Source organism: Protomyctophum bolini, assembly GCF_963924005.1.
Source record: "Protomyctophum bolini genome assembly, chromosome: 11".
In the NCBI taxonomy this organism is placed as follows: Eukaryota; Metazoa; Chordata; class Actinopteri; order Myctophiformes; family Myctophidae; genus Protomyctophum; species Protomyctophum bolini.
Window position 1 is genome coordinate 31417010 of NC_137872.1, and position 72089 is coordinate 31489098.

The window sequence follows — 72089 nt, forward strand, 5'->3', positions numbered from 1 at the left end:
CGGCTATGCAATACCCGCTGTACCCGTGTCAGAGTACGCATTCCACCCATCTGTCTGTGTCCCTTTTATGCCCATATGTGGAGATTTCTGTACCTGTCTCTCTGTGTTCCTTTTATTCTATGGAGTTCTGTGTCAGGCATGTCCAAGTGTTGTGACACCGGGCACTGCACTCCCTGTGGGGGTGTGGAACGCGTGCATGTCGAACTTGAAGTCGGTGGGGTGAACGGGGCTCGAGTTACGTGGATTACAGTCGTACACACATAATTACGTATGTACAGTACAGAGCCTTGGTGCATACATTTTTAAAACAAACAAATCTAATAAGTTACATTTAAAAAAAAAAGAATCATAATAATGAAGTAGTGAAAATAGCCGATCTACGCGAAGCAACGTGCAGTGACTTTTGTGAGCTTGTAGATGGTCTAGTTTGGGGTCCCGGGGAGAGATACATTTCTCTTTTGGGTCATGGGTTAAAACGTCTGGGAACCACTGTTCTACACGGCTCGCCCCCGAGGAGCCGCGCTGTGAAAACGGATCGATTGGAAGAACGTCACTGCTGTGTGGAAAGGAGAGTGTTGTTGTTTTAATTTGCACAACGATGGGCCTCGCTTTCCCTGCTTGTCAATAGTTATACAGGAAAGCGCATACAGTATTAATGCAACTGACATTCAATGTGTATTCAGCAGGGCGGGTCATTTTCGCGTGAATTTGGCCCAGACCGGCCCACCACAACCAGCGCGCAGATAGCAGAAACTCTACCGCCCGCTCCGTCGCGGCACACACAAACAAACAAGCCCTAATACCACCACTTTTACAGAACAACATAAATGATACAAACCAACAGACAACTACACAACCCTTTGTAGAGGGTTTATTTGTCACTCACTGATACAGGTACAGTGAAATTATCATGATGGCACTGGCAGAATGGCAGCACGCCCGGACCTTTCCTGGTGGCCTGCCTCCTATTGGCCTGCCTGTTTTTTTTGTGTGTGTGTGTGTGGAGGTTAATATCTTGTCTATGATACCTGCCCTCTAACGAAAATGAATCCATCTCCCCATGTCCCATAGGCTCTGTAGTTCTGTCTACTCATATAAATTATACACCGTACAGTGTGTGCGTGCGTGTCAGCGAGCACGCACGCACGCACAGAGAAAGAAACAGATGCATTGCACACCCGGCAATTACATTCATTATGGGCTGAAGTTAGTGCCACCCACAGTGTCACATGGTGTCATACGACAGTGTCACATGGTGTCACATAGCCGATCTAACAGTATACAAACTCACATCGCGCTATGCACGGATGCGACTCAATTTGAGCTTGTAAACAGATCTTCTCATTTATATTTTTGTGCGACTGAGTCTGAAATTAAATGAGGCGTCATGTGCTGTACAGTCTTTACCTCTCAGTGATTGTGATCCTCCTCTTACCCGTTTTCATTTCCAACGCCTGAAATTAATTTACATACATTTGCGCAATTTCCGTTCCACAATGTATTTATAAAACTACAACCTTGAAATCTCGTTACCACTGAACGGTGTAGCCTACCATACGATTATTTTTTATTTGAATCCAAGGTACACAATAGATATAATGAAATGTATAGTGTCTGTGTTATTCACAGTATATTTGGTTTCCTTAAGCCTGATTGTTGGTGCTTTGTATTACGAAGATGATTGCCAGGCTGAATATTGCGATGCGGCGCATTTTGAGCTGCAATAGCACTTCCGAGTTCCGACCTTGCACTTTGTAAGGCGTTCTGGATAAGCCCAATGCCTACATTGATATAGTACCTGAAATTGCTCATCCTTCTGTTTTCAGAAGAAGAAGATAATTAATTAATCCATTTTGGGTGGGAACCCCTTTTGGTGTTTTAAGCATTATGTTATACTTTAGCTATTTTTGAGAAATCATGTAAATGCGGCACAAACCTTTGAATATATATTCTTTCAGAGCAAACATTTTAACTCAAATCTTTGCTTTTGAGGGGTTCCTGCAACAACATATTTTCAGACGTGGGTCGGCGGCCAATTACATATCATTCTGGGGGTCCTTGACGTGACATAGTTTGAGAACCACTGACATAGAAACATAGAAAAATTGTCATTTGTAGAATCTTTCCCAGGTCAAAGTGGGTTAAATGAAGCAATGAAAGGCAGTGTGCCACAGACAGATTGTTATCGGTGATGAGAACGACTGACGCCGGTGAGTGAATAAGCATTTGAAAGATAATGCAGTGTGTTCATGTCATGACAAACATGACGTAACATTGTTCCTCGAGCCGGGTAAGTGCGCCATCGTACGACGTACGCCCCCCGTGACTGTTAAAGGTATCTTTGGAGTCAAGGCTGTTGCTTGCTGTTATGTCTAGTAGTACACAGCACTCAACATTTGTCACATTTGACTGCCCGATGATGGCTTCTGATGTTTGTCCACAAAGACTTATTTGTGTAATTGAATGGCATACTTGAATATAGCACTTACCCGGCAAGCAATATTCCATAGCTTAAGAAAACGCGTTTGAACTTTGTTTAGCCTGTCAACTTTTTAGCCCTCGAATAGTTTGTTCTTCTTCTTCTTCTTCGGGGGTTTGTGCAAAAGCACCAAGGAGGGAGCGCTTTGAAAGGTCACTAATGTCCTCTTTTTAATCTCTTCTTTTTCCTGTAGCTCTCTGGAGACATCGCGCTACATCTTGTGAGTTTTCACTCTGCGAAAGAGAAACGGAGCGAGAGAGAGAGCGAGAGAGAGAGGGAAAAATACAGATGTACGAAATTCAGCCTTGCTCTCCATACTGACCTTCCCTGACCCGCTCTGTCTAGGTGTGTCCGCCCGCAGCACATAAGGGCCATTAAAAGCTGTGATCGTACATTTAAAAAAAAAAAAGTTAGAGCAGGAGTCTGCAGAGGCCGGAAGGACGTACGCCATCCGTTACTGTTAAAGGTCTCTTTGGAGTCAACGTGGCTGTTGCGTGCTGTTATGTCTAGTAGCACACAGCGCTGCAACAGCCAGGAGATGGGTGGAGTAATGGAGTCACACTGTTGCTCAAAGGCAGCTAGCATGGCTGCTTAAGGCCTGGGCTCATGCGCTCTGGGATACAGCGGAGTGACTGCACAGTACAGTACACCTGCCTGGCACATTCTGGGGGTGGTGGAGGTACAGTATATAGCGGTAGAGCGGCCGCTTGGGAACCGGAAGGTTCCCAGTTCGATCCCGGGCTCGAAGTGTACTTGAGCAACCACTAATTGCTCCCGATGAGCAGGTTGGTGCCTTGCATGGTTTCCTCCGCTGTCGGTGTGTGAATGGGTGAATGTGATGCACTATGTAAAGCGCTTTGGATAATGGCGCTATATACATGCAACCCCATTTACCATTTAATGTGTGGCTGAAGTTTGTCCGTGCGTGTGTGCGTGCCTGCTTGCGCATGTTTGTATAAGAATGCTGAAAGTGTTTTCCTATACGCGTTGTGTTTATCAGACAGGTTAAAGGCCAGGCGAGAGGATGAGACAAACAAGATGCCAATGGAAGGGAAAGGGATGGCAGTGAAGTTGCAGTACAATCTTTTGACCAACCACTTGTTAGTGAATGGCGTCCCCCTGAGAATACCTGCATGTGGCAAAGGCCACACTTACATACAGCCCTTCTTCCACTGCACTTTGATACAGTGGAAGTGCTCTCGAGCAAGGCTTTGAAACCTCCAAAACCCCCGGCTACGAATCCACGGCCAGTTGGCGCGTAAACAGGAGCGTGTTTTCATTTAATCAGCTTTTGCTTAATTAAATCAGGATTAGGCGTGTATTAATTAGACACACCAGGCAGCAGCACTACGTTACGCCGTCTGCATGCCCGGAGGGAAGCGACGACAGCACTTTAACACAGACAGTGGCGGCCGTGTCTCCCTGAAGAACACCACGTTACGCGTTGCGGCTACAGCGGGCGTCACATCCCATTCCATGCCAGGTCGTGAGGACGGAGCGTCCAGCCACTGTGACACTTGTCCAATCCCCAAGCCGTCTCCAGCTCCGTGCCGGCTAATCTCCCCTGACACCCCGTGCCGCACAGCGCAGCCCCGGCCGCGACTCACTCTAGCTTGAAACAAGCCAGCCTCTCCTCGGCCCCGCTATCCACCACCACGGCAGCCCCCAAATCACTATTAGCCCCCCTGTCCGTCTCGTGTCTCCTCCTCCGTATGGGTCTTATATTGTACTCTCTCTCTCTCTCTCTCTCTCTCTCTCCTCCTATATCTTCTCCCCTCTTTAAACATATATCTGCCGCTCTCTCTCTCTCTCTCTCTCTCTCTCTCCCTTTCTTTCTCTTCTCCATCCGTCTCTGTCAAACTATATTCTGCGTGTGCTTTATCTCTTTCAGCCCCCATTTCTAACCCCCACCCCACTGCACCCAATCCCCCCCCCCCCCCCCTCGGGTAAATCGTTCCTTTGTTGATGAATATCTACGGATGCGGCAGCGTCTGTGATGGGGCGATGGAGGGATAGTGCCGTGTTTCCTTTAGGAGTCTGCCGATGGCATGCAGAATGGCCTTTCATGACGGTCGGCCCTGCCCCGCTCGTTCACTTTGCTGAATTCGGGGGGGTCTTTATCACCGAACGCAGCTTTTCTCGACTGTGAGAACCCCCCCCCCCCGATCACCTATCACACTAAATAAACTTTTTAGGTGTGGCGGTGCGGAGGCTGATATGATTTTTGTTACTGGAATCTTTCAAATGCGAAATAATGAACACATGTTTCAAGTCCTGTTGTTTACAGCTGTTGCAACCATGGGGTCTCTCACGAACCAAAATTAGAACCTTCACAGATCGTTTTGCTAATTAACGTGTTTGCGGGGGGGGGGGGGGGGAGAAAATAAACGGCAAGTCACTCAAAAAATCCCATTTATTATTTAAATGTATTCAACAATTCCAAAAGATAAAATAAGATAGACAAACATAGCATAGATTTAATTTACAAGCTGTTTGTTCTTCTCATCGTTATCCATATAGAGGCTATCCACTCCCATATACAGAGCACACAATCTCATTGGCTGAGCAAAATATCTGTCATTTCATTGGCCCTATAGCACAGAGTAACTCAATGAACAGAACCATGTACTGTATAGCTATGGCACGGCACATGCTAAAATGCACTCACAGGTACACGCACAAGTATGCACGCACACACACGCACGCACGCACGCACACACACACACACACACACACACACACACACACACACACACACACACACAATGTGCACGTATATAGCATAGCAGTGGGTGTGGTTTCTGGACCCACTGAAAAATCGCCCATAAATTTTTCCCATAGAGATTTACAAAAATATTTATATAAATAAAGCCATCCAGGATCCTGGTGAGTCATGACCATAAAACGTTTGATTCTGTGAAAAGATGAAAATGAAAGACGCTAAATAATTCCGTTTACAATATTTATTAAATGTAGTATATCATTATAATTAAATATGTATTTATTTTTGTCACAGAATCAAAGGTTTTATATGGTCTTGATTCACCAGGATCCTGGATGGCTTTATTCTAGACTTAGAATAATTAATATACTGTACATATTTTTGTAAATCTCTTTTCTATGGGAAAAAATCAATTGGAGGGTTTTTCAGTGGTCCAAAAAAACACAACGCCCACTACTATGCTCTATTGTGTGCGCACACACACACACACACACACACACGCACACACGCACATCACACACACACACACACACACGCACATCACACACACACAGAGACAAACGTGCAGTCACTCATAATTAGCCAAGTCACTCACCCCAATCGGTTTCATCCCCAAGCAAAGCAGTCAGGCCGCCATGTCGAGTAAATATTACCATAATGCCTGCGTGTGTGTCAGTGAATGTGCAGCTAATGAATGGATGACATCCAGTGAAGCTCAAAGACCCTGAAAGAGGAAAAATTGCCCGCGCGCTTATACTATTACCACCCCCGGCCCCAAGCAAGCCCCAATCCAATCCCTACGCACGCACGCACGCACGGACGCACAGTCGCACACACACTCCTTCATAGTTGCTCAATTTAAACTCTCTCCCTCTCTCTCTCTCTCTCTCTCTCTCTCTCTCTCTCTGGCTCCCGTGCCAGATTTCAGCACACAGCACTGCCCTATACTGTACAGTAGGTCGGCACACCGCAGGGGGGGATAAATGTGCGCTGTTAAAACGGGTTGGCTTTGAATGTGGCCTCTGAAGTTTGCTTTTTCACAAGGCTGTGCCAGGTAGAACATCACTATGAAACTAGAACATCAAATAGACACTTAAACTCTTCTTTTTGTTCTTCCTCTTCTTCATCGTTGTGTGAATCCATACAGAAAGGACACCGTGTGAACAGAGTGAAGTAGACGGGGTAAAGAATGTTATATGCAGTGGTGGAAAGTACCATTTACTATTTTTAATACTGTACTCTTTGGTCATTTGATAATAGGCGATCGACAGGCTCGCAATGTGTCGCCCATGTGGCGCATTGTGAGCTTGTAGATCTGCCATTTTCAAAAGAAATGTCATACATTTGAAAACTTGAAATGGGACATTCTGCATAATGAGCACTTTTATTTTTTGATGCCAATACTTTTACTCGCGTAAATTTAGAATCCCGGGCTTTTACTTGTAGCAGAGTATTTCTACATTGCAGTATTGATGCTTTTACTTAAGTAAAACATCTGAGTACTTCTTTGTCCACCACTGGCTCTATGAGGAGTTTAGTTTAGATACATTGTAAGGTATGGTGCAAAATGTCTTTGCTCAAGGTTTTACAATATTCCTCACAATGTGGAGTTGTAGCAACCATTTCGGTTTTTTTTTGCCGTGAAAGTCTTGAATCGAGGATTGATCTCCAATAAGCAGCATCACAATTAACATCTCATAAACCTGCATGTGCCCCCGGCCGGTCGGTCGGTCTGTCGGACAGACAGGATATTTTCACAGCGGGGGGACAAATTATATAATTTTCGAAAACCTCTTTTTGTGCAGATATTATGCATCGCTACAAAATAAAAATTCACAATCTAAGGGAAGAGAAGCACACGACGACAATACAAATTTCCAGTCAAACCGATTATTCCACTTGACGGGTATACAGCTGAGCACAGCCACCGGCTGGAGAGAAGAAGAGTATGTTCTCCACTGTACGTAGGGGGAGGGGAGGGGGGGTTTCACTGTCACTGTTGTATCGTTTATATTTATTAACATTTTCTTTTTTTTTCTTTCTTTCTCCGTGTGATGGAACAGTCTGTGTGTAGGCAGCACAGGAGGAGGAACACCGAAAAAGCAGCGGAGCATCTGACGAGTTGCAAATTCCGCCGAGGAACAACGGTGAACAATCGGGCTAATCCGCCATGCGGCCATGACTCCACGACCTCAACGCAACCCACTCCCGTCCCCTCGCGTCACGACGCCGGTCCTCTGGAAGCCACACCCACACCTCGGCCGGAGAGAGGGAGCAGAGGAGGCCGGAGGATATCTGGCTATACGCTGGTACGTTGATGAAAAGCAAAGAGGTGTCTGTGTTTGTGATGATGGCGAGAATCAGGATACTAGAACGCATTCCATATAGTTGCTTTTTTTCTTCTTTTTTTTTTACCCCCGTCTCCCCTTTTAACCCCAAACCAGTGTTCATTTTGACAGCATAAAATTCAGATTTTTAGTCTTAGTCTTTTGAATAACACACCGTTTAGTTTGAGTCATCTGAAGTTGTTCAGTCTTATAGCCTTATAGTCGACTAAATATCAAAATCGTAGTCTTTTAGTCTTCGTGTTAATTTTGACAGCAAATTCGGATTCAGTCTTATATAGTCTTTTGAACACACCTTTCTAGTTTTTAGTCCTATTTACTGTAGTCATCTGAAATGATTTAGTCTTATAGTCTAGTCTTAGTCGACAACATATGAAGATCTTAGTCTTTTTAGTCTTATAGTCAACAAAATTAACAATGCCCCAAACCCTCCCCCCCCCCCACCACTCCCTCTCCTGCCCTGCAGTGCAACTCTCCCTCTCTCTCCCTCTCTCTCTCTCTCTCTCTGTCCCTGTCCGTGTGTCTCTGGCCGGGCCGTGCTTGGCTCTCAGTCGGCGTAGAGGATGAATCCGTTGAAGGTGCTGTACTTGTTGTTGTTCCCGCCGTGGGCCTTGCCTCCGTCCAGCTTGATGTAGATCTCGTCTCCGGCGTCCAGGTGCAGGATGACGCTGTTGGAGGCGTAGTCGTAGTTCTGGTCGGCGTCCTGGGCGATGGCGCTGGCGCGCACCTGCACGGAGAGAGAGAGAGAGAGAGAGAGAGGGCACAGTGAGTGGATGAATCACTAAGACCTGGAACGCATCTGTGTCGCCTTACCGTATAGCTTTTAACCACTTTAACCATGCATTATTTTATACTTTATCTATAGAAAAGTGAGGGGCGCTCTTTTCATCGTACGTCATCGTGACGTAAAATAGACACTATATGCCGGCTATTTGCTCAGACACTACAGTGTATGACGTAAAATTTGTTTAAGACGAAGTTTGTGGTCGGTAACCAAAAGCTGAATGTGGGAGGGGCTAGAACCCCTCAAAAATCACAGCTGTGTGAAGTGAGGGGCGCTCATATTATACAGTACGTCATCATACATCATCGCATTGTGGCCAATTGCAATTTGCGTCCTCACTTTCGTCTTCAATGTTTGTGTTTACATACACAGACCCTCAAAGATGGACATAGGAGGGGCTAGCGCCCCTCGAAAATAGCAGATATACCAAGCTCATATAGCGCGGCACTCACAAGCTTGTAGATCTGCTTTTTTTATCGTGAAGATATGTGCACATCTTTGGATATTATATTATTTCACACCGAACGTTTTGAACTCAAATATTTGCTTCTGGGGGGGTCCCTGGAACAACATATTGTCAGATGGGGGTCTGTGACCAACTACACATAATTCTGGGGGTCCTTGCCATGAAAACGTTTGAGCACCACTGAGATGTTTTTTATGAAAACTGAAAACTGAAAAATAATTTAGATTAAGACATTTTGTAGTATCTGGTCTCAGGTCTTAATGGGTTTAATCATTAGAGAATATTCTATAATGTTACCCACTGTATATATTATATTATATTATATTATAGTATAGTATAGTATAGTATAGTATAGTATAGTATAGTATAGTATAGTATATTAATACACATTATGTGTGCCTGTGCACTACTAGCCCATCTGCATGAGCCAGCCCATTGAATTTAACTGATTTGTATGTGGTTGGCATTGATGCCTCCACTCTCAAATGTTCCCCATAAGCACTATGAAACCCCCCCCCCCCCCCCCCCCATGGGTACTGTGTATATTTTAAGAGCAGGCCCACAGCAAGCTATAGCTAATCCGTTTCACTTGAGTCATGCAAACTTGAAGTGCAGTTTAACTCTAAAGCCATGGTGTGACATTGAACGTTTCAGTTTACTTTAGAGCCACGTTTATAGTTTATAGTGTTTATAGCAGCAAAAATGCAGAGATCCAGTACAGGAGGGAGCCATAATTATTTAAATGGCCCTCCTTGTTGTGGGAATGAGCTGTGATCGGCAGGCTGAATGAATGAGGATAATGAAGCCACAGCTAATACTTCTGTTGATTTCAAATGAACAGGAATAACTCGAGGGTCAGCCAATTCCGTGGCCCATTGTAAGCGGTCTTTCACATAAGATCCACCATTCCGCTTTAAAACGAGAGGCCTGCAGAAAGAAAAACACTTTAGAAACTCCACAACTGAGTTGACTGTAGAGGTGACCGTCCCTCTGTCTAGTGACATTTACTGAGAAATCCAATATATATCACAACGATAATAATCAAGGACACCCATTGAGGGTAAGCAGAAGAATTCGATAACACAGATTAGCGTGTGAAGGAAAGCAGAAAAGAGACAGATGTGTGTCTTATTGTGTTAGTATCTTTGTGTGCATTTGCTTGGGTATGAATGGTGTATGTGGTACTTGTATTACCATAGGCCTGCTTGTGAAAGCCAAAGTCTTAAGATCTCAACAAGTATAGTAGAATTTGAGAGATAGACCGCTTAATGACCATTAAACTGGTCCTCTTGTTACACACTTTGACTGAAATGATGGTTTTCCAGTGTACATGAATAGAATGGCTGTTTATTTATCTCTGTAAACTCGCAGACAAAAGGCACATTAAGCAACACTGCACTCGTTGTTGCAAAACTCTGGTGCTATCGGAAAAGTAGTGCCTTGCACAGAGAGTGTTTAGCTGCCCAAACGATTGCCAGTCCCAAATGAGCATCACTCATTCATTGTAGTGCGAACCAAGAATGATAAACTGTTTTAGTAAATGCATAATCATGCAAAACGCCTCAACCACAGTTCACAGAATAATGTAACCAACGAATGAAATGAAATGAAACACAATAATGTATTGGAATCATATGATGGGAGTGTTTACTATAATCATGTACTTCATGTACTGTGTCTCACACTCACAGGGAGAGAAAGAAAGGCTTAGGTTGCAGCGTGTTTGAGCTTGTACAATAAAGGTAGCTAATTCAAGTTAAGGTTTCTTTATGAACACTTAGATCCAAGGGGAGTCACTGCAGGCCCTAACTATTGATGAGAGAATATAGTAGCCTACTACTGTACTTCAGTTCTTGATGGAAATAGAGAATATATAGTAGCCTACTTTGAACTTTCCAGTTCTACTAGACTACTAGAGCTACAATCTGTATGTACAATTAACTTTTTTGCAATTACCTCTTCCGACAGAGAGGTAAATGCAACGACATCTGAACTACAATAAATATGGCGGCGCATAATCTGGTGTGCCGTCGTCTGCTCCAAATAGCATGACTCAGTGATCAAGCAGTAGTCGGTCTCCAACCCAACACCGAGACTGAACATTTTCTGGCGGCCGTAGATAAGTCTATATGAAAGTCGCCGGTTCGACTCTCAGCTCGCCCGGTGCCGACGTCAACCGAGCAAGACACTTACAGTATGGCCTATTCACTTACAGTATGGCCTATTCACTTACAGTATGGCCTACAGTATGGCCTATTCACTTACAGTATGGCCTATTCACTTACAGTATGGCCTATTCATGCTCCAGTTTTTCGGCGACAAAGTGGCCACCGAAAACTACAACATGACGCCACGCCGCCGTGGTGGTAAGCGACTCACCGCTCATCCAAACACATCTCTCTGTTTTTACTAACCACCGTTTTGGTGATCACTGGAAAACTGGAGTATGAATAGGCCTTTATACAACTGCACTCTGGACAATGCTCGCTTGCTCGTAATATTTATAGTGGGTAAATGCAGAGGAACACTTTCAGCTATAAAAATGCACTTGACAAATAAATGCCCCAACAACACATTTCTCAACAGGTATACTACCTCCTCCCTCCACTGCAGATGTTCTATCATTGTGTTAACATAGTTTACCATGCAGTAGTCTGTTTATTAAAAGAAGTCCTGGAAGGTAAATTAAAGATTAAAACAGAGAACTCCTTCAATGACATGAACCCTAGCATCATTAAATAATAGCTTACTAACGCGGTCCGATCATATACATTTATATATCCAAGAATATGGCACAAATGCAACATTATTATGCAGCTTTCCACAAGACAATTAGAGTGGCATCACACCAGAAATGTCTGAATGCACATACAGTGAAACCATGGACCGTTGTTACACAGCATTGCAGCAATATCTCTGATTTGAAGATCGAATCAAAACCTTGTAAACGCTTAAGCCCCTATTATACACTTTATCGTAGGACAAATATCCAAAATAGCCGATCTATAAGCTCACAACGCATCACAACACAGCCCTAATGACTGATTGGGTATTCCTGAATATCTGATGATCTGTGAACGTGACCTATAAAACAGTACAGATGGGCTGTGGTGTAAAGTAATGTACTTCATTTCGAGGTACTTTTACTTTACTGGAGTAATACTTTTGCTTCTACTCCACTTCATCTCAGAGGCAAATATTGTACTTTGACTCCACTACAATTATTTGAAAAACTTTGGTTACTATAATTACTTTGAAGATTTTATTTATTATGATTACAAAATATAAATTAACCACTTCAGCCCTGTATACATTTCGGCCATTTTAAAATAGCCGATCTACAAGCTCACAAGGCTTCGCGATGTGATGCATCGTGAGCTTGTAGATCTGGTGATGAAATGGTGATGAAAGTCTAAAAAAAAAAGCAAAGCAATGAGTGTCAGACAGACATTATGATCGGAGTGGTTCGTAAAATCAAATTACAGAATGTCTTTCCTTTGCCGGTGCTGCAGGGGAAAAAAATTGCATTTTACGTTTGGAAGGCATTATCGATGTGACACATTATTTCAAAGCTAAGAGCTATGTGTGTGTGTGTGTGTGTGTGTGTGTGTGTGTGTGTGTGTGTGTGTGTGTGTGTGTGTGTGTGTGTGTGTGTGTGTGTGTGTGTGTGTGAGTGTGTGTGTGTGTGTGTGTGTGTGCGCGTGTGCATGTGCGTGCACGTGAGTGACATCGCATTCCAACGGAACATCTAATCTCCTGTGAACACTCCATCATCGTGAGCGTAATCGCATCTGTCATCCGACGGACAGCGCTTCTCCCTAACAGCTCCCAGAAACCATCCTGCAGTGGTGGGAAAAGTACCCAACATTTTTGAGCGGTCTCGTTTGTGTGTGTGTGTGTGTGTCTGTGTCTGTGTGTGTGCGTGCGTCGCAGCCCGTGTGTCGGTCGGTCGGTAGCAAGGAAAGTCTGTTTTTACTTAAGTACAAGTATCAATATTACAATATAGAAATACTCTGTCACAACAAGTAAAATACCTGAATTCAAAAGGTCATTTGAGTAAAAGTACAAGATTCAATGGCCCAAACCACACCAAAGGGTCGAGACGGTTTTAGCGTTAACTCCTTGCAACCGTTTGGACCCTTTGGTGTGGTTGGGAACAGACCCCCATTCAGAAACACCGCCATTCAGAAACCCGGTTAGGGTTAGGGTTCGGAATGGCGGTGGTTCGGAATGGCGGTGCGTAACCGGTGTGGTTAGGGCTTTAGACTGAACATTTTCTGCCTGACGGCAATGATACGCAGTAACTCAGTTCAAGGCATAACTCATGCATCACCACCATGATTTGTGGACAATTTAACAATACATTAAATGAGAGAAAACATGGATCACAACACAACACACTTCTCAAAGCATTTGTACCATCGGAATCTCTTGTGCAAGCTGGGACCAACATTTACTGGGAGCTGAATGTATTTTTTCCCAACCCTTCTTTCTGTATAAGTCATTATAACTGAAAAGTTTTTTAGCAACCGCCAACTTTTTCATATGATTTGCCTAAAGAGAGCTCTTGCTATATCTGTCAGATGGCATCTGTCATCAATACCCTCAACGCTTTCCGAGGGTTCCATAAGTACGCTCGCTGCGTTTGCCTTCAGCCATCTGAAACGGAATGACGCGGAGCTGGCAGCAGGGCCGATATGTCTTCACCCCTCTCTCATTCTTCTTATTGTCAATGATATAAAATGCAATACATTTCTTTTCCAGGAAAAATTAAATGAATGATTCAACACTAAAGGGAGTATGCACTATGACGGAGATAGCTCTATGTATAGTGACAGAGAGGGAGAGGAATTGAGGTAGAGAAGCTAGGCCATTGTTCTGTCAGAGAGGACAAATCAAACTGAGAAGATGGACTGAAAGCATCAGCCACAGTCACAGGCAATATTACGGCACTCGCGCTGGGGTGAGAATTGCAAGTGCTTCTGCAAAGGGTACCGTGGATAATGAAAAGCTGGTTTTAAGGTGCAAGGATAATATATGGAATATTCTAAACTCTACCCGCCCTTGTTTATCCTCCTGATTAAATCTGGCAAGGCTCATATCGATGTGCAAACAAAGCCTCCTATTCTGATTCCGAGAGGCAGGCGTCCAGCGCATATTAATATGATATGATCCGCCCCGATCGCACAATGTCAACACACCCTTATTAGAGGGTTATAGGACTTTGGGCTGCCAGCGAGCGCTGATAGAGGCTCAGCGGGATTTGTCTTTGGGGATTTTAATGAAACTTCTTAAAATATTTGTTCAATAATATTGTGTACGTCGAGCCCCGGGTGGCCACATCTCTGACAATGTTAGAGATGTGTAATAGCTTAATTTATTCTTATTTGTGTTTTAGAAATATAAAGGAATTCAATGTAATTTTGCTGTGTATAAAAGAAACACATAAATAACTACAGTAGCAATTGTTCCCGGTGCACAACTAGACAGGTGCACTCCTCTTGAGTGCAGATCTCTGTGGCAGACGGGTTGCCTACCCAGGGCTGTGGTGAAGTGGACTCTTATAGCGCCACCATTAGGCCGATTTGAAAAGGTTGGTCCTTGGCCTCTACTGGGAGTGTGCATGCGGAGTTTGACGCTGATGGGTCCAGGGGAGCCGGAGATTAGCTGCAGAAGGACAGAGGCCGTTCCAGCCTGACTGTGATGAATCATTTACTGTACAATACATCGTTGTCCTGGAAGAGTTTATGAGCCTATGAGCACTACAAGTTTTACTACAAAACACACTAACTACTTCAGCATATTTTGGCTGTTTGAAAATAGCAGATCTACTTGCAAATTGGCTATTTTCAAAAGATCTTTTTGACATTTTGTGGAATGGGACATACTTTATAATTTTACTCAAGTAAATTCTGAATTCCGGACTTTAACTTGTAACTTGGCAGTATTGATACTTTAAGGGCACTTAAAACAATTGAGTACTTTTTCCACCACTGCCTGTGAGTAATACAGATTTGTATCAAGGTAACTGGGTTTACTTTATATCATTTCATGTGTTCAAGTGGACTGACATTTGACGGAAGTGTAATTAAATGAGTTTTGTCTTTAGAAAGTTGAGGAAAAAATAACCTAATAACAGCTCGACACACAGGTTGGATGATTACAGAGACAGCTGATGGCGTGTTTGGTTATCACAGATCTGGTGTCAGTTGTTCAGCTTTTTATCTATTCACAAAGCACTTAAACCTTGGCCTATACAGTACTTTGTTGTATAGTACATCAAATTGTGAGCTAGATGTTCATCCATTTTTGCGAATGTTTGCCTATTACGACCGGCCCTAGCGAATGCTATAGGGTTCATGTGATTAAAGGAACGATGAAATACTTACATTTCTTCAGGACAGCTTTTAGCCAACTATTATAACCAATAAACCAATACAGCTGTAGTAGCCATGGCACAGCTTTTAAGCCTACAAATACTGTGGGGGAATCACAGTGGAAACATACTGCTCTCTATAGGCTGAAGGAGCATGTAGGCTACAGCTTAATGTTCTCTAGTGAATGTGATCCTTTCCTCTCCTGTAAGAGTTTAACAGCTTGAAGTTCATCTTCAGCGATGAGAGGATCAGTGTGAATAAACTCCCTCTCTCTCTCTCTCTCTCTCTCTCTCTCTCTCTCTCTCTCTCTCTCTCTCTCTCTCTCAGGGGGTGAAATAAGGATTGAGAACCCCAGACTGCTGTCTGCTTGTTCCCATCTTTCATTCAGACAGAGACAGCCCATATAGGCCAATGCCTAGAGCGGCAGTTAGTAGAGGTGGAACAAACACCGCTGCAGCGCCTGAAGCTGAAGCCGCCTTGAGGGAGGGAGGGAGGGCCGCCCGGCGCCATCATGTTTTGGCGAGAGCGTTTTTGCCCCCCGCTGCCACTCAAAGTGGTTACTGGCCAATCACAGCGCGTCCTTGCACCAAGTGCACTGGCCAATCACATGGCGTACTTTACTCAAACGCGAGGTCTATTCCGCACTCGCCCCACACACACCCGTGATGACTGAAGTAAACGGGAAGCGCTTGCAGGTGGTATTGATTAATACTCGCAAACATGTCTAAAAAAGACCAAAATGATCAGGCTGTGAGTATTTTTGAACATGGACCCTGAGACTGGTAGGAGGAGGAGAAGGAGACGGACTGCTCCGTCTTCTCCTCAAGATGCCCTGCATGGGCCAAGTTGCATGGTTACCGATCCTGTCTGTCACAACCCCTGGCTCCACAAGAAGTGGGCTATTGCTTTTTTAATTTGCTCTGGTTGTTGTTGAGTTGCTGTCCGCTGCTGCACACAATTGTGTGTGTGTGTGTGTGTGTGTGTGTGTGTGTGTGTGTGTGTGTGTGTGTGTGTGTGTGTGTGCACACGCGCACGTGGTTTTTGCACATCATTACGCACGGCTGTGCTGACCTTTCCCTGGCCTGGCCTTTGTGTGTTTAACCCATTCTGACCGGGCACCCATTTTGGTGTTAGCATCATGTCGTGCTTTAGCTACTGAAAAATAGCAGATCTACAAGCTCATATCGCGCCACCGAGTGGCGCGATACGAGCTTGTAGGTCTGCTATTTTTGAAAAATCGAACGACTGACATTTTTTAGAATCTGATCTCAGGTCAGAATGAGTTAATCAAGACCAGTGTGTTGTCCAGTGGAAACCTCGTATGAATCTGATCTCAGGTCAGAATGGGTTAATGACAACACAAGAACGTGGTAGAGATTGAACTTTTCTTTCTTTTCTCTTTTTTTCTTTTTTTGAGGAGCTGGACGTGTTAATATAGCCCAATAATATACAGTATGGATCATCATTGCTGGTTCGTTTTGTGTCCCGTTCTGTGAAAAGAAAACTGCGGGAGTCGGGAAAGGCGCATCCGTGGGATGTGGCCTAGAGCGGCAATTTCCTAAGCGCTGGCGCTGGACAGAGAGATGTACAGTTGGAGAAGTGAAGAGAGAGAGCAGCTCTGGTTGATTCAGACACAGAGATGTACAGTTAGAGAAGTGGAGAGAGAGAGAAGGTCTGGTTGATTCAGACACAGAGATGTACAGTCAGAGAAGTGAAGAGAGCAGCTCTGGTTGATTCAGACACAGAGATGTACAGTTAGAGAGAAGTGAAGAGAGAGAGAAGGTCTGGTTGATTCAGACACAGAGATGTACAGTTAGAGAGAAGTGAAGAGAGAGAGAAGGTCTGGTTGATTCAGACACAGAGATGTACAGTTAGAGAAGTGAAGAGAGAGCGAGCAGCTCTGGTTGATTCAGACACAGAGATGTACAGTTAGAGAAGTGAAGAGAGAGAGAGCAGGTCTGGTTGATTCAGACACAGAGATGTACAGTTAGAGAAGTGAAGAGAGAGAGAGCAGGTCTGGTTGATTCAGACACAGAGATGTACAGTTAGAGAAGTGAAGAGAGAGAGAGCAGGTCTGGTTGATTCAGACACAGAGATGTACAGTTGGAGAGAAGTGAAGAGAGAGAGAAGGTCTGGTTGATTCAGACACGGATGTACAGTTAGAGAGAAGTGAAGAGAGAGAGAGAAGGTCTGGTTGATTCAGACACGGATGTACAGTCAGAGAAGTGAAGAGAGAGAGAGAAGGTCTGGTTGATTCAGACACGGATGTACAGTTAGAGAGAAGTGAAGAGAGAGAGAGAAGGTCTGGTTGATTCAGACACGGATGTACAGTCAGAGAAGTGAAGAGAGAGAGAGAAGGTCTGGTTGATTCAGACACAGAGATGTACAGTTAGAGAAGTGAAGAGAGCAGCTCTGGTTGTGCGTGACCTCGACACAGAGTATATACACGCAGTGGAACTTTGACAAGACAAACAAAGCGTGAGACTGTGAGTGTGAGGAGTCCCTGCTCCAGCGACTGTAAACGGGGTGTCTAGGAGCAGGCAGCATCGTCTTCCTTGACTCCTTTTACGCAAGTCTGCATCTGTCACTGCACCGTCGCGGGTGGGGCGTGGGGTGTGATTGGATGATATTCCGCGTGGGGACAGACACGCTGGAGTTTAATAAGATAACGCCATGCCATGCCAACATCAAGTCATATAAGAACTCGCACAGTGAACAACTGCCAATGTGAATGCCACGAGTCATCAGTACTGACATACTTGTGTCTCTAATCGGCTCCGAACATGAAAGCGTGAACTGTTTGCCGCGTAGCGACTGTCTGTCACCGCTCCTTTGTTGAGCCTGATTGCTTTCACAGAATTGTGTATCACGCTTAATTCAAACGACACGTTACATTATCCTCATCCAACAACAGCCGCACTGTGCGGCAACTGCGGCATTGTATGGCACAGCTCGGCTGTCTATAATAATATGCAACAATTCCAAGTCACTACACTTATTTTGCGATATTTGTCTCCGCCAGGCCGAAGGCATGGGGAGAGAGTATGTTTTGCACTCCGTCCGTGTGTGTGTGTCCGTCCTTCTGTCCATCCGTCCGTCCGTCCGCTATCAGCTAATCTCCGGCACCGTTGGCCCGATCCATGCACACACACTCCCTGGATGCCAACGACGAACCTCTGCCCAAATATTCCTCAACGGCCTGTTATAGCGCCACCATGAGGCCGATTTAGGCAAAACACATTTCTGTAGATAACTCGTACACATTTTATCCATACATCACAGAATTCGGTATACACTATCTCCATAGTCATGTGATCAACACAGCTCTGCGCAATTTCCCATCTTCCATCCTGATTGGCTAAGATTGGCTTCCAAAGCTCACATGATTGGTCCGTTTCGAACAAAATGCCACAAATCACAAACACAGTGTCCAATTTCCATGAAATTAATTCCTGTTTTTACCTATAACTGCATCGACAACTTGTATGTATGTGCACTCCCTAGAGGCCATGGAAAAACATTTTCCCTGCATCCCTCCACATCTGCCGGTTATAGCGCCACCACGAGGCAGATTTCTGCAAAACACATTGTTTATGTTAGTCGCACAGATTTCATCCAAATCTCACGATAATCGGTACACATGATCTCTGTAGTCTTGTGATCAATACGAGCCTGTTGGATTTCTCAGATTCTACCCTGATTAGCTAAGATTGCCTTCCAAAGTTTTCAGGAATAGCCCGTTTTGTACAAAATGCTGCACATGTCCTCCTCATCCAGAATTCTATCCTCAGAGATGCTATGAGTGATCTGGCTCTGCATTTCCTCAACAAAATGAAGAAAATTGTTGCAAGAAACAAACAAACAAAAATATATGTTAAAAATATATTACTCCTAAACATTTGCCAAACATCACACACACTCCTATCCTCCTGGTGGAGACCTGTGCCCAGAAGGGCACTTGTTCTAGTTTTAAATGTATTTATTGGGGTTATTGGCTTTTAACTGTTGTCGACTCGTAGGAGTGGTTTTTTTGTAATGTCTCATGGGAATGGCAGTGGTGGAAAGTGTAGTGGGTAGAAATAAAATGAAGGGGCACAGTGGCACAGTCGGTAGTGCTGCAGTCGCCTCACAGCTAGAAGGTCCTGGGTTTGATTTCCACTGGGAACACTGTGGGCGTGTTCTCTCCTCCGCGTCATCAGTGCCCATTCCCGCGGCGGGGTTAGCAAAAGGGCCTTTCTGTGTGGAGTTTGCATGTTCTCCCCGTGTCCCCTATAGGGTAGGTACCCTCACAAAAAACATGCAGTAATCCTGGTCTCTAAACTGCCTCCCCCTGGCCAGGCCAGGCGACTGATGGAGGGGAAAGGAACTGGTCGGAATAACGTGTTCCTTCCACACGCTACGTCCGACCGGGGAAACTCTCCCCTGTCAGGTGAAAAGAAGCAGCTTGGACTCCTCATGTATAGAAAGAAGCATGAGGTCAGTCCAGTGCCCTACACTCTACAGTCTACAGTGTAGCGCTACACTCCCTTTGCCAACCTGGGGTTGGCAGAGGGAGTGTAGTGCTCCAACCAGATGACCCAAGAATTGTATTTGCCAGGTGTAGAATGGGCCAAACCAGCCGGTCGATTATGCTTAACTCATTCTGACTTGAGATCAGATTCTAAAAATGTCTTCTAAATCCAGACAGTTGAAAAAGCTATGTTTCTATGTTCTTCGATTTTTCAAAAATAGCCGACCTACAAGCTCGTATTGCGCCACTCGGTGACACGCTATGAGCTTGTAGATCTGCTATTTTTCAATAGCTAAAGCATTACATAATGATCACACCAAAAGGGGTTCCCGCCCAAAATGGGTTTTAATAATAGGATTTCGGCAGTACTGTAGGCTTCAGGCAGACACTGCTAGAATATTCTTCCTTTCCTTTTCCTCCTAGTTGCCGTTTCTAGACTCTGTATTGACCTTTTCTGCCACTACATACATGAGTGAGTGAGTGAGTGAGCAAGTTAAAATCAAAGTTCTATTTATCTACGGTATTTGTTTATAATTTTTTAACCATTAGTAAACTAAGTAGAGTATTTCCATTTACAATACCTCTACTACACTACATCTCCAAATATTGTACTTTTACTCCACTACATTTATTTGAAAACTTTAGTTACTAGTTACATTGTAGATTTTGATTTTGATTATTACAAAACATACATTAACCACTTCAGCCCATCTTCAAGCTTGAACTGTAGATCGGCCTTGAACACTTGTGAAGTGGGACATTCTGCATAATGAGTATACTCCTGGACGGAGGACATTGCACTTGCAGTGTGTTTGACAGGGATTGGTTGTCTGGATGGAGGACATTGCAGTGCGTTTGACAGGGATTGGTTGTCTGGATGGAGGACATTGCAGTGCGTTTGACAGGGATTGGTTGTCTGGATGGAGGACATTGCAGTGCGTTTGACAGGGATTGGTTGTGTGGATGGAGGACATTGCAGTGCGTTTGACAGGGATTGGTTGTGTGGACGGAGGACATTGTAGTGTGTTTGACAGGGATTGGTTGTCTGGACAGACGTTCAAGGTTCAATGTTCAAGGTTACATCTTGTGTACAGGACAGGTACATGTGAGTAAAAATGATCTTTTGCAGTCTGTTTGACGGGGATTGATTGCCTGGACAGACGTTGCAGTGTCTTTGACAGGGATTGGTTGTCTGGATGGAGGACATTGCAGTGTGTTTGACAGGGATTGGTTGTCTGGATGGAGGACATTGCAGTGTGTTTGACAGGGATTGGTTGTCTGGATGGAGGACATTGCAGTCTGTTTGACAGGGATTGATTGCCTGGACAGACGTTGCAGTGTCTTTGACAGGGATTGGTTGTCTGGACGCTACAGTGTCTTTCACAGGGATTGGTTGTCTGGACGCTACAGTGTCTTTCACAGGGATTGGTTGCCTGGATGTCAATTTAGTCTCCATTTTAGATCATCCACCTCCGTGCACCCCCCTCCCCCTCCCCGCCACACACACACACACCTCTAAATTGGACTGTACCTCAGCCTCTCTAATTACATTTCACCATTTTAACTGTGAACTACATGCTTAATAGCAACTGACACTGGCAGACTTCACGTGTAGACACATTGCACGCACGCACGCACGCACGCACGCACACAAAATACAATTTCACACACACACACACACACACACACACACACACCAGAAAAATGAGAAACTGATATTGATTTCAGCAAAGATGCCACACTGTCAAGAGCGAACGGTCCTCGCTTGTACTACTGGTCGTTGCGAGGCTGATAGAGACATGACATGATATGGTATGATATGATATGATATAGTACATTATTGTCAGTTCACACTGAAATGTATCTTTTGACACAGCAGCCAAGTATGCAGAACACATACACACACATTTGACATAACAAAGAACAAGACAATTTGCATACATAAAGACATGAAGGCAAGAGAAATATCCACCGCTTAGATTACCCTGTGGCTACTACAACTCCTGATTAAGCCTCAAGGTCGACTGGTGGACAAAGGGCCTCTTTAGTCTGCACCTTATTGTATGCTGGTACACCATATCTCCTTCCTGAAGGTAGCAACCTATATTCTCCATACAACACATGTTTTTAGTATTACAGGTGATATCCCTTGCTAACCTTAGGATGCTGTTATTATACGTGGATGTATAAAGTTTCTGAAGTTGTTGTCCAACAATCTTTGAACAAATGTTCAGTTTTGTTGCAGCAGTTGTGACTTTAGGGCGGCAGACAAACATCCATATACCAGGTGGTACTACAGTACTGAAGGACACTCATAATAACAAGTGAAAAACAAAAGAAGAATCATAATAACAGAAAGTACACGGCGAGTCCGTCCGGTGGGAACTAGAAAAGGGCTCTCTAAATAAATGACACCAGCTGCTCTGTTTCTACCCACATGGAGGCTACTGCACGGCCTCCTCTGTTGGAGCAGAGTCTTCATCACAGACCTTATGAAACGTCTTACACAAGCCTAAAGGTGAATCCACAGGAGGCGCCGTTTCTGTTTATCACCAGCATCATCCTTAATGGTTATCAGAAGATCAAAAGACAAATTGAAAATATAGCAGCAAGCAGCGGCGAGACGGGGTCAGGCCATAAAAACCCCTCTCTTCGCGGCTGGTTGGAGACTGGAGGTGACGTCCCTTTTTTTGTCACTTTGATTGGCTGAAGGGGTTTGTGTGTCAACGCCGTACTCCTACAGCCAAGAGCCACCCATGCTTTAGAAGGGTCCAGACTCCACACAAATGAATGGAAATACGATTTCAAAGGGGTAGTGGTTAACCAGGCTGTGAAAATCTTTGACTTCGCTTTTTTGACGTAAAAAGAGTGGATAGAGCAGATGGAGCAGATCGTATAATTCATTCATTGGGAGATCTAAATGTCAGAGGTCCTTAGACGAATGACTGTAAGCTTCAGTGCTCATGGAATAGGACAGCACAGAACTTCGGGCCTTACACCTTAATTAAAGGTGATTTTATTTATTTTGCCCAATCATTTAATGAAATTAAATGGAAAGAAATTCCATACATTAGAAAACAAATGTTTTAAGAAGTAGTGAAAATAGCCGATCTACAAGCGTCGCATTGTGTGCTCGTACACGTCAAAGAATCAATTGGGGCAAAAAAGAAACAGAAAAAAGAGACGTGTAGAAGAATCAATTTGAAAAAAGAGAAACGCAGTACAAAGGCTTGTCAGTCTGTGGGAAATGGGTGAGGAAGGACGGGCATCAACTCTGACCCGCGTCCACTCTGTCTCTCTCTGTTGTGTGTGTGTGTGTGTGTGTGTGTGTGTGTGTGTGTGTGTGTGTGTGTGTGTGTGTGACTCATCGGCTTCAGTCAATTACCGACAGGCTGCAATGTCTGCCTCCAACACTAAAACCCCATCATTGCTCTGAAACGTCGCCTGAAAAGACAGGCACCTTCTATACAGAAATACATCTCCAGCCATTTTGTTCACACCTGGCCCCCTTTTTCCAATAGGAATCCTTAAGTACCTGATGGGTTCTTCTGCCTCGCACAGCATCTTCCAGTAAGAGTTTCCTTTTTCTTTCTTTTTTTTAGTTGGAAAAAAAAAAAAAAAAGAACGAAAAAAAGCTCACGTGAGGCAAATGTGACTTTCATTATTAGTCGAGGGTGAGAAAGCCGGTTTCTCGCTTCTGCTGTTTTATGCATTTTTCATGAAGCAGCCAATTCATCATCTTTCGCGTGAAGGATTGTTGATATCTTACCCATATTCATTCTAAACAGGGGCAGGGTGAGCTAAAGTTGCTTGGCACCTCACTTTACTCCGTGCAGTAAGAGAGGAGAGCAGTGTGGGCATCCCAGTGGATTGAACTCGGGGACAGCAGGGTGTCAGTGGCTTGGCGAGAGAGAGCTGTTTATATTAAGAGGAGGGCCAGCGTTTGTGCCCAGCGCTGTCTCCAAATATGAGTCCTCATTAGAAGGAAGACAACCTTGTGAGTCAACAGCACATCGTTGCCTGAGTCAGCCCAGCCGCCAACAGCCCAAAACCCACAAGCCTATTTTAGCTTTCGGGTTCACGGTGCATGAGACGTTTTATACGGCACTTCATAAAATAGACCATCCCAAAGATGTCAGCCAGAGGAAACGTGTGCACTGGCGAGCCCTGCAAGGCTGGCCGGCTCTGTCATAGTGTTATTTGAAGGGCCGGATGAATAAAGTCCAAGAAGGGGAATCGGTGAGCAATCATTTGAGCTTTTTGTGAAACTTTGCCAATACACGATAGATTTCCTAACCCCTCACACGTTGCTTTACAGATGACAGCTGTCATCTGGACATTTCCAATCTGTGCGGTATTTCCAAACAACACAGGCAAATCTTCATTTAATAGCTGCCCCCCCTTCCTAATTAGGCCAGCTCTAATGTTCCACTCAGCAGAGTGTCAAATCCAATGTCCAATTACACACAGATCGAGGCCAAAGGTCCACCTCCGCTGCCTCTACTGCTGGTTATGGAAGAAGTGCCATGGTATACATCACGGGAAAAACACACTTCTGACTGTCAGAGGGAAGTGAGGGACTCGCACACAAGTGCACACGTGTATGGACGCACGCACGCACAACGCACCCATGGACAGTTTGACACACACACACACACACACACACACACACACACACACACACACACACACACACAGAAAGGCAGGTCAATAGCAGGGGCTAAGCTTCTGAAGGTCCCTATCTCTCTCTGTCTCTCTCTCTCTTAAATCCAGACACGGCTGTCTGTCTCTCCCAGACAAAGTCTCTCTGTTCCACCAGGCACACAGAGACCTCTCTTAGTCCTGAAATCAGACCAGACAAAAAGAATAGCAGGTGTTTATACTTTATATGTGTATATCCTCCTATTGCCAGAATGTGCATATTATCAGTGTGTATGGTGGAATATTATCCAACTCTGGTTTGAATATACGAGTGTGTATCTAACGAGTGTGTATCTGTGAATGTGTGGATGAGACAGAATGTGTGTATATTAACAAAAAATTAAATTGTGGCAAAAATTACTATTCTACAAGCTCACAGCGTGTTGCGAGCTTGTACTGTAAGAATAGATCAGCTATTTTTGAATAGTCGAAGTATAAATAAAGCGTAATTGATTATTGCATGTTTTGTATCAATAATCAGATAATTCTAGTGGAGTAAAAAGTACAATATTTGCCTATGCGATGGAAAGTAACACACCTCAATGTTTTTACTTGAAGAATGGGGCGGCCATAGCTGAGTGGTTATAGTGAGCCCATAGACATAATTATATAAAGGCTAGATGGTTCAAGGCGGAGTCTCTGACGTAGTTAGACTACAGTACAGTATGTTCAATGGCAGCTCAAACAAAAACAGTCATAACTCGCTCAAATCTTGAGCAAAAAAATTGAGCAAGTACTGTTATAAAATGCTGCCCCGAGATGGCCGACACGTAGCAATGTTGAGTGTAGGTGAGCCATGTGGCTTTCTTATGAGTGAACCTGCAGAGCCCCTGGTTGTCCCAGGTACAGTACAGTACAGTACGGTTCCAGGCCAGACCAGCAACGTGTCGATGTGTGTCCCTGAGCAAGGCTCTTAACCCCTATACGGCTGGGTTGAGCTGATAACTGGATTTCCTTCACGGGACAAACAAGTATAGGTTCACATTATTCATTATTATTATTTCATTGAGAGGTGTTGTGGAATCAGTCCGGTTCTAACTGTACTTCTGACACCTTCAGAGCAGATTGTCATCAATCATACAGTATAACAAACAGTCCTAAAACCGAGCCGGCCTGCTGTACTGTGTTGTTGTATATCCAGATGTCTCTTGTCTATTGGTGTTTATGGCTGAGATGGACTCACTGTGCATGCTAATGCACACTGCAGCCTGCCTGTGTGGGTTACACCTGGATACACATCACACACACACACACACACACACACACACACACACACACACACACACACACACACACACACACACCAGATAAACAATATGTAATGCCCATGATGCCCATGGAACTTCAGTGAACCCCCCCCCCCCCCATCCAAACCATGTTTGTACACTTGTCGTCAGTTGGACTGGATGGATGGCTGGAAGGGAAAATGGCTGAAAGAATGGGCTGAGATAAAGTGAGCAGCCTGACCCTCTCTAGAGTTCACACGCAGGAATTGATTTGCTTTGAGCTGCGGTTGTCACACAGAGTAAAGGGCAGTAGGGTGTAAAATAACTACTAAGTACATTTACTTAAGTATCAAATGTGAGTACTTTTTCCACCACTGCTGGAAGGGAAAATGGTGTTCGGCTGAGCTAAAGTGAGCAGCGCTGACCCTCTAGACTAGAGTTTAAACACAGGGATTGACTTGCTTTGAGCTGTGGTTGTCACATAAAGCAGTGGTTCCCAAAGTGGGGTCTGGGCACCCCCAGGGGTCCTTGAGGGAGTTCCAGGGGGTCCCCAGCTAAATGATAATTAGGAACCAAATGGACCCTTATGGGACTGTAACTCAGAGAGTGTACAAATGGAAGCAAATGGACCTGTTATACACTCTCAGAGTTAAATTAACATGTGGTTCTTTGACAGGCTGGGGCTCCCCGGTATATTGTTTGCGGTGTTAAACCAATGTCATACAACTCCAACGTTGAATACCCAGAGGTAGAAAGCATAACACACACGGCACACACACACACACACACACACACACACACACACACACACAGATATTCAGGACGAAGTTGACTAATCTCAATGTATTGATAACATTTTGACGTAGTGTGACTTTCATCGGAGCATAACATAGGCTACCAGTTTTGTTGACATACAAAAATATATTTTTGGCAGGCCTTGATGACACCACAGTCCTGTATCACAGTCCTGTATCACAGTCCTATATCACAGTCCTGTATCACAGTCCTGTATCACAGTCCCTCACACGGCGGCTGGCGTTTTCAATAAACATTGACGCAGCTACCCCACGTCTCTCTTTATGATGTAAAATGTTGTAACCCTGTCCAGTGTTTGTAGAGCGCGCTACACTGACGACGAACTGAAGCAGAGGAGAAATGGAGGGCAGCACACAGTTGGGGTGGTGACGGGGACGTTGGCGAACACGGCACGCGTGCGCGTACGAGAGCCCACACATCTGCACGACTGCATCCGTTTGTCTGTATATGAGTGCGTGTCTGTGTGCGCATAAGCGTGCTTGCGTGCACATGCCAGGTGTGTGTGTGTGTGTGTGTGGCGGGGTGTTGTTGTAATTGCTGGGGAAGAGCCATGTGCACGAAGGACGCTGAGGCTTATTAAAGAAGGAGACAGAGTGATTATTCACTACGGCTCTCTTGAGAGACCGACGCTGAAGTCATTGCTTTTAATTAACTCCGAAACGGTTTTGCGGATTAATAACAATATTAAGGAGGGAACAGAGAGGAGGAGCAGAAACACATCTTGGATCTAGTTCAGGGCTCAGCCTTCTCTTTTTTTATTACAATGAAGTAGACTGAAGTGTGCCATGCAGGGTCTCTGTCTTTGACGTTTATTGTCTCCCCCGTAGAAATGAACGTGTGATTATTATTTGCGACTGCCTTTTGCCTCCTGGGATGGATCCATGAAGGCAAGATTTTGAGACATGACATGAGAAATGTGCGAAGGGGTCGTCAATGTTTGACACACGAGTAAAAGATGAGGAGGAGACCAAAAGACAGACGGAGTGAATTGAGCCATGACATATTTGTATGTAGGGTAGACAGATATAAAGCATAATATAGTACTATACTCTTCTGGAAATAGCTTCTTATAGTTTGTTTGTTTGCCGAGGAGCTCGCTCTTTGGTCACGCTTGAAATGTGTCAAGGTTTCCGGGGACAGCCAGGGAACTTGGAATTCTTTCCCTTTGCCGTTCTCCGAGCCAAAAGGAGAAAAGACGGGGGGAGAAAAATATACCCAAAGCTTGTTGACATTCGTTGGTCGGACGGACGTGACTCGTAAGATCTCCCGGCGTGGGAGGGGGAGGAGCATACGCTTGTTGCAGAGCAGCACTGCAGGGCCTGGGTGGAAGTGCACGCCTGACTAAGGCGTAAATATGATAAAATGCTAGGGATTGTCTGCAATTCCCAGGCCTCCCCATGCAGACCCAACTCACACTGTATAGCATTTTTTCCCCCCCTGCCTTAAATGAGCTGAGGAATGCACCAGGCCGGCTGTATAGCACCATCGGCTCAGCCCTCCCAGCACTTCATCAATGACATCGCACAAGTTAGACCAAACATTTATAACCATTCACAGTCATTTAGGCCGACAAGAGGGTCCGGGGTCCCCGTGGGCGCACCGCGAGCGCACAGACCCAATAAACATCACAGTGGAAAGCTTGTTGTTTTTTGTGTTCTAGCAGGAGGGGAAACTATATGTTGTCTATACTTCTACTCTAAGCTGCTGATAGGAAGAGAGAAGAGGGGGAGAGGGAGAACAGTTACCACTTTATAAACATTACAGCAGTCTCTGTGGAGATGCGTGCTGCGTGTGTCTAACTTAAGTGCCTCCACACCCTCCTCCTGGGAAACAGGAACAGAAGGTGTTTTATAGGGACATATGTTTGCCTTCGCCTATTACGTATCAATGCTTTTACACCCTCCCATAAACATTATAGCGGACTGAGACATTATGTATAGGAGGCCCTTCGCGCCGCTCCGATTCTTTTTATTATTGAGCTCTTTTTTTTCTCTCTCTCTCTCTCTCTCTCTCTCTCTCTGTGCCTTAAACTAAGTTGACCTTATGAAGGCCTGTAGTCTCTAAAATTTTCCTAAATAGCAAAAAGTGTTTTTTTGTCTAGTAATTATAGGGGAACCTCTTTTGGTGCTACGTGTATATTAAAGCGTGTTATATATATAGGGGCCTCTAAACAATGCTGAATGGGCCCAGGCCGGCCTAGCGGTCTGGGCACCTATAGCCTGGTAATCCTATAGCCTGACAGCGTGTCGCAGGTTCAACTCCCGATCCCGACGACCTTTGCAGCGTGTCACCCACCCCTCCCCCCCCTCCAGCTCTCTCCATTTCCTGTCAACCTACTTTCGATCTATCAATAGAAGCAGAAAAAGCCCCCCAAAGATACCTCTCAATGCTGAGTGAATTTCACATACACCCACAGGGGGCGCCACAAACGCTACAAATCATCTTGTGAGTGATGTGACAATGAGCCTCAAACAGGGTTTTGATATTCCGTACGGTTTGCCTGTAATTATCTCCAAACATATCATGGCTCATGGTATCATGGACCATGTGCCTATATTTGATACACAAAAATAACCCCATATATCATGAACGCAACACAACAAATTAGAATAGAGAGTATGGGTGTGACGTCATCATCATACCCGGAAGTTATGCGGGAATGCTTACTGAGTGGCAATAAAATGGCCTTGACAGCCCATGTACTGTATACACCCAAACATAAAAAAGTCCTATAATCTGATCGCATTAAACGGTGTTAAACTCACTTTGCCACTCACTTTATGCATGTGCATGCCCTCTATGGCAGTGGTTCCCAAACCTTTTAGCCTGTGACCCAAAATTAGATTAGATGTTTACCCGGGACCCAAAATAGTGAGATTTGCAGATCTACAAGCTCACAACGTGACGCTTTGTGTCGCGTTGTGAACTTGTAGATCGGCTATTTTCACTACTTATTTTCTTCTAATTTGTATTTGAATTTCTTTGATTTTTCTTTGATTTCTTCATGAATAAGTTACTGAAAAACATTAATTGAATTATGGTTCAATTCATGAAAAGATTTGCTTTTTTGGAATGTTTTTTGAAAATGTTTTTGAAATAATAGCCTAATTAAAAACCAAATTTAGGAAACAGAAAATAAGGGGACCCATAACAATGTGTCCGCGACCCACAAATGGGTCCCGACCCAGTGTTTGGGAACCAGTGCTCTATTAGCCTATTGCATGCAGACGGGCCTCTATAGAACATCCAAAGATATTTCACCGTATGTGGTAGAAACACTGTTTCCCCCATGCATGCGTGCATGCACAGCCTCCTCGTGAACCGCATATGGGCTGCAACCCGCGACTGACACAGCCCTGGGTAGGCCACCCAACCTGGCGGAGACCTGCGCTCAGAGAAGCAAGTATTGACTATCGGCTCAGCCAATCAATGTTCCGGAGGATTATCTGAAGAACCTATTTATGTACAATACTGTTTGATATTCATGACCACAACCACGAGAGGGAATAATTACTAGAAGAAATGAAGAAAAGAAAAACAGCAGTGAACCTGGTCTAAAGGGCCATACGAGGATTTAACGGGTTCTTATTGGTACAGCAGTGTTATAGCAGGACCTCAACCTTTCCATTCATTTGTATCATTAATAGTAAAATCCTCAGTGTTAATTTAACTTTTGAGTGTAAAGAATGTATTTACTAGTCTAATTGTTTAATTTTTACATTATCTTTTTACAATCAAAAGTTAAATTGACAAATGTTACTTTTGTAACCCTCTCCGGGTTAAAGTAAAACTGTGATCTTTACACTCAGGATGTACAGTACCTCCTAACACAAGACGGCTTACAACACTTATCCTAATCCTTAATATACAGTATAGCGCTTGACCACTTGAGATCATTGCATATACAACACTGTGTTTTATTGTCATTCGATCTCGACACACCTAATCAAACGTAAAGACACCACCCCAAGGTACAGTAATTCCATTTCAATATCTTGTCTCTCTGCTAATAAAGGTCAAGTGTGCAGTCCCACATAATACACATGCGGGCAAAGATGGAAGAAAGAGGCAGCCTCTCAACCCACTGTCTCAGTCTTTGTCATACTTGGATTCTGTTTATCTGTAAATGTCCACAAGAGGAACTCTTTGGTGTACAATATACGATGGAACTATGCTGTCCATGTCAGATGTCCAGGTTCAATATGATATCTGTATATGCAATATAGCTATAGGACCCGAATGGAAACAAGGATTATTTTTATTGCTGTCCTTTTAGAGTAGATCAATGGCTCTATTTTCCTCACTATATACCCCTTATGCCTTATTTGCCTTTTTTACTATTTTGAAAAACATTTTGCATTTTTCAACTAGCCGATCTAAATCAACACGTTGTGAGCTTGTAGATCGGCTATTTGAACTATTCAAAAATGTTTTTCAAAATTGTGAAAAAAAAAAAAAATAGAAAAAAAAATGTATAGGGATAAAGCAGTGACGAGTTGTCTGACTGTACTCTGTTTCTCTTTGCATGTCTGTCTAATAAAGTATTCAATTCAATATTCAACTGTGTATCCTGGCTGTGTTTCTTATACTGGATGTTGAAGCAAACTTCCTCCCCCAGGGAAATATGCCATATATATTTAACTTGTATTCTACGTCATTTAACTGTGGGTGTGCAAATGGACAAATGAACACCAAGTTTGACTGTGTGCCTGTAAATGACATGCTTGTGTCGCTTCTTCTCATCCTAAGAGTTTTTCTTTCAAATCAAACTGGAAAATATTCATGTGCTGCGTCATGAATTGCATATTAATAATCATTATGCACTACCCTGAACTTATAATGATGGATGGGACTAGGCTATACTTTCCCAGACTGAATCTCTTGGACCATGGAGATTTAAATCATGGGCTATTATAATTTTAAATTAATGTTAATAAAACAAGTGTAAATTAATCCCCCTTCACGAAATGTCTATCTTTCCAACTGAATTTAACTTGCTGAAGGCTGCATCAGTCTAAATATTGTACTGGGATTTTGCTTTTAAAAGCTTCAGTGATGTCAAGCAATATTTTGTTTTGCATGGACAAATACTACATAGCCTATCATTTTAAATGGAACATGCGCAAGAGAGTTATAGGCTACTGCATGTATTTTACCGATTGTATACTGTTCTTAATTGGCTCTTATTTTTCCAAGGTTTAGGCTAAATATAGAAATAGAACGTTTAATAAGGTGCTGTTTGAAGTGGACTTGAGATGGTTCTCCGCAGACTGGACCTCATCAGCACGCACAAGCACGCACGCGCCACACACACACACACACGCACACGAACCCTCCGTGCTCCGTTAGATGTTTCATCTAATAAGCCGAAAATAGATTTAGCTTATTAAACGAGTGCACACAGATGACAGAAAGATGTTGCGTGTAGCCTTCTTACTCACGCGGTGACCAGACAGCAATTAGGCTGTGTAGTGTCTGCCTAAAACGTGCGGTCATTAAATTATATCACAACAGGCAAAGTAGCTCAGCCCTGTCCTGCAGCCATTGTTTCATTTGAGGCTCATTTCAACTCGTTAATTATAAACACCTGTGCAGTGCATGAAGTGAGAATTGTAGCCTAGAAGTCAAGTCACGAAAAGCTCATTCTTGATATAATATGGGCGAAATTGTTTCGATCAGACACGGTAAGTCAAGTGCGTGCATTTGCACCGTGCATACAGCCTACCGATCATGAATTAATTAACTTTTGGTTAAAGACTAAGTATTACAGAATAGCCTCGGTACCGTGTATCGACACCGAATTTTCTTTAATAAGTAGACAGAAATAATAACTTTAATACTAGGCTAAACAATGCGCCTGCCTGCCTATCCGCCTTGCGGAATGTTTCTGCTTTAATAATATTTCCTGTAACCGACATATTTTGCCTATTAAATAGCCTGTTTGTTAAGTGGGTGTGCATGCATTATCGACGTTTTGCTAAAATCAACAGTCTCTGCAATATAGGCCAAGCATTTCCCCAACAAAAAGAAGTAGAAGTACTTAGTAGAATGTTTTTTTTTTTAAGAAAAAAACAACAACAAAAAAACCTTCGTGGTAAGTTACTATAAGCAACCTGAACCTGGTTGAGCTTAAAGAGAAATATCCTCTCTCAATCCAAAAGTCATCACTATCACTTTGTGGGAGCACATAATGCACATAATAATGCGATGATGTGTATAGCCTACAGACAGTACAGACGACAACAATGTCTCCAGGCGCGTCGCATCGCTGCTCCAACTGTAGGAGCGTCTGCTCTGCTGCTCTGCTCTGGGTCCTGCAGGCACAGCGCAGATGCTGCTGCCTGCTCCACCATGTCAACGCGAACTTTCCGTGTGTGATGTTGATGTATGTATGTATGTGTTGTGAGCGTTTGCGTTAGGCTTTAACTGTAGGCTGAAAAGTATTTTGTCGGGAAAAAAAAGCTAAAAAAAAAAAGTGTAAGAAATTGAGAGGAGGAAAAAAAGTAAAGTGACAGAGCAGTACGGACGGGGAAAATGTGCATTTATAGACTGAAGCAAAATGCTAGCAAAAGTAAAAGTTACCCATGCAGCAGTGTTACTATACTTCTTAATGAACACTCACCTGTCCGTTTTTGCACAGGTCTGCCCACATGCTGGTGCCGTCGCCTCCTCTCATCAGCACATGGTAAATGAAGAAGTACGTGCCCGGGATGCTGCAGACGAACTTCCCCGAGACGCCGTCGTAGTTGTTGCCCAGGTTGGTGACCACGTCGTCGAACTTGAGGATCTCGTAGCCCTCGTGCGGGTTCTTAAGCCCCGCGTAGAAGGCCACACGGGGCACCGTGCTGTAGGTGGCCGTGCTGATAGCTCCGTTCCCCCCGCCTGCACCGCCACCCCCCAAGCCCAAAATCCCCGTGGTCTTGCCTCCTCCTCCTCCTCCTCCTCGGTCCCCTCTGTCGCCGGGGGGCCCCACGGGTCCCGGCGGCCCCGGCTCTCCCGGCGGCCCCGGGGGCCCCGGCTTGCCCGGTCTGCCGGGCTTGCCCTGGGGGCCCTGCAGCAGCGTGGACGGCGGAGGCATGACGCCCTGGTCGCTGAGCGCCTCGGCCTCGGCCTGGAGGCCAGTGGAGGCGGTGGCGGTGGCGGTGCCGCTGCTATCCTTGCTGAGGTACGGGTCGCACACCATGCGGCAGGTGCCCAGCATCTCGTAGTGGCTGGCGTCGGTGCCCACGGAGCTCACCAGCACGGGGATCAGCACCACCAGCACCAGCACCAGCATCACCCCGACGGCCGCCGCCACCAGGGTCTTCCTCCCGATGCTGAGTCGGGGAAGGGGCTGCGCGGCCAGCGTGGCGGGCGGTCTCCCGGGGGCGGAAATGGTGACTGCCTTGTGTCGGCGGGAGCCTTCCACCGAGGAACGGGTGAGCGAGGACGACCCTACGCCGAGGAGGAGGAGGAGGAGGATCCCGCGGAGGAGAGGAGTCGGACGGAGAGGAGGAGGAGGAGCGGCGGCGGCACGCGTGCGAGGGTAAGAGAGAGCACCACATGCACTCGACACGCCGACCTCACACCACACCGCCTCGCGCCAGCCTGGTCGGTCGGTCGGTCGGTCCGCTCACCACCGGGGCCGTTGGTCAGAACGCGCCGGGCGCCACCATGCATGCACGCGCCGTGGAGCGCAAACTACTACTTTTTCTGGTGGTGTGGCGTGAGAGGAGGAAGAAACAGAGAGAAACAGAGAGGAGAGAGGATGCAAAGCCCAGAAGAGCTTTCAGCTTAGAAGCTGAATGGAGTGTGTGTGGGAGAGAAAGAAAAGAGAGACTCAAAGAGAGTGAGTGAGAGAGAGAGAGAGAGAGAGAGAGAGAGGGGGGGGGGGGGGGGGGAGGAGGTGGGAGGGAGGGAGGGAGGGAGGGAGGATGGTGAAAGTAGAATGACAGTGGTGGGTATGAGGGTGTGAGAGATAGAGAGCATGCAGCCACTGAGTCTGTGTGTGCGCTGCGAGAGTGTGTGTGTGTGTGTGTGGTGGAGGATTCTTCTCAGGCTTGGCTTTTTCTACGCCGGTCGCAGTGGAGGGAGCACCCCCCCCCCCCCCCCGAACACACACACACACACACACACACACACACACACACACACACACACATACTAGACACACATAACAGACAGACAGACAGACAGACAGACCACAGACACACACCCTTCCCTTACACCCCCCCCTCCCCCCAGCACACCCCCCCTCCAGTGAAAGGTTGGTGTGGTAACGCCCCCCCCCCCCCCCCCTCTCGCTCACAGGAAGGGCTGTCATCACATCGCATTACTTTCGGCGACTCTCCGGTCCCTCTCTGAACCACAATAGCTCACCTCCCCACCCCCATTTGTCTTCCTCCATCCACTGTCTTCCCCAACACCCCCCTCAACCCCTTCCTCATTTTCTTGAGTTGATTTAGTTTCTCCCTCCCTCCCTATCTCTCTTTCTCTCTCTCTCTCTCTCTCTCTCTCTCTCTCTCTCTCTCTCTCTCTCTCTCTCTCTCTCAGCACCCAGCCTCTAAAAATACAGCTGGAACTGCCCTTTTTTTTTTCTTCTTTCCTGGAGATGGATCGCACAGCGCACACGCACCTGTGTGTGTGTGTGTGTGTGTGTGTGTGTGTGTGTGTGTGTGTGTGTGTGTGTGTGTGTGTGTGTGCGCGTGCGCGTGTGCTAACGCACACATTTAAACAAACTTAGTCCAACAACAACATTTTGTCAACTATAACTATGATGAAAAATGTTCGCCGACTATCTTTTTTCACTGATGAAAACCCAGCTAAATGATGGAGAGTTGGTAACCAAATGAACCCTTTATCGATCTTTAACTCTTGAGAGTGTAAAGTGTGTTAAATTAAGTGTAAAGAGTTAAATCATTGCTAAACGCCTGCATTACTTAATTCACAAGAAGTCTACACAATTAGAGAATGTAGAAGAATGGATATTTTGATCGTTTGCCTGTCATCTCCTAATAGAGGGTATGCTCAGGCTTATAAAGTGAATGGCACATCGAGTGGCAAAGCAACATGCAAAGTGAGTTTAACATTGTTTAACGTTGTTTAATGCAATCAGATAGGACTTTTCTGTTTGGATGCATGGGTTGTCAAGGCCAGAAAGTAGTTTTTTGCCACTCCGTGGGCATTCCTGCATAACTTCCGGGTTTGATGATGATGTCACGTGCGTACCCTCTATAATGGTTCCAAGATCAATACAGCGTTGCAATGTGGACAGAATGTGGGTCTGAGTCGAGGCTAAATCTCATCAAAGGACGGTCCGTGGCTCAAACGGCGAATAAATAATGGACCTTGATATGAAGAAAGGTTGAAAAGCACTAGCGTAGGACGTTACAGTGTACAGTCTGTGCCAATATCAGAGCCGATGACATTGCCTGTGCTACGCAGTCGCCCTCTCTCTGTGTCAATAAAGCTGTTTCTCCGCCTGAATGCTCTGACACCATTTCTTATTGGTGTCCTTTTTTTAGATATTGATTTCACGGTTTTATCAAATTAAGGTGTCCTGCTGGCGTGGGAGGGGGAAAACAATCTATGTTGCGGCAGCGATGTCATTTGTGTGACATTTTCATTCTTAGAGTGATAAATGGCAAATCGTGGAAAATGACACGTTTGTAGATGTGTGTGTGTGGGGCGCAGGGAGGGATGTCTTTGAAGTCGCTGGACTGGCCCAAAGGCTCAAACTAATACAATGAATAACTCCACAGGTCAGCAGATAGGACGTCAGAGTCCTGACATCAAAGCCACGCCCCGAGGGTCATATTGCTCCTGATGTGCAGGTCAGTGCCTTGCATGGTTTCCTCCGCCATCGGTGTATGAACGCGTGTGTGTGAATGGGTGAATGATAACCAGCTATGTACATAAAAGCGCTATTTAAATGCACCATTTACCATTTTAAAATGCACCATTTATAAAACAATGCTCCCATTCAAATATCCAATTGACTTTTGTTTTGATATTTGTTCCAAAAATGCAAGCACGCCTACACAGACCCTAAAATAAAATTAAACTAAATATCGTAAATGGTACAGAAGCATCAACCGAAACCTGGTCTGGTCTGGAGCAACACGGATGTCATTTTAATGTCAGTCATGTCCGTGTTGGGGCAAAACCTTCATATTTGTGGGCAACATGTTTGGTGGGTATATCCATTTTACCATTGTGTTTTAGAGGATGGTTTCGGACCATGGTTTAGGTATGCGGTCTAGTCTAACTTGGACTCAGGGGGGTGGACGCCTCTGCCTTGCATATAGTCCCCAGTGAATAGGCATGTTGCCCTTCACTGGTAACCCTATTTTGGTATTATTTTGAAATACTGTATATGAAGGTATTGTGGGTTGGGATTTTACCAAAAAGCCCCCCTTTTAAATACATACATACATACATACATACATACATACATACATACAGGGGACATGCAGACAAAATGCCGTTCTAGGCGGCTCACCCTTTTAGTACCATACCGTAAAAAAACTAAACTAAATTGAAGTGCATTCATGTCCCGGGGGCGTGAAATCCAACTTTGCTACGCTATAACGAGAGGCCGATAATAACACTGAGGACAGCGCTGCCGTGGGCTATATCGTTAAAGCCGTCTGTACCATTTTCTGAAAAGAAGCGGGAGGGATCTGGATATGATACGATGTTGTCTAATCCAGACGGAAAGCTTAGATATTGTTTGCACTGGAGCTGGACGGAGCTCTCACTGTAGATGGAGATGGATCAATGGAGCAGGATGGCTGACTATTTGTCACCACTAGACTTGACGTGGCGCCAATTATTCTGCTGCTTTCCTGTCTCTTCATCATCATTAGACTTCCATCACAGAGTTATGGGCTTGCCAGTCGGCTTTCTAATTTGTCTCCGAGTGGAGTTTGTGAAACCCGGATAACTTGCATATACCAGGTGTGTGCCCGCAATGCATATTTTCCTTCCCTTTTTTGTTGTTGTTTTATGCCTCGTGATAATGTCAGAGTTTGCCTATGCAACCGAGCACACAAGCCCTAAATTGCTTTTGGGGTTTATTTAGGGGAGCATTGTTTGTCCTCTGCACCTGCTTGCTGTAGCTGCCAGTCAGATAGCTGTGCCCCAAATCTCTAAATCTCTGAAGCAGAGATCAATGCACACCAGAGAGGACAAATATAGAAATAGAGATGAGGGGGGGAGAAGATGAGACTGAAGGCAAGCATCGGAGATCTGGACAGGTAGGAAGAGTTAGAATATGGCGGGGGAGTTAACAGCATAGTGTCAGTTGTGGTGAGTATCAATGGAACTGGTTTATCTTGTGTGATTGGTTGCGAGAGTGTGGGTTGAATGTCAATGTTTGATTGGCCGGAAAACACAATTACCGGTACCTACTTTGGCCACTAGATTGCTAAACCTACTCGCTAAATGCCACAATTTACGGTACTAAACCACACAAGTTGTGCAACCTTTCACTTTCACAGAACCAGATGTTTGCAATAGTGGCCCTGTAGGAGTCTCAGGGGTCCTCAGCAGGCACGTGCAGAGGACCCCCGAGGGGGGAGGGGGCTATGGGGGCCAATAAGGGCTTATGTGGGGGCCCAATAAGGGCTTGTGTGGGGGGCCAATAAGGGCTTATGTGGGGGCCAATAAGGGCTTATGTGGGGGCCAATAAGGGCCATTGGCCCTTCAAGACGAACATTTGACAAGTAATGATAATTCCACTATCATAATTAATTATACTTTTAATGTGTTGGCTGCCATCAGTCAGTTTTAGTTTCAGACTAATGAGAACATACTGTCCAATGACATGAAATGGCACAAGGGACGGACCCCACAAAAAGACCACCCCCAAAAATGTGCGCTTTTCTGGGATTCGAGCCCCTGCCCCCTCAGTGCTCTCTGCGCGGCCCTGGTCCCCAGCTACATTATTGATAGTTAGGAACCAAATGAATCTTTTAAGCAACAACAATTCAATTATAATTGCCGTCAGTAACACTCAACAGAGGTTTGTTGAGAGCTCCCCAGGGTTTTGGAGCAAACACTTGGAAGGGGCTTGACCTTGTGCCCTCTGTAATTCAATTAACATACTGTAATTCACTTAGCTCAACAAAGAGTACTTTAAATGTATGCAAATTAATCTCTATACAAGGAATGATATTGTTATGATCCTAATCTTTTACTAAATCTTAGCCCGTAACACTTGTACTAGCCTTGATGACCTTACAGGCGTATGCAAAGCTAAACTTATGTAATTTAGATAGCATTTTATGTAGACATAGCTCTCTATAGAGTAGACTCATAGTTTCATTGTAGAGATATTCTACTGTTAGATGGATGCTAGGTTCTTGCTTATGATCCTTGATGACTATTTCTATATATTTGATGTATTACCATGTGTTGTTGTACTGTAAATCGCTCTGGATTAAGAGTGTCTGCTAAATGCTTAAATTGACATATTGTGCTCTTTCAGCGATGTATTTCATAACGTTGACATAACTTAACCTTAACCTTATTGTATATAAAGTATACTATGTAGTGTAACATACTGCTGTCATAATTGATTATTAATTTATCACTGTGTACTTATTAGCTACAGTAAAGGTGGGCTAAGAAACGTAAACAAGAGGAAAAGAAAAGTAGGACAGAAACAAGAAATCAGATGTCTTACAATTACAATGTGTCGTGCTATACAACACGTGAGTTTGTAGATCTGCCATCTTCAGTGTTGCGACGCAATGCCCAACCAAGTATATAAATCAGGCATTATGCCTTGTGGGACACATCGCTTCCAATTCCACTGATTCTTTTCACTTCCTGTTTTATTGTCTTGTGTATTTGTGTTCCTCTCAGTCCTTGTCAAAGTTAATCCATTCAAAGCCAGACTTGGAGTGTGTGTGCGAAAGGGGATGTTTTCATTGTTTTGTTTGTTGGCAACGGTGTATGAAACTCCGGGCTGGCTCCTGTGAGGTGCGTGCACATCACTGGCATGGAGCTTAACCGCGGCCGACTGCGCTGTTCAACGCCGGGGCAAAGATGGGCTTCTTTTCAAGCCAACAGCCAGGTTTAGTCATGTGCCCTACCTTGTGAGTTGGACACGGAGCTGTCCCGAGGCGGGGGTGCTGAAAGTATAGTACCAAGTCAAGGCACAGGCCACCGTGGAAAGTCATCGTTTTCAAATTAGAAAGATTATTTTATATATATATATATCAGTTTTATTATACACAAAATGTTATTATAAATAATAATATTCTATGCATTGCACTATAACAATGTATTGTGTATGGAATTATATAATAGTGAGCTCTATACCAACTGAGAAGCTTCATGAAAGCTTGTGACCGTAAAGCATTTCAGGCGACATTATTTTGAATTGGATTGGAACTACTTAAATTGGGATGACGCGGTGAAGGGCATATATATAGGTTGGGGCTGCAGGGGGAGGTGGGGGGCTGTCTGGCTGGGAGGGGGAGGGTGAAGTAAGAACAAGGAACGCAGTGCAGACTGAGGACAGGTGTATAACAATGACCACAACACGTCATCTTCACAACTCCAAAATAATCAATCACTGTTCTCTGTGGTTACAAGGAGAGAGGGCAGGGAAACGCACGCACGCACGCACACAGAGAGAGAGAGAGACAGAAGTGTTTCCAAGAATATCAAAGCGCCACAAGGGGAAATGTGAACAACGAATGGTAAAAAAAAAAAGAAAAGTACTTTTGAGGATTTGATTTCTTCAAGGGAAAAGTTGAACAGGTCAGAGGGAACAGAACATCAAAACAGACATACAAGCAAACACAGTGGATGCCTCATCTCCAGTCGAGACTGTGATTGCTTGTGTTGCTCTTGGCCGTGGCTTATCAAAGAGGGCCTTTCATAAGTGTCCAGGATCAAGCCACTGCGCTGTGGTCCCCTTGGCGCCCGCTGAGGTGCTTTAGCGGGGTTGTTGCAGAAACGGAGAGGAAGTAAAAAAAATGGAAGATGCGGAGGGAAGAGGGTAGAGGATGATGCCCGCGAGGGGAATCGGGGATGGGGATGTGTTCGGCATGTTCTGGAGAGAGAGGTGCCTCTGGCTGCATGCGAACAGTGTTTAATGTGGGGTTGTTTTCACATGCTATATGTCCGGGAAACTGAATATGTATTTGCTCTAAGCCTTCTGCGCTCCGTCGAGTTTCTGCTGACACACAGACACATCCACGGCACATCCAGGTGAAAGCAGAAACGCTGAAGGACACGACTCTCGAGGAAACCAGCAACGTGAACACAGAATATCCTCAGGCCATGTTGTTCTTCCACGCCACAGCGGTTCTGGCTCCATGCGAAGCCTGCATGTATACCTCGTAAGCTATACAACCAGCGACGGCAATATGTTCACATAACATATTGTTATGCTAACTTTGGCGATGAGAGCTCGCCCACCACTGCTGTGGGACGAGACAAGTCAGCGTTGCGTTCGTTGCATTCCGGGTGCTCATTAACCTCCGTCCCCCTGCAGCCAGGCTTGCATCGTCCGGTCACATGAGACTAATAGTTCCTCATTCGCTCAGGATCATCGTGATTAGGTGGCAAGCTGTGTAGGTCAAAACGGCCGTTGTTGCGCACACTTTTGGATGCTGTGTGCGAGGCGAGTGGGATGATCACAGCCCGAAGGCCATGCAGGTTATAAAATATTTACAAGTTGATTCCACAAAGACACACTCCTACCACAGAGGATGCTTTCTCAGAGAGGAAAACATTTTATTTAACGCATTCAGTCGAGTGAAATTTTGTTTTGTTTAGCTTAAACCTTTTTCTCTGAGGCAGCAGTGGACCTCCGGGGAAGGAATGAATGCTTGTTTAAGTTTTGCTGTCCACTCCACAGCACGGTAACACAATGTTTACGAGCCTATATACAGTACGGCATGGTTCTGAAGCCTAACAAAGCATTGATGACATAACAATGTGGAATTGCGGCTTTTACTCGATAATAATGTGTGCCTACACTACAGGATGTGACCATTTATTTGACAAAACACCAACGACAAACTCCCATACCTATTGGAAGAAATACAACAACGCAGCAGCAAGATTTGTGAACTGTTGCGATGAAAGAAGGTTAGCCATTGAAATGGAACGTACCACCCTAAGGACCACTGCTTGTATCGAGTAGACCTCTAGCCATACTGTACATGGAAACAGAGCTGTTACTTTTACACACATTTAAATTTGAGGAACAATTTGAGGAAAAATGCAGCTTTTTGTCCCAAAATGACTTCAAAAGATTGCTGCTATTCGTTTCAAAAAGCTTCATACCCTGTACACATACCCGATACACCCCTCCAACGGTATATATGTTCCCCATTTTCAACTGTTTAATTTAATTTATTTTGACACTTTTGACATACTCTAAACGTATGTTTTCTCATGCCAACAAAAGTTCCTTTGACTTGAATGGAATTGTATTTGAATTTCAAGTCATGTGCATTAATAGCTTTCCCTTCCCTGCAGTAATTTCTGCATGGCCGTAATGCCATCCCAGCCTCCATCGATCCCGTTCTCCCACTGTTGGACTGACCTCATCACCCCAGGCCAGCGTATATGACTATATGCAGAGTCACACTGTGGATGGACTGACCCCAGGCCAGGGTATATGACTATATGCAGACTCGGAGTCATGGATGGACTGACCTCATCACCCCAGGCCAGGGTATATGACTATATGCAGAGTCACACTGTGTCTCTAACTTCCAGACTGAATTGAAAACTCTCTCTTCAAGAAGCTCTTCACGTCCCGTCCTGTCTGTCCCCTCTGCCTTCCTCCTTCACCTGCACCCCGTCTTATGAAAAAATCATAACGGTAATAATTCTTTTTTTTTTCTTTTTCTTTCTGCATAGGGCATCTCTATTATACATGGCTGTTCTAGAAGCAGGAATAATGTTGTTTGGAGCGTATCTCATTGAACCCTTGACGTTGTTTCTACTGGCTGTTTGTAAAGTTGGCTGCCTACACGATGATCTGTTGTTTCACTCAGGGGATCAGAGTCACGTGGAAGAGCAGAGATCACAGTGTTTGTTGTTCTTGACCCACCAAAAGAGTGCTATAGAATGAATCTTCTGTCCATTCTTTCTGTTCATAAAAAAACGCAACGGAGTAATCCACCAGGAAAACACAGAGAATTACAATCAAGCCCTGTAAAGGGCCAACAAGTCGACTTCATTAACACAAGTCGACTCCCACCAGGAGAAGTCGAAAGTCGAAACAATAATAAAATGGGCCTAATAATAATAATCATAATAATACAACTTGTTTGCTCTATGTGTGCGTATAGAATTCAAACTGTCAGATTGGTTATTGTCACGGACCGTCCTGCGTCGGGAGTTCAGTCTCAGCCATTAATTAACAACTCTGCGCAGCTGTGACTCTGCCTTTGATGTGCAGTCCTGCACATGCTCTGTCCCACTGATTGACTGGCTGAAGCAAAAACGTTATCCCCCCCCCCCCCCTCGCTGTTGTCTGTTGTAATAGCCCTCGCCTGGCTAAATATGTCTGTTTTATTGCTAAATTGGCTAAATAGTTCCTATCAGTGACTCTCCGCTCTCAATTGTTTATCCGTTTGGCGTTTGCTGACACCAATGCCAAACAACTCCCCCCATATGGCATTTTCCTGGCTGGTTTCGCATCGTCTACCGAACATATACTCGACGTACAGTATATCACAGGATATCTAAAATACTTTACTCTGAGAATACTCAAGTGTCTTTTCTGCAAATTCATCCTGATGTATTTCATTCCTTCTAGTTCTAAATGTATTGTAAAATGGGGGAAAAACAACAGCAACTACAGCCACGGTAACAATTTACTAATTTACTAACACAATAAACACATAACAATAACGGAGATACGGTTTTGTTTTTTTCTGCTTTTTTGTTAACCAGTTCAACACGGACATGCTTCAATGTCATAGCAGTCAGAAATGCAGTGTCTGACTGTCTGTCTGTGTGCATGCTTGCGTGCCGCGTGCGTGCGTGCGTGCAGCATAGAAATGAAGTGGGTACTGTAACTCATCCAATTAACTTCAGTAACTGCTCGCAGATACGTGAACCTGTATTGAACCTGTAGTCATGGGTCAAAGAAGTTGCCGGGAGTATTACACATCTTCTTGAGTTTAGTTCGAACCGAATGTATCTACGGTATGTGTGTGTAGAAGTTTCACATGGACAATGGCCTCCAAACAAAGCATAATATGCTTTGTTTTACTATATTGTACTATATTATAGTACATACTATATGGTACATACTACACCGCTTGTGTATAGCGACACGATATTTTAGAAATCATCAAAGTATCAAATTGATATACTGCGTCTTAACACGCTTTATCTTATGACGATAAAAAATAGTTGTATTTTATTTTATTTTAGTTAATAATTGTATTTCTATGTTGCTGAATTTGTCCATTTCTTTTTCTGTCCTAGGGGATATGTCTCCCAACAAGTCCCACACATCGAAGAGATCAGCAGGTGTCCAGCATGACTTTTCAGTGTCCTGGTCATGCTCTCACTGTGACCGGGCCCCAGTGGGGAGGAAACATGGAGAATCGTGCCACTCCCAGGGGGGAGGACAACCATGTTGGAACAACCAGCTGCTTCCTCGAGACAGAGAGAGGTGATGAAGACAATGAGGTGAGTGAGAGGTAAAAGTCCTGTCTGTCTGCCGCACCTTCATCACGTCAAAAAACTGTCACTACCATCTCACGTCCCGGAATAAGCCTGTCGTTGATGCCTTTGTCACGCCTTTGTCATGCAAATTGCGCATTGGCCGTTTGTTGGTAGGCTATATTTAGTGCCCATAGTTGTTTGTAATAAATACCAAAAATCGTTGTCAGTCCAGTATTAGGCCATGCTAATACTGACTTCACCATGTGCCGTTGCGTTCATTTGTTGGAAATTAAGGGCATTCATATGACACTGTTTTTTTAAAACAAAGTATAAAAGCAGTCAAAGGGAAAGCATGGGAGAGACGCAGGATAAGAGTCTGTTCTACTGACCAAGCCTTCCTTTGTGCAGCTGGCTGAGGCCCATGATGGTATTCTCCATATCACCCTCTCCCCCTGGTTACAGTAGAATCACTTTGCCTCTGTCCTTCAAATACTGTATGAAGTCAAACGTATAAATCTAAGCTCATTCTAAAGTATGGAAATATGATGTGAATGCTGTATATATACTGCATGCATGAAAGAAAGACAGACAGATATAGGTATGTACGGTAAGTTACAGTAATACAGTTGATAGATTTATACCGTATGGACCATAGGGTCTTTCCATAGGAAAGAGCGTTAGACAGACAAATGGATGGATGGATAGAGTGGGCATTTCTGTGGATTCTTGTTCGAGACCAGCATTTCTTCCATTGTGTTATTAAGAAAGACGGCATATTTGTACAGCAGAGGTCTCAACGTCTCCAGAGCTCTCCATCCAGCTACTGCAGGGAGCAAAATATGTGGTGATATTATTATTACGAGTCTCTTTCCTGTATTTTGTAGCCTTGACCTTTTGCAATATTATTACTATACTGTGAAGTTAAAAGAGCCAAGAAGTCGTTATCTTATAGACCAAACCAATATAAATATTAGCCACGGCGGCTGGGACAATTGCATCTAATCTATTGACTGTATCCTATACCTGTCTGTCTGTCTGTCTGTCTGTCTGTCTGTCTGTCTGTCTGTCTGTCTGTCTGTCTGTCTGTCTGTCTGTCTGTCTGTCTGTCTGTCTGTCTGTCTGTCTGTCTGTGTGTCTGTGTGTCTGTCTCTGTGTGTGTCTGTCTGTCTGTCTGTCTGTCTGTCTGTCTGTCTGTCTGTCTGTCTGTCTGTCTGTCTGTCTGTCTGTCTGTCTGTCTGTCTGTCTGTCTGTCTGTCTGTCTGTTAGTCTGTCCACTATCCCTGTGTATCCCTCCTTGGACTGCGAGGAGGAAGCCAACATGTAGATGAATTCATACTCATTGCTGTGTGCGATGAACGCTTTTATATAAAGAACTCTGCCTGGTCTCTGGTGGGCAGCGAAGCAGACCGCGTACAGTGTAGTGTCATATGGAGTCATCCTCAACCCCGCCACCCCCCCTCGTCACCACCACCCACACACACACACACACACACACACACACACTTCTGTCCTCTCACGCTGCCTGTCTGCCTGCTACCCATGGGGGATGCTGCCCACCACATGTTTGGTATAGCAGGGACCCTCCGTGTGCTTTGTCTCCATTAGTATTTATGTGTGTATGAAGTCATCCAGATTAATCATGAGTAATGTGAAGAGAATTCTGATGGAAGTTCCACTTGCAACATTTTCGCTCCCGCGAGGCACACATTCCTCTGAATCCACGACGTGCGTACCACCGCGTTCAATTATATATATATATATATATATATATATATATATATATATATATATATATATATATATGTATATATCGTGCGGTCTAGCTATCAGGGAGAGCGTATACGTGCAGTACACTGTACAGTATAATACATCATTCGTTTGAGTATCATTAACACATTAAGACCGGTAACGCTTCAGTGTCTCATTAGTGAAAATGTGGGGCAAATCTTTGAATATATATTCTTTCAAAGTGAATGTTTTTAACTCCGGTCTAAATGGATTAATGGTTTAATATGGATATGGGAGCAGAGAGAGAGAGAGAGAGAGAGAGTCCTTCATGTAATGAGAGACCTGTGATTAGTGCCGCTCTGCCTTCTAAGAGCTAGAATTAGCTACAATTATAATATGTAATACTGTGTGTGTGTGTGTGTGTGTGTGTGTGTGTGTGTGTGTGTGTGTGTGTGTGTGTGTGTGTGTGTGTGTGTGTGTGTGTGTGTGTGTGTGTGTGTGTGTGTGTGTGTGTGTGTGTGTGTGTGTGTGTATAGTGAGCAGCGGTTCCCCATTTGGCCGAAAATGATACATTTTTGAATATGATTATGGCAAATAACCACAGAAGGTCACTGCACTGAGGGACATGCAGCTGCTGTATATAATACTCCCGCAGCTGCCCTATACATCTCCTTACAACAGTGTTTTACCGGATTTAGCCGTTTGTGTTAAATAACACCATAAAACCGTCATTACCTTTTTCATGTCACTCACCCGCTAGAGGGCGTTCGTGCACCCCGAGGGGCACCCCAAGGGGCACACACCACAGTTTGGTAACCCCACCCGGTAACTCTGTCATCTACAAGCTCAAGCTTGTAGATCTGCTATTTTTGTAAAATCGTGAAAATTGTTCGTGGCACACATCTTTCAATATCTATTCTTTCACAGCAAACGTTTTTAACTCGTATCTTTGCTTCTGGCGGATCCCTGGAACAACATTTTCAGATGGGGGTCGGCGGCCAATTACGGTATAATTTTAGTATAATTAGTTTGAGAACCACTGACACAGAAACACAAAAGTTTTTCATGAAACTGTCAAGATATAGAAGACATTTTGTAGAAACCTTTTGGACAATAATTGTGCATTCAATTTACAGTGCCTGGCCTTGTGTGCCACAACAACAGCGCACTCTGTTGACCCGCTTTACCTGGCGCAGCTACCCCCCCCCTCCCTCGTTGGTGCTTTCTGTTTATATTCTCGCTTTTTCTTTTTTTTGGCTAGTGAAGTCTGCTGAGTGAACTGACCACCAGCCTGACAGCACACCTGGATCCAAAAAGCGATTCTAATTTATCCCAAGAGAGATGGTGGTGATGATGGGGCGTGGAGAGAGAGAGAGAGGGAGAGGGAGAGAGGGAGAGAGGGAGAGAGGGAGAGAGGAGAGAGAGGGAGGGAGATGAAGAGGGAAGAGAGAGAGATGAAGAGGTAGAGAGCGAGAGAGAGAGAGAGAGAGAAGGAGGAGAAGAGAGAGAGGGAGAGGGAGAGATAGACAGAAAGCCGGGGTGCAAAGGGTAGCTACCAAAATCAGTGGTGGCCCCTCCCTCCCCCCGTACAGCAGCACACAGCAGTTCATTTAAATTCTGCGAGGAGACAACCCATAAATCACCTCCATTCTGACTAATGGCTTCTGCACTGAGGGGAAAACTCCTGCCTCTCTGTACCTTGAGACATTTCTGCACTGCGAAAAATATAGGCTATATACGACGTACTCCTGGGTGTTTGGACTCACAGTACGCACGCACGCACGCACACACACAATTACACACACACACACACACACACACGCACACACACACACACACACACACACACACACACACACACACACACACACACACACACACACATAGATGGACATGCACATCAGAGTCAGCACATACTCCCAGTCCATGCATGCAGTTTTCACCCGAGGCACAGATCCCTCAGTGTTGGTCCATAATTAGCCCCCCTGAGCTCCAACTTCTGACATCACAGTGTGACATACACCACGCCACGCCAACCTTGAACCGGGATCCAGGAATCAACCCAAGGTTAATACTCGATCACAGCTCACACGCGAGCTTCCCTGTGAATCTCATAAAGCTATATTATTCTGCAAAGTTGGATTTTAGACACTGCGGGCTAAACTATAAGACAGACACTTTGCTAACGATTGGCGTTCGAAAATGCTTTTTTTTCTTTTTCTCCCCTCCTTCTTCTTCTTCTTTCTTTTTACCTGCAGCTGTTCTCAACATTTGTGATGCAAATTCAACGCTCAAATTTACATTATTCAACATGAACTCAGATAACATCAGGGGAAATTGACGAAATAATGACTTCTCAATGAATAATATTGAATGCGTAATCTTATACCGCAAACCTCTCGGTGCCGTTTCCTTTTAGCTACCCTAAGTTAACACCCTGAGCGCACAGGATCCGGTCCGTCGCTAAATGTGCTCCACTGCTATAAATCGCTGGGCGCTATGATTTCATGGATTGAATAACCCCGGGCGTTCGGGGTGTTAATTAAACCTTAACTTGTTTGTAGCTTTCCTTTGCAGGCATAATAGCCTTGTCATTGACCAAGCATGGAAAATCAAAACTTTGTTTACTTTCAAAACTGTCTGACTTTTGCCTCTTGCGATTTTCAAATGCTTCCATCATACAGTCTGGGGCACGGAAGCTCTGATCATACAGTCTGGAGCACGGAAGCTCTGATCATGAGCAAGCCATATAGCATAAAGTGAAGCCTCCTCCCCACTTAGTTTCGTCATCACCGTTGCACAAATCTATCCTAATATAAGTCACAATCACCTAAGCATATACTGTACGTATAGCTTAGGTGCTTAGCAGAAATGGACATTATGTAAAGATATTTTAGAATATATTTTTGTGAACGGAAATGCCAGCTTCCTTGCTCGGATTTCGGGAGGTGTAGGTGTATAAGATTGTGGTCTTGCTACTACGCGAGACTCGGGTTTACAGTTTTCTGTTCTGGCTTCATTTTTCACGCTTGATTCGGCAGGAATCAAGCGTGCCAATCAAATCGGGTGATGATAATTAAGCTACGGTTCTTAATTGCCAATGTAAAATTATCGATGATAGATTTTACAATACATGATAACAAAAACTAAAAGTATTGACAACCTGTAGCTAGTATTTACGTCTTGATCAAAACCAACTGCTATAGCGTCAAATAGTGAATATAGCCGATACCCAAAGTGTGGGTGCGTGGTTGCGTGCGTGCGTGCGTGCGCTCTCGTATGAGTGTGTATACAGTGGCAGTGGGGTTCTCAGTAAAAAGGATGGGGCTTCTTGGTAATCTGCCAGGGAGGTCCTATGCTTTGACCTGAGGGTCTGCATTTCCATATTATCTAAAGTGCATTGCAGTGTGTGCAATATTGTATTATATAGATTATATCATGTGCATAACCATGCCAACAGCTGAGGCAACCACGCAGTGGTGGAAAGTAAAGAAGTACATTTACTTAAGTACAATTTTGAGATATTTGTATACTTAGGGTTAGGGTTTGATTTTTTCCAATTTTCCAAAACATTTACTTTACTACTCCACTACATGTGCAGGGATCCAAATATTGTACTTTAACTCCACTACATTTATTTGAAAACTTTAGTTACTTTGTAGATTTAGATTATTATTACAAAACAACCACTTCAGCCCTATATACATTTCGGTCATTTGAAAATAGCCGATCTACAAGCTCACATTTTTGCCGCGATGCGACACATTGTGAGCTTGTGGGTCTGCTATTTTCAAAAGTTTTTTAAACATTAACGCCCCGCCTGCCTGTGATTGGCCTACTGACACTGTCCTCCAAGGTGGATGAGGTGGATATGCTGGATGCCTGGATAGTCTGATGCGAGTATCAAAGCAAACTGCATAAACAATAAGTTTGCCTCTTCTACAAAAATAACACGTACAAGTTAGTTACAAGGCTTGTGTCGCGCGGGTCAAGCTGTCATTCTCTTGTAGCCTATTATTTATTTCTCAATCTCACCACGGAGTAACCTGCATCTCAGTAGACCAATCACAGGCAGGCGGGGCGTTACCATGCCTCAGCCATGGCTATGCTCGGACACAAACGGAATTCACGCAGTCGCTACTAGAGGTAGTAGCAAATGTCGTCCAGGCACTTTTCAAGCACCTGGTCAAAGAAAATGACTACTTTTTCCACCACTGTGTTTTGAAAGGAGGAGCACGGGGATCAATCATGGAGCCATCTGGCTTCCAGTTCCAGGCAGCCAGTCCTCCTCCTGAGCCCCTAGCATCCTAACGTGACGCCCCAGGGACGTGCTTTTATCTTCATTGCCATCTTATGACCTGTCACTCCTTATCTCTGAATGCAGGCTAACTATACACATGTCCAATTAAAGCCTGCACACAAACCGCTGCCACTCAATCAGGGCTGTAACTAACAGGAATATTAGATCAGTGTTGATTTTGACAGCACATTTTGATTTAGTTTAGTGATAGTCTTTTGAATATATAGTATAATTATCTGAAATGTTTTAGTGTTTAGTCTAGGTATAGTCGACTAAATATCTACATTTTTGTCGACGACATTTTTGTTTTTGGCAGGACTTGATGACGTCGTAATGCCTGACTTTACACTTGGTTTTATGCTGAAAAATAAGCCGATCTATACGCTCACAACGCGTAGCGGCTACAATGCTGCAATGCGTTTAGAATATGGATCTCATTTTGACTGATAATTGCCGGACGTTTTAATTGGCAACCTGACAGACAAACTGCTCGGTGGTGTGAATGCATGCATTAACCAGTCAATGAAGCCATCAATGGCGACTGACTGCCTGCATGGTGAATGAAGGGTGGATGGTTTAACCAATGCTGTACGCACTAATTAAAGTGCTGTGAGATCCTCACTATCCTTTCCCTCCGTTCTCCCTCTCTGTTTCTCACGCACACACACACACACACACACACACACACACACACACACACACACACACACACACACACACACACACACACGCCTACACACACCTCATACCAGTACGTGCATGTCCACTTGTACAGCATGCCCACGTGAGTCGTGCACACAAAGATAAACACCCGTGTCACGGATGCATTGAGTGACCATGGGACGATTAAGGGGGGGGGGGGGGGGGGGGGTGTGTGTGTGTGTGTTTTTCCGCTCCATAATCTGTTACACTCTGTAGGCAAGCATGTACGTGCGCTTCCAGTCCAGATGTAATGGGGCTGTGGTCTGTGCAGTGACCTGGAGTAACCCCCTTCGCCTGCCTCTGCCTCCCCATTGCCTTCCCCATAATACGGATGACCTCCGGCTGTGATTGGGGCCCCTGATCCCCCCGGGCGCGGGTCATACGTGTGTTTTAACCCGCGTTGGGCGGGAAGCCCCTTTTGGTGTTTTAAAGCATTATGTTGTACTTTAAGCTATTGAAAAACAGCAGATCCACAAGAACTTGTAGGTCTGCTGTTTTTGAAAAATCGTGAAAATGTGCCTCAAATCTTTGAATAATATATATTATTTTAACTAAAATCTTTGCTATTCTGGGGAGGTCCCTGGAACAACATATTTTCAGATGGGGGAGGCATGTTACATATCATTTGTGGGGTCCTTGACATGAAATATTGAGCACCACTGATACAGAAACATGAGGTTTCTCAGAAAACTGTCAGGATTTTTAAGACATTAAAAAAAAAAAATCGACGTCAGGCCTAAACGGGTTAAAACTGAACTGCACACTTCCTTCTTTCCTCTTCCTCCTGCATCTCGCCCTTCCTCACAGTCACTCCTCCTCCTCCTCCCTGTCCCTGTCTCTGTCCACCCTCGTGTCCTCCTGTCCCTGTCCACCCTCGTGTCCTCCTGGCCCTGTCCACCCTCGTGTCCTCCTGTCCCTGTCCACCCATATGTCCTCCTGTCCTGACTGAATCCCCTGCCCCTTCCTTCCCGTTCCCACAGCGCTCCTGGACGACGGTGGTCTTCTGTGGACTCCATGCCGTGTCCTGCTGAGATCTGACAGAGCTGCTTCTATGTGGAGGAGGAGGTATTTCTACTTTACTCTGTTCAGTACTTTTACTTCTACTCCACTACATTTAAGAGGCATTTACTCCACTACAATTATTTGAAAACTTTAGTTGCTACTACTTTGAAGATTTTGATTATTATTACAAAACATACATGGACCACTTCAGCCCTATACATTTCGGCCTTTTGAAAATAGCCAATCTACAAGCTCACAATGTGTCACAATGCGACGCATTGTGAGCTTGTAGATCGGCTATTTTCAAAGGATTGTTATACATTTAGAAACGTGAAAGCAGGACATTCTGCACAATGAGTAATTTAGCTTTTGGTACTTTAAGTACATTTTTGAAGCCAATTTGTTACTTTTACTCAATTAAATTTAGTTCGAATTCCGGACTACATTGCGTACTTCCACATTGCATCTATTGATACTTTTACTAGTAAAGTAAAACATTTGAGTACTTTTCCCACCACTCAACTGGTGACACACGGATCCCCAAAGTCATGTGGAGAAAGTTCTGGCTCCATCCGTTCTATTTCCAGTTGAGAGAGAGAGAGAGAGAGAGAGAGAGAGAGAGAGAGAGAGGCCATTTTTACATGCAGCTCTACAGCCACAGCAGTAATGATGACATGTATGCACTTTTATTTAGAACCTGGGATCCATCTCAGTGTCTATTTGATTGTTGTCATCCTTTTGAGATGTTATTATATCTCATAAAAAGTCCTTTTCATCTCAGCCACAACAAAAACAAATGTTCACGTGACAGAACCGTGAGGTTCCCACTTCGATCCCAGAGTTTGTGTCGAGGTGTCCTTGAGCAAGCTCCCGATGAGCAGGTTGGTGCCTTGCATTATAGAGGTCTTCACGGGTCCAATTTGACCAACCCGAACCCAAAAAGCCCCGCAAAGTAATGGACCCGCTGCTATTATTAGAATTATAGCTCCGAACCGAAAAGCACCGAGAGATGTCGGAACCGGAGCCGATAATATAATAATAAATATGAGGACCGTACCCATACAAAGCCCAAGGACCCGAAATGGCCGAATGCCGACGTTATTAAGAGTTGTATATTATTATGAAATAAGACTTCTTTCTTACCTAAACGTAGCGCCACTGTTGGCGCCGCAGCAGTGCTGCTGCATGGTCATTAACGTGTGAAATTCTGTGAATGTACAAACCCATACAATTTACAATTTACAATTTCGACATTTGGCAGACGCTCTTAATCCAGAGCGCTGGATTTGTACCCCGTTTGTACCGCGCCAGGTCGCGCCGCTCCTGTTTGCGCAATTCTCGTCTTTGCATTGACTTTGTATGTAATCGCGCCGCTCTAACCATCCAAGTCTGAACGCACCTTAACAGTAAGCAAGAACAAAATCAGACATGTCTGAAGTGAGTGGTGCAACAGCGCCCCCTGTTGGTATCCTAAACATACATAGGGACGGACGGACGGACGGACAGATATTGCTGGCTCTAGGAGTGGTCGCACCACTCAAAAACATGGTAATACATACATCAACTACATTAAAAATAGTCATCATGAATCATACATACTGTAAGATAAGAACCTAACACTGGAATATCTAATGAAACTATATACGTATACACTATGGACTAGAGTGCTATGTCGACAAAAAAAATCCATGTTTTCTTTTGGGAGTTTCCATCGTGATATGACAACTACACAGTCATGTTGTTGAACAAAGAGCTTCAGTTCACGTGCCTCTCGGGAATTGTTTTTTCTGCCTTTCCCACATGCAGTATAGGAACAGGAAGCTTTGTGGAAATGTCTCGTTACCAAAACGTTACGTTAATATCAACAATATGATATAACTGTCCCGACTTGTTGTTATTTGTAAGTATAGTATCCTTACTAAAGTCACGTGACACAAGGGACACAGTCTCCCACTGGCCTGAGGTGAAAAAAGGGGAGTGATTAACAGCTGGGACAGCCAATCGCCGGGTCCACTCGGGTTTTAGTCATTACCCGAGCACCGAAAATACCCGGAAGTCACTTCTTGTAACTGGAACCAGACCCGGTCCGGGTCGGTTTGGACCCCGGATATGTTCGGATCTCGGGTATGTTCGGATCTCGGGCTTACCCGTGCGTGATGCACTTTGGCTAAAAAAAGCTACAAAATAAATGCACTATGTACCATTTTCCCTTTAGGAAGAGGGGATAAAGGTCAGTTTGCATAAGGAGTTGCTTCCCGTGTCTCTGTGGCAAACGCACAATGTATTCAAAGCAAGTTCTTAAGTAGATGTACCTCTAGTTACATATGGGTGGGGGTTTCAGGGAGTGCACAAACACAGGAGCCAAATTCCTCCTAATACCCAAATCTCTGCTCTGCTCGCTCACTCCGGCTCCATCCAGAAATCGTTTGCGTCGTTCCAAATGGTATTTTGATTCTGAAGGAGAAAAAAGAAGAAAAAAAAACCTCCATTATTTCTCATCCTATACTGCGTATTTCATAATCATTTATATCTGTTTAACCACTCGGCTTTACTGTAATGTTCTATTACTGTGCAAATAAGTGAAACAAAACCGAAACTCTCTCCGAATGTCTTCCTCGATATAACAAAACATGAGTTTCCTCTCTCGTCTCGTCTCACCCGTATATAAGATTGGGCTCCGTAATCCAATCTCATTAGCCGTATGAATGGAAGGCCCCTCTGTGTGAATCCGTTAATAAGGCTCTGTGTAATCTCTCCAACCTGCTGGGATTAATCACCCACAGAGAAAAGAAATCGATCCGTTTAATCACCAGAAGATGTGACAAAAACGCTGTACGTCTCGGATGTGGTGGGAAATTATTGGACGATTGAAATTCATTGGTGGGAGTGGGGACGGCGACGACCAGAACCAGAGACGGGAGAAAGACGTCGAGGAAATTGATCCCATATTGCACCTTAATGGGGCAATCGTTCCACTTATTCATGCTATTCATTAAAGCTCGGATTGGCAATTTATATCTCCTGGAAACAAGCAATGATGGAAGAAATAAAAGAAAACGAATCAACAATAGAAGAAAAAAATACATTGTAAATGGGATTGCCAAGAATAGTACTGTATACTGTCCTATATTTACTAGTAAATAGACTATTGCTATTGCTTGTGTACTGTGCAGCGTCACTCGCCGTATTGATGCATTCCGTGTTCGGCAGAGGCACACGTATCTGTGAAACGAGGCCAGCCGGCGTCCGCTGAGATGCGATGTAACGTTTTAAGTTTTGATGATGCCTCCATGAAGCCCCATAATGAGAAGAAATGAGGGTCGGCTAGCGGCGTTAACCCACTAATAAAATCTGCCTCCCTTTAAAGGGTGTTAGAAAACCACAATTACCCCCATGACATATTTTACTGCATGATTTATGAAGTGAATATTACCTCTCTCTCTCTCTAGTCTCTACCCCCCCCCCCCCCCCACCCCCCCCTGTCCCTTGCACTGGCAGCAGAGTAATAAAGGGAAGTTAAGGGGCGTTATTGATCGGGTAAAAAGTACTCTTTGATTTGCCTCAGAGCTGAGGATGAACGTGGAGGAGGAGGGGAGAGGAGCGAAGAGGAGATTAGAGGAGCGGGTATAGGAAAGGAGTTAAAGGGAGACAAACGGAGAGGAGAGGAGAGGAGAGGAGAGGAGAGGAGAGGAGAGGAGAGGAGAGGAGAGGAGAGGAGAGGAGAGGAGAGGAGAGGAGAGGAGAGGAGAGGAGAGGAGAGGAGAGGAGAGGAGAGGAGAGGTAATGAGTGGAGAGGAGAGGTAATGAGTGGAGAAGAAAGGAGAGTAGAGGAGATGATAGATGGCAGGAGAGGAGAGGTGTGGAGAGGAGAGGAGAGGGGAGGGGAGGAGAAGAAAGGAGTGGAGAGGACACGGGAGGAGAGGTGTGGAGAAGAGAGGGGAGGAGAGGAGTGGAGTGGAGTGGAGAGGACAAGGGAGGAGAGGAGAGGACAGGCTATTGATGGGTTTCTCTGTCCCACAGTGATGTTGTGCTGCCGCAGCCCCCTGGCCGTCTGGACACCCGCCACGTGTGAACAAGCTTTCAGCTCACATCATCTTCTCCACTTCCACCTATAATTGGCCATATGTGTCACCAACACCCCACTGTCTGTAATATGTGCTGCTGCTGCTACCGCTGGCTGGCTGCAGGCAGGGAGGAGGAGGAAGAGGAGGAGGAGGAGGAGGAGGGGAGATTACAGCTTTGACAAGGTGATTGGTGCTTGATGCCTCTTGCTTTGATATGTCAGGTGGGCCCAGTCATGAAAAAACACTTATGAGCTCTTGCAGCCTGAGGTGTGTTTTTTTTCTCCTTTGTGTCTGTCGGTCTGTCTTTCTTTCTTTCTGAAAACTGTAAAATGGGCAATAATAACTAATTGCACACTTATGGTGACTTCTTAGTTGCTCTAAGAGAAATTGTGACATTGTGACTGACCTGGTTGTGTAATTGATCTGGTTGCACTTGCCTATCTCTGCCTCCCTGTTCCTCGAAGGAAAAACTTGAAAACGGTAAGTAAAAAACCTAAAACAATTGTCACCTGCATGAGCGTCCATGCGCGGCCAGTGAGAACAGCTGCGTTCATTAGCATGTAGCAGATGATATTTTCAGTTGGAGTAATAAGTGAAATTGTGAAATTATTACTCCAACTGAGCTGTAAGAAGACGGAGACAAGCCGTGCCCAGTGCTGAATCGACCCCTCCGAGGGCCCTGGCGCTATACCAAATCAAAAGGCCCCATGTATGCACGCGCGCAAAGTTACATTGAAATCGGTGACCTATGAATATGGTTTTCCATTGTTGATCCGGGCCAGTGGGAGCAGTAGCTCTTCAGAATATGGCAGCAGCAGTTCCAGTGGTTCAAGTTCAGACACAGCAACTCTGATTGAAGGAGAATGTTGGTGTACTGTTTCGTGGATTTCATAAAAAGAATATTGATTTGTATTTCACTTTTCTAAGGCTGTGATCTACTATACAATGCTAGCCTGGCTAAAAAAGCCTGCGGCGGTGTGATACTACTATGTGGCTACTACAGTGACCCCTTAGCTAGGAGGCAGGCAGGCAGATAACAAAACAAAGTATTTGATGTCCTTAGAAATGAAGTATGCACACATTGAGGACCCTCAATGTGTGATTTAAATCTGTGGTGGATATTGATTTATTGATACGTACTGTAGATTAGTGTGTTCGTAGAATGAGCCCCTCCTGCAAACTTTGGAAGGCAATTATGGCCATTCGGGATGTAATATTTTACTGGGAGTGTGTATATGCCAAGTTTGACACAACTCAGCGGTGTCTGAGATGAAGTCAGATGGACGGACGGACGGACTTAAATAGAATATGGCATAGAAACGTTATCTGTCTTATATTCTGTTTCACATTAACAGTACAATTAAATATATTTAAAACACTCTGCAAGTTTGTGATGTGTAGTGAGCTTATATAGACAAATAGGTGTAGAGGGAGAAAAAGTAGGGAACCAAGTACACCTGAAGGACCCCAGGCAGTGTTTAGGGTCAATTCATTGCTATAATCCAAACCAATTTAATTTTAAGTGAAGCTGTTTACCAGAGTAGCAGAACATACTAAAGTGCCAACTCACGTTACGCATTGCAATAATTAAATTAGTAATATGAGGGTTGTGTTGCCAGACTTGACACACTATACTGTTTATCTGTGCCGTCTGAATGTGGGCCTAATCATAGGCTGTTGTGGAAGTGCATTGATGGGGACGACATGGCCTTGTAGCACGTCAACCGCATCTTGGCCATGCGATACTGCTACAGTATAGGGAATGGAAAGTTCTGTCATTGTCTTAGTTCTTTTATACAGAAATATCCTCCTCCTTGCCCCTTATCTTGTGATTCTCTGATAATAGACCTGGTATCATCACATCCGCCACAGATGCTACAGAAACAAAACAATGCTAATGACACTTTTCATTAAAGGCAAATTATGGAAGTGCGCATTGCAAATGGAACACTCTTTGCAGTTGAATTAACACGAAGGAGGTTGCTGTGAACCTTCCAACGAACAGATGTAGAGGATCAGTGGTGTCAAGTAACAATAATACAACTAGTACATTTACTTAAGAGGTATTTGTACTTTACTTGAATATTTTCAATTTCCAATCATCTTACCACTACATACACACAAATACTGTACTTTTACTGCACTACGTTTATTTGAAAACCGTAGTTGCTAGTTACTTTGATTATTATTACAAAACATACATTAAACACTTCAGTATACTTTAAGTATATACATTTTGATGTCAAGTACATTTTTAATTCAGTAGTTCTACATTGCGGTATTGATACTTTTACTTGATTAAATCAATTGCGGGCGCTCTTTTCCCACCGCTGTAGATGATCCAGTGTCTCACTAATTCATGCGTACTCACTGTATTAATCAATCTAAATTCTGAGGCGTCCCGGTGATTCATCCATTTACGCAGAGCACAAAACACACATGACTGCACACATGCACAGCTTAGTGTGGACCCCCTACTGTAACTCTCCACGTGCACTGTGGTGGTACCACTACAGCACCGGTACTAAACAGTGAATTACCACACGCACGCACGCACGCACGCATGCACACACACACACACACACACACACACACTCGCGCGCACGCACTCATGCACACACACACATGCACACATGCACGCACACACACCCACCCACCATCAGTGAGAAATAATGAAGCAAATGTCGCTGAGATTCTGCGACAGGTTTTTTAGACCAGAGCTCAGTCCATTTCTTACTGAAAATCTCTTCTTGATTTTAATGCTCAGAATCGATTTCTTATTATTTATTTTTTATTATATACTATATATATATATACTGTATATATATATATATATATATATATATATATATATGCAAGCAAGCACGGTCAGGACCTGGACGAATTGGTGACATCTCGATTGGGGCCAGATCAAGTCAAACCAAGACTAGTCAGATCCTGATTTCAACCAACATAAATTCTGCCCACTCATTTTGGCTTGCTGGGTATAGCCTATCTAGGCCTATACTAATAGTATACTATACTGTGTAACTCCACCCCCCCCTGCTCACGTTTCTCTCTCTATATACCAGCAGATGAGTTAGAGCTACAGTAGAGCTGTAATGTATGTTTTACCACATTTCAATAAAGTATAGTCTAATGTGAGAGTAATGATCCATCCCCGCCCGTTGCCCTCCAAGGTCGCTCAGCAGCAGCAGCGACAGAAGTAGAACCAGGCCGGGGCATCGGGGAACCTGGGGAGAGTTGGCTCTGTCCCCCTCTAAAGGGGTTCAGAGAGAGAGAGAGGGCACACTGGCACCGTGTCAGTTGTGATGACTTAGACACGCGGGACCATATAGGAGACAGGACGCCATCTGTTGTCTGTCGGTGAGCTGCGTGCGTTGACACCACGACCACGTACTGTACGAAGGAGGCTCTTTTACAATCTACATCTCCTCACATGCTCTGCTTTCCCACCGTGTCCTCAGGATGTGCAATGTCAGTGGCCGGAGAGATTGTCCTCCTGTGTGTGTGTGTGTGTGTGTGTGTGTGTGTGTGTGTGCGTGTGGCGTGCGCGCGCCCCCCTTCCGTTCCCCCTACGTCTCTCTGTCTAGTCTGAAGGCAGACGCGTAGAATCTGCCGTGGGATTATGTACCGTGAGCTGCTAATAATGTGGAAGAGCCTCTCCGGGCTCTCACTCCCGGAGCAACGGTGCAATAAAGCCATGGAGTTGGTGAAATACGTGGCTGTTTAATGGAAGTCGAAAGGCTTCTGCGCTGACGTGCTATATTTACAGTTAGCCTTTATGTCTGAGCCCTCGCCTCCTGCGCCTGTCCGCCTCAGCCTGCCTGCCAGGCTCTTCGGAGGAGCCCGGGCATCTGCCGTTCCCTGCGACTCCCTCGCAGCCTCCCACTCCGCTGCCAAACACACGCTGCGCGCGTGTGTGTGTGTGTGTGCTCGGGCCGGGGCAATAAAGAAAGAACAAAAAGAGAGAACAACGGCTTATCAGCCCCGGTGCTCGTTGAAATTGACACTTTGGCCTCGCACCGCACGTGACACACACAATCACCACCGAGGCGCCGCCTTTCACGTTAAAGTTGTCTGAAAGAGTCAGTGGGAGCGCAAGGACATCTTCGCTGGTGGTGAGTGGCCGTTTGTTTTGCACTCGCTCGGCTCTCTCCTGCCATTTAGTTTGGTGCCATCTGCCTCACACCCAAGTCAAAGAGTGGATGACACAACAGCGGCGCGGCTCCGTTGTCTTGTTCTATTTATTTCTCGCTAATGAGAAATCAGCGGAGGGACTGGCATGGTGCTTGCAACCGCACACATATTATACATCCATGGAAGTCTTCCCGAGGCCATATGGTTTATCTACAGGGGGCCCTACTTGACTCCTCTGACTCTGGTACACAAGAGGCACAAACGTTAATCTCACTTCATAAGTCGGTTGACATTGAGACCCTACATTACCTCCACCAACGGTAACGTCTGTCGCTGCATGTCCACTGAACACTGAGAATGCTATCTGTGGACGTGTAAGCGCACGCGTGTGTGTACACGCGTGCGCTTTGTGTGCGCTCGTGTTGTTCCAATGACTGACAGGTGGCATGATTGTCTCAGAGCAGTGGTAACGAACTTGGCGAGAAAACCCTTATGAAAAGGCGGCATTGTGACAAGACGAGCTACATTATGAGGAATGCTGTTGGCCACTGGGATACGCCGTGAGATTCCACTTGTCAAGATTGCCCTCCCTCCATCTGAGATGCTGTGTCCACACGTGTTAACTCAACGTTAGGCTTAAGTGCGTGTGTGTGCAGCACGTCAGTTCTGAGAGAGAGAAAGAGAGAGAGAGACAGTACAGCTCCGCGTGTCTAATTACTGTACAGAGCCGTGCAATGTTTGAACGGCTGCAGATTGACAGTGGCATGCATGCAATGTTTAATTCAGCATCCTTGCACCAGTGCTTTTATTTATACTGTGTGTGGCCTGCTCTGCGAGGCATTTCGACATACAGTAAATACACATACTGTACACATTATGCTACACAATTCATGAAGCAGTATAGTGTACACACTACACAGTGTAACTTGGTTGTTTGAACACCCAACAGGATTTAGCCATGCATTACAATTATATATAAAAAATCACACCTGTGTGAAGTGAGGGGCGCTAATGTATTAAAGTCTATCTCATGTTGATTAGGTGATGTAATGACGATGTAAAACAAACGGTGAAAACACAAACATTAAACGCTATTAACAATAAAGAGACAATATGACGTAAATGACACATTATGACGTAACTTTTACCTTCATTGTCAATGCAATGCATTGACAATGAAGGTAAAAGTGAACATTGAAAGACAAACATTAAACCTGTGTATAGGTTTAATGGTACAAAATGATAACATTGCACTTAGCCAATCCCATTATTGAGGGGCGCTTTCCGAAATGACATCATAGGCCAGCCATGTCTATGGACCTTTAATGTTGTTTTTTTGCGTAATTATAAACGAGTCTATGGACTTTATAATGTTTGTTTAGGGCAGTAAATGACAACGTTGTCTCGCTGATTCATGAATATATACATCTTGCAATAAATGTATTTCATTTTTCACCGACATGAGAACATGAACAGGCCCCCAAACATCCGGGCGCCCCTCACTTCACACAAAGTGTGATTTTTACTTAAAATAGCATATAGTAGAGTAGCTGCACTAAAGTGGTCCAGATTCAGGTCTGCTTTGAGCGGCTCAAAGTGAAGCGCTCGCTCTGCACTCATCTCAGACCCTGTGGGACCCTGTTCTTTTTCCAGGGTGAAAGCTCTTCCATGGTACTCCATGGGTGACAGAGGTTAGTAATTGAGAGCGACATCATTACGCAAACCTTTTGTCATGGCCGCTGCATCCATTCCCCCGCGTGCTCTCCTTCGCTGGTCCTATCTCCTGGCCTATTGTCTCTGTGTTGGAGCTGTAGGACACAAAACCTCTTTCCTCCCTGAATTTACACTGTTGCTCTCTCTCTCTCTCTCGGCTAAGCTATCTAACATTTCAATATAGCAGTCAACTTGCTTCCTTCTTCTCCAGTCTCGTCTGTCTTCATTACAGCCGGCGAGCAAACCATTTAAGTGCTCTATTCTGTTTAGAGGACACGCCATTGTGCATGAGGTCGACCTTACTATATGGGATTGGGTTGTATGCATTTCTGTAGGTGTGTGAGCAGTCAATACGAGGAGTCTTTCATCAAAGCAGGGTCATGTTTGAATGAATACTAGAGCACGCCGCTCGCCCCAAAACACAGTCGCTCCGGGTGTACAGCCGGTGGAACTGCTCAGCGTGGTATTAATAAACGTACTATGCCTTAAACGGTTAAACCTAACCTTATTGATATTGTTAACCTCAGTAAGATGGTGCCCAAAACCTAACCCTATTCCTAAACGTAACCCCAGTAAAACTATGCCTAAGCCTAAACTTATTTCTAACCTTATTCTCAGTAAAACCGCAAAACAGTCAAAATAGTACGAAACTAGGAAAAACTCACTGACGTACTGTACAGCAGCAAAGTATAAATTACAACTATAAGTGGGGATTGCTAACTTTCCCAGCCAGCGCAAATCTTTATTGCTAGATTTCACATTGACATGTGCTTGGATTCCTATTGGCAATGTACAGTAAAGCTTAGCCATCTGGCTGGTTGAACCAGAGAAAACTGGCATATACATTTTAAGATACATTTAAGATGGTTTACTAAAAAGAAGTGTACTTTTGTCTGTTGACTGGAACATCGCTTCACTAAACAATTATTAATATAAGTGAATAGGTGAGAATTCTGTTGCATTATTTTTAGTAACTTCATAGTGCTTATTGTATAAGATAGATAGTATAGTGTCTTCGAGTGAGGGGAGGACGGAAAAGGAGAATCGGAGCGGCAGGGGTTGCTGTACCGCACTGTTGTGACGAAAAGAGAGTTGAGCCAGAAGGCAAAGCTCTCTGTCTACCGAGCAATCTTCGTTCCTACTCTCACCTATGGTCATGAAGTGTGTCATGACCGAAATTAGTTTTCTTGTGGCTGACATATCCCTATAGTTCAGTCACACGAGAGAGATTCGGAGTAGAGTCGCTGCTTCTTCGCCTGGAAAGGAGCCAGCTTAGGTGGTTCGGGCATCTGGTTAGGTTGCCTCTTGGGCGTCTCCCTATAGGGAGGTCCTCGAGGCATGTCCCACTGGGAGGAGACCCCGGGGCAGGGAAGTCTGGAACACTCTGGTGGTATACGGATAAGCGAGCAATGTCTGTTAAGGGTTTTGTTTAGTTTTTTGTCAGAATTCAAGGTCGAATTGACGTGTTGTAAGCTTGCACAGAACCCACGCACGCCTTCAAATCCAAACCGGCCAAACCCCACTAGAGATCTTCAAGTTATATACTGTAAGTGCACGGCATATGTTATGTGTGCTCTGTTATCCCTGATCATCATCATCTTTTTCAGTTTTTTTCTGAGCGTAGGATGATGATGTTGCTGAGGAGAGACTCATAATAATAATAATAATAACAAGCGCTCACCTCACTCCCCCGCCATCTGCAGGAGTTCAACTCTCCGCAGGTGACCACCGGTGGGGATGAGCACAGTCAGAGTCACGCTGAGGCCGAGACCAATACCATCAGACGCGAGTAATGAACCCCCCGCGGACCGTCCCGCAGAGACACAACCATGCGGAACTTCTGGGGTCACTCGCCGTGAGCAACATGCACAGTGCAAAGGTGTGTGTGTGTGTGTGTGTGTGTGTGCACACTGATTGGACATGAGTCATATCTGCTGCTGGGAGGACCATATATATCTGCTAGAAGGCTGCCTTTACTGTAAAGCTCTGATCGTGAGTGACCCGCAGTGGTGGCGTTGTTGATCGCTGTCGGGATGCGTTAGTGTCATTAGGACTTGTGGTGGTTTAAAGCTACCGCTGATGAAAATGCATGCAGATGTTAAAGTCACATAATTATGATGGGGTCAGGGCATTTTAAACCACTTTTACGGGTTACCGGCGTCCCCCAGGGGTCTATACTTTGTACCCTCCTTTTTTCTTAGATCATGGTCCTACAAAGTATAAACATGTACATCACATTATACATACAGTACAATACAATAAATGTACACAATACGTCACTGAACAAGACATCCTTCTTAGATTTCTTTTTGGCAGGTATGCACCTGCCAACACTCACGATTTACGCACGAGTCTCCCTACTTTTAACCTTTTCTCCTGCTGTGCTGTCAGTGCTCACGATTGGTAAATTCTCCCAGTTAATCTCCAGATGTCATGCCCAACGCTCACAACGTAAACAAGCATAAAAAAGACGCTTGAAAATGTCCGTCCACTTGAAGAGAGACTTTCCCCTTTCTAACCCCTAACGCACCACACGCACACACGAACGCACGCACACACGAACGCGCGCGCACACACACACACACACACACACACACACACACACACACACACACACACACGCACGCACGCACGCACGCACACACACACACACACACACAGGAGCACGTGCATTCACATGCACACACTCACGCTAAGCTGAGCGGACAGTTTGGGGATAAGGCATGGTGGGTTGACTGCTGCCTGGCTTCAGGCTGCGCTGAGTGGGCTCATTCATTCCTGGCTCCCTCCAGGGACAAATGGAAAAGGGACGAGGGGTTCATATGCAGGGAAAGCAGGACTGCCGTCCCCAGAATAGCATGTGGTGTGTCATGGACGTTTCCCTGATTGACTATAGCGTGGCCTGACCAGGTCTGGGACATGATGGTATGATAAGGAGAAGTACAAAAGTATTGGCATCAAAAATCAAAAACAAGCGACGTACACACTTGTCATTCAACAGGTCTCTCTTGTTCTGAATCATTATAATCATGGTCAATTTTAATATCCTATATTAAGATTGCCGTTGGACAGCATGCACTGATGTCAGACATGCCCAGGCCTACTGTAGGCTGTACTGTACTGTACTGTACAATACAGTAAGCTGTTTAACCACAGATCTTCCTGTGAAACTGCTGCTAGGATACAGTAGCACAGTACATCCTGATTTACACGAATTGACCTTAACAAATACAATATCTAAATACCCTAGGGTGTGTGTGTGTGTGTGTGTGTGTGTGTGTGGGGGGGGGGGGGGGGGGGGGTCGATGTATTAAGTCAGCTAACGCGCTCAATTGATCTGAAGCTGATGCTCTTTAACCCTTAGATCTTTGCCTTTTTGAGCAACGCCCTGGGAGGTAACCTCCACTGCAGCGCCCGAGGCCATAGTGAATAAATATACTTTGACTATACTTGCTTTCTGATTTCGGACTCCCCACGGACAGGCCTCTGAGGTTTAGGAGGCAGAGTGTCCATGCTGCGGGCAACAGGGCACATAAGAAGATCTGCACTTAATTGTTTCGTTCACTTTGGAACAAAATCAAGTGTGTGTGTGTGTGTGTGTGTGTGTGTGTGTGTGTGTGTGTGTGTGTGTGTGTGTGTGTGTGTGTGTGTGTGTGTGTGTGTGTGTGTGTGTGTGTGTGTGTGTGTGTGTGCGTGCGTGCGTGCGTGCGTGCGTGCGTTTGTGTTAGTAGTGTGTTGGTGTGTTTGCGTGAGTGCATGCGTGTGTGTGTGTGCACGCACTTTCACTTTCTCTCTCGGTTTTCTTGGCACTTGTGCAGATGGCAGACCTTAAAATATCAGTTTTCTCATAGAGGTGAGAGAGTGAGGAGAGAAGGGTGGAACCAGCAGGACCTCTTATTAGAATTCACAGCAGCACATTGTCAAAGGGGAGATGAGACAGAGAGAGAGAGGTGTGATATGGTTGCTTGACTTTGATTAACAGCATGTTTTAATGCATAGACATTATTCCTCTGTGTTAATTTAACTCTGAGAGTTTAACCAAACGGACCTGTTGCAGTTGTATACACTCTCTCAGAGTTTCTGAGTGGACTGTGTATTTATCGCGAATCGGAATACCTTGAAGAATACATACAAGTATGTACGTATGTAAACACAATGGGGTGCATTTGTTAAGTCCGTCCCCAAACCCAAACCCGGCCTAAACCTAACCTCACAGGAAGCCACGGGTTAGTTTTAACCTTCCACGCATGTCGGGAGTACGACAAGTTAGTTTTAACCGGCCACAGGCTACTTGCAAACGGCCACACACGTCGGACTAATGCCTGTCGGACTGTTAGTATGTCTAGCCAGCGTACTGTATGCGCCCCAACACAATTTCTCTTATACTAGTTAAGTATAGACGGCAAGCAGCAGATGGTTACAGCAGAAATATCAGTTTCATTATCATTACCACCATCATCATCATCATCATCAAAGATGTAATTTACATTTCCACGGCCATCATGAGCAGACACGGTGTTAGAATGAATGGGGGCATTTTGCAGAAGCTGACAGTGTCCCCGTGCAGCCTTTCTTTTTCGCAGGGCTGTCAGGGTGCAGCGGAGGGAGGCAGGCAGGGAGGCAGGGAGGCAGGGAGGGAGGGAGGGAGGGAGGGAGGGAGGGAGGGAGGGAGGGAGGGAGGGAGGGCGGGAGGGAGGGAGGGAGGGCGGGAGGGAGGGAGGGAGGGAGGCAGGGAGGGAGGGAGGGAGGTGACGAGGGGCTTGGGTCCGGGATGCAGATGGCCATGCAGGGCCAGCAGCTCTCTGCCGTGTCTGACAAGAAGGATACACTGGCGGGGAATTGTCTTCTTGGGGCCGTCAGCCTGAAATGCAGTACCTGGGCCCCCAAATAACCCCGTCTTTTCCATTCACACCTAATAGGCAATCCATCCATCCCCCTCTATCTTCACCCCTGTGATGGGCAGCTAATTAATCACAATTGTGCGAGGCTTCTTTTTATCCAATCCTCCTAGAACCCCATCCTCCACCACAGCCCCCCACCCCCCCCTCGCCCTCCCTCCCCCTAGGAAGAACCCCATCCTCCACCACAGCCCCCATTCTTCTGGTGTCTCTCTTTTGGCCCTTTGCAGTAAGTGGCTAAAAGGAATTACATGTCCTGGAAACACTGAAACCACATGACAGAATTTCATGTGGGATTTATATATTATTATATATAGTATTATTATATTATTTATTTATTTTGCCGTTCAGGCAACTTCTGCCACTGCATGTCTGTGTTTACACTTTTTCTCTCCGAGCTATAAAGATGATCTGGTCATCGAAGTTTTCTGATGTTTTCTGAAACAACACCTGACGGGACAGGTTCTATCGAACCGACAATCCATATAGACTTGACGTCTGTGATCTAAGTAGAAGTGACAGATGAGAGAGAGAGAGAGAGAGAGAGAGTGAGAGAGAGGGGCAGTAACAAAGGGTAAAGAACAGAGGTAGAAAGTCACCTAGAACAGAGAGAGAGAGAGAGAGAGAGAGAGAGAGAGAGAGAGACGACTGATAGAAAGACGGGCAGACTGTAAATTACTCCTACAGTCTGGTCTGTTAGCTTTAGGAACAATGTTCTGTCCCATAGCAAACCCCCAGGGTCCATAAGGAATAAAGAGTGGGTAAACCTCACATATCACAGTTTTCTTTTTTTCCCCTTTCTTTCGCACTCTTCTTATTGCTCCTGTGCCTCTCCTTGACAGCCTCGTGATTCATTTCCTCTGGCCTGAAAGACGGGAAATGAATAGAAAAGCTTGGATATTGTCAGCTGCTAAATGGAAAAACGCCGGCTCTGGAGACAGATGTGGCACAGGCGCAGGTAAGAGTGGTGCATGCAATGAGAGACGACACTCAAACCATACGCTCATACACCAAGGATTATGCAAAAAGACACCAACGTCAACAATTGTGTCGCAATTGTTTCCGATAATAGTTTGCTCTCGAGCTGGTCCAGCCGGCTGCATTCACTGCCATGTGTTCATGGAACTTCCGTCCGGTGCGAGGTTTGCCTCCCACCAAAGCGTCCATGAAAGTGTCATGGCGTACCATGGCGTCAGTGGCGTCTCTTCCCTCTGTAAATAGATTCCTTGCTGTACACATACGGTACACCCATGCATCTGTGCATTCTTCTGTCTGTCCGCCCGTCCATCCATGTCTTTTCTATTTTTTAATACTTTGAAACAGCTTGAAAAAGAGATAACTGATCTCAAGTGGCTACCAGGTGAAATGTATCAGAATCAAGAATCAGAATCAGCTTTATTGTCACATCAGAGATAAAAAAGTGGGTGAAATTCGTTTTTGTGCGTAGTTCCCATCATGTAATTGTTTCCAAGAAAAACCTTTACCACAAAAAGTACAGGTAAAGGTTTTTCTTCTGTGTGGGTCTGAGATATTTACAAGCTTTTGCCACAACCGAAAGGTCTCTTATAGCTTATTTGCAAGCTTTGCTACAAACTGTAAAACCAAATGGTCTCTTAGCTTTTTCCACACTAATGCAATAATAGATAAATCACACACACGGTATACACTTATTGTTAATGTACTGTATTATGAACCGGCTCCCCTCTCTCACCCTCCTGGGGATATGGACGGGTGGCTGCGTAGGCTGTGTGAAATGTTCACAAATGCCACCATTTATCTTCCGGAGCCCACGTGTCCGTCAGGTGTCATTCTACCGACGGGGCGCCTCGTAGCGTTCAGCCGCGCGCCACGCAGTCGAGTTGTTCCAAGGTTTCACGTCGGCATGCCATTTCGTCCACTCGCACTCAGTTGTTAAGAGACGGGAACAATAACAGCCACCGCTGGTAATCATCCATGCGTGTGTATTGTCCGTGGTGAGACTATACTGTTGTGCAGATGCAAACATTCAGGAGGTAAATGTAAGCCATTACGCGTAAAGGTTCTCCGTGTCAGTCGGCCCTGATGCAGACCTGCTCAGCCGTACCGAACGCTGAAGCAAAGAGAAATGGAAAACAAAGCGCTCACATCATCTGAATGCACACATGTAGAATCAACATCCCACAGACGGCGCATGAAATCAGACATGGAGATTAATCTCAGACATTTCAGAACATTCAACCTGCCCTTTGCCTTAATTATTTGTTTCTTTTATTATACATTTGAATGTATTTGATTTTATTACATTCAGTATTATTATTATTTTTTTTTTAATCAGGGCCGGGACTTTAACACGTTGATTGTGATTACATTTCTCACTGAAGGAGTTTCAGGTGGACCGACCAACCAACCTGCATCGCGTGCCGTCAGCAGACAACATAAAACCCCAATTCACCAAAACGAATCAATGAATGAAGAAGCCGCTTACAGTAGATATAGCTTTTGCCCCGTGGATGCAGGGAAATGAAGATTTAGAAGCTATCGGATGGAAGCGTGGTTATAAGTGCACTAAACAAACAAATCCCATAGACTTCATGGCTGCCATATGACCTAATCTTCAAAAGCCATGTATTGGAGAGGCTAGAGCCCCTCAAAAAGAAATGGATTGATTGATTGGTGATCAATTGGTGTGTGTGTGTGTGTGTGTGTGTGTGTGTGTGTGTGTGTGTGTGTGTGTGTGTGTGTGTGTGTGTGTGTGTGTGTGTGTGTGTGTGTGTGTGTGTGTGTGTGTGTGTGTGTGTGTGTGTGTGTGTGTGTGTGTACCTTTACAAGAAAAGAAAGTATGATGATGAGGAAGAACTCAAATAAATGTGTTTTGGGACATTTTCCAGGACAGTTATCGCTTATCGGCAAGGTTGGCTACAGTCTACAGTAAGTGTGGTTAGAAATGGAAGACAGATCTAAATGCACTGCTGCATTGTTGTCATTATGGATCTATCTAAATGCACTGCTGCATTGTTGTCATATGGATCTATTTAAATGCACTGCTGCATGGTTGTCATATCTCTATCTAAATGCACTGCTGCATTGTTGTCATATGTATCTATCTAAATGCACTGCTGCATGGTTGTCATAAGGATCTATTTAAATGCACTGCTGCATGGTTGTCATATGGATTTATATCTAAATGCACTGCTGCATGGTTGTCATATCTCTATCTAAATGCACTGCTGCATGGTTGTCATATCTCTATCTAAATGCACTGCTGCATTGTTGTCATATCTCTATCTAAATGCACTGCTGCATGGTTGTCATATCTCTATCTAAATGCACTGCTGCATGGTTGTCATATGGATCTATCTAAATGCACTGCTGCATTGTTGTCATATGGATCTATCTAAATGCACTGCTGCATGGTTGTCATATGGATCTATCTAAATGCACTGCTGCATGGTTGTCATATCTCTATCTAAATGCACTGCTGCATGGTTGTCATATCTCTATCTAAATGCACTGCTGCATGGTTGTCATATGGATCTATTTAAATGCACTGCTGCATGGTTGTCATATCTCTATCTAAATGCACTGCTGCATGGTTGTCATATCTCTATCTAAATGCACTGCTGCATGGTTGTCATATCTCTATCTAAATGCACTGCTGCATGGTTGTCATATCTCTATCTAAATGCACTGCTGCATGGTTGTCATATGGATCTATTTAAATGCACTGCTGCATGGTTGTCATATGGATCTATCTAAATGCACTGCTGCATGGTTGTCATATCTCTATCTAAATGCACTGCTGCATGGTTGTCATATCTCTATCTAAATGCACTGCTGCATGGTTGTCATATGGATCTATTTAAATGCACTGCTGCATGGTTGTCATATGGATCTATCTAAATGCACTGCTGCATGGTTGTCATATCTCTATCTAAATGCACTGCTGCATGGTTGTCATTATGGATCTATCTAAATGCACTGCTGCATGGTTGTCATATCTCTATCTAAATGCACTGCTGCATGGTTGTCATATGGATCTATCTAAATGCACTGCTGCATGGTTGTCATATCTCTATCTAAATGCACTGCTGCATGGTTGTCATATGGATCTATCTAAATGCACTGCTGCATGGTTGTCATATGGATCTATCTAAATGCACTGCTGCATGGTTGTCATATCTCTATCTAAATGCACTGCTGCATGGTTGTCATATCTCTATCTAAATGCACTGCTGCATGGTTGTCATATGGATCTATTTAAATGCACTGCTGCATGGTTGTCATATCTCTATCTAAATGCACTGCTGCATGGTTGTCATATCTCTATCTAAATGCACTGCTGCATGGTTGTCATATCTCTATCTAAATGCACTGCTGCATGGTTGTCATATCTCTATCTAAATGCACTGCTGCATGGTTGTCATATGGATCTATTTAAATGCACTGCTGCATGGTTGTCATATGGATCTATCTAAATGCACTGCTGCATGGTTGTCATATCTCTATCTAAATGCACTGCTGCATGGTTGTCATATCTCTATCTAAATGCACTGCTGCATGGTTGTCATATGGATCTATTTAAATGCACTGCTGCATGGTTGTCATATGGATCTATCTAAATGCACTGCTGCATGGTTGTCATATCTCTATCTAAATGCACTGCTGCATGGTTGTCATTATGGATCTATCTAAATGCACTGCTGCATGGTTGTCATATCTCTATCTAAATGCACTGCTGCATGGTTGTCATATGGATCTATCTAAATGCACTGCTGCATGGTTGTCATATCTCTATCTAAATGCACTGCTGCATGGTTGTCATATCCTTCTCTACCACATTGTGACCAGGACGTATTAAGCCTTTGTCAGCTGGCGGTGTTGTGTGCTGTATTAAAATAGCAGATCTACAGTTGTGTGCTGTATTAAAATAGCAGATCTACAGTTGTGTGCTGTATTAAAATAGCAGATCTACAAGCTAACAACAGCTGGTTGCTCTGCTATTTACGGCACACAACAGCTTCATACAGCGGAATATAACCCATTCTGACCTGAGATCAGATTCATACGAGGTTTCCACGGGACACACACTGGTCTGATTAACCCATTCTGACCTGAGATCAGATTCTAAAAAAATGTCAGTCGTTCTTCGATTTTTCAAAAATAGCAGACCTACAAGCTCGTATCGCGCCACTCGGTGGCGCGATATGAGCTTGTAGATCTGCTATTTTTCAATAGGTAAAGCATAACATGATGCTAACACCAAAATGGGTGCCCGGTCAGAATGGGATAATGTCCTTGGGGGTAAAACACGGAAGATTTCACAAAGACAGCCAGCAGCCGTTTCACACGCCAGTTCTTGTTTGTGCTAGTGTGGCACATGGCCCAATATTTGTACAAGTCACCAATTAATATTTATGAGCTTTTTCAGGATTTTGACTGATATTCATGATGTTTCTCATTGAGCCATCTGCCTGCTCGCTAAGTTGACGTTGAGGTCTGCCAA

General features: G+C 44.7%; 1 protein-coding gene across 1 annotated transcript; it reads right to left on the reverse strand.

Annotated features, from left to right (window-relative positions):
- Positions 1-8093: 8093 nt before the first annotated feature.
- Positions 8094-33717, reverse strand: LOC308324605 (C1q-related factor-like; the record flags this gene model as incomplete). The annotated part of the gene is made up of 2 exons (XM_080776734.1): positions 33049-33717; positions 8094-8273 (listed from the first exon to the last, which is right to left on the reverse strand). The coding sequence occupies exons 1-2, from the start codon at positions 33700-33702 to the stop codon at positions 8094-8096; spliced, it is 834 nt and encodes a 277-aa protein (XP_080632860.1). The 5' UTR covers positions 33703-33717.
- Between the last annotated feature and the right edge of the window lie 38372 nt (positions 33718-72089).